We start from the raw sequence: 50639 nt of genomic DNA, 5'->3' as shown, positions 1-50639 counted from the left end.
ATTACCAGGAACTCACAGCCCAAACCCATTGCAAGAGAAAGCCCTGCATTCAAAACAGGAATTTTAGACACAAAAAGATTTGGTTGTGCAGAGAATTGCCCCTGACATACATGTAATTCTATATTATATCATCAAACTTTTAATGTGAACAAAAATTCAATAAAGATTGTCAGTCAATCAAAGTGTAGCTAGTTGTTTACTCCAAGGACATGTAAGATAGCAACACACAAACATCTGTTGATACATTTAAGGGGCCCAAACTAGACACGGGTCATTTGTAACAGAGTCAAAAACAAACAGCTCAAAAATAGAACTTTTAGCAATATGCTGAATTTTATCGTCTGATCTTTTTTTTTTTTTTCTCCCTCCATTCAGTTTATTAACTGCTTATCCAATTTAGGGTCATGCAGCCCATCCCAGCTGTCATTTTTTTTAAGTGCTATCTTAATTTATGACTGATAATTACGGCTGCCAAATACATAACGGCTCATAAGTTTGGAGAATGACATGAGAGCTTATGCTCAGATTCATCAAATAAATTGTAACATTGATAGTAAATAAGCAAAGATATAAGCAAAGTTTTTTTTTCAAAGTAAAACAATCGTTTTGTCTTTTCATCAAATTTTGCAGCATCAGAGCCTGAATGACCTTTGACACTAGATGTAAGCTTATGGAGGTAATATGGTTATGCTTTTCACTCACACTTCTTACAGGCCATGTGGTCAGCTTGTTTCCACAATAGTTCAGTGACACTGAGATCCATTAACTATGTTTGATATTCCTTTTTTGTCCACTGCACTGGACAAAGACAGTCAGCTGCTTCTGCTGTTGTATATTTTGTAATAGTTTGGAGCTGTGTATAGGACCATTATCCTGCTGTAAGCAAACAAGTGTCCTAGGAGTATATCATAGAATTAAATAACATAGCTAGCCTTCTTTTTTATCAAGATCACTTTTATCTTGTACAAATCTCCTACTTTTATCCCACCATATTTATATTAGGCTTTTGACATCAGGCAGCCCCACCCCTCCTCCTCAGCACCTTTTTCTTTTTTTGTTCCACATCTTAAAACCTTAGACAAAGATAGGAATTGAAGGAATTGTCTGTCAGCAAGATGTGCCTGGAGAACCCACACCAACAGGGGGCCCCCAAGAGCGCTTGAAACGTCACAAAAGACAGTTTGATTAAATGTATTTCTTGTGCATGTGACATATCAGTAGTACAAGTTCATGCTACTGCTATAATCATTTTTACTGTCAGAGCCAGGATCATGCTCATGCACAGTGTAAGTATTTGTAAGAAGATTGGTGTCCAAGTAAGTTTTAAAAAAGTATTTATCCCCCTGGGGCTAAAAAGAAAAGAAAAGAATCAGAGGGGGAAAAAAAGGAAGATAAACGTATGTTTCTGAGAATAATCACATATAAGCAGTTAATCATTAAGACTGGCTAACAGTGACATTAGCTAAACAAGAGCTTTTGGTTCAGTCAAGTTGTAGTGAGCTTAGGTGATGCTGCATGGAAACCACAGGCATTAAAGTTAATAATCTAGTGCTAGCTCTCTATTTAGTTGGTTTCTGTTTAATTTATTTAATATTGTCTGTTTTTACATTTGTCATGTGGCATTCGTCATGTAAAAATGAAAAATTTAATTTAGGTCATTATAAACTCTTGTTGTGCCCTTTTGCACATTTAAAAAAAACAATTGACTTGTTTTAAAAGGGCACTGTCTGCTCGTTTATTTTATTTCTTTCCAGCACACTAGAAAAACATGATAATAGTTTATTAGATGCATACTGATCAAGCATGGACAACATATAGTTAATAATGGTGGCACTGAAGTAGGCTGTTGGTGATGAGTTTAGCTGGGGGCGGGGCCCCGAATCAAATTCTGCCCAGAAATATAGAGAACCAAGAGTGACATCTTTTAATAATTCGTTAAATGTGTCAGGAACTAATTAAAATTGGAAATAAATAATGAATTAATTATGTTATTAATTCAGTGAACTTTGAATTAATTAATTAATGAATTAATTAATTGAATGCGGCATGAACTAATTAAAAATGGAAATGAATAAATAATTAAATATGTCATTAATTAATCAAATTTGGAAAAATAAATAAATAAACCTGTCATTAATGGATTAAAATAGAAAATAATTAATTTATTAAATCTTTCACTAATTAATTGATGTTGGAAATAATTAATTAATTTTCAAATATGCTGTCGAATTTTCCACATAGGGCCTATTTGCAAAAAGTTCTCTGATGTTTTCAGAGATGTGATGTTTCGTGAAAAGAGCAGCACACCCCGCTGCATGAAGTCTGTAGCCTTTTGGCCCCTTAACTCTTTAGAGCAAGCACATGAAGAAAGCTTTTTGGGTGGGATTGTATTCTGGACATGCAACTCCCCCAATTTATTGTTTCTTTGATAAGCACAAGAGATTTCATCTATGCTAAGATAATGAAGACTTTTCTCTAAATGATTAAGGACCTATTTACATTTATGTAGATGTAATCACGTAATGTTTATGTTATGTAATCATGTGATAAACCTGGATGAAGTAAAACAACAGGACGCTGTAATACACAGGTACGATGGCTGCTTAGAGAGCAACAGGACTGCTTTTCTTTCTATGTGACCCAGAACATCTGAGCTAAAATTGAGGTCACTGTATGCGCAAGTAATCCCTATGAGCCAGAAGCTCAGCCTTCAGGCTGCTCTAAATGCCTTGCTTCAGTCAGTATTTGTAATCCTAGGTCTGCATGACGTCACTGAGAGTGAATATTTTGGAAATGTCAGTCACACAGCTCTGGCCGTGAGTATTGGAGCCCCACCTATCAAACCTCCCGTTTAAAAGGGGCAGCCAATTAGAAGAAAGCTGGCTCAAAATAAGCATGACCTTAAAGGGAGAGGAGCTAAAATTGCTTCTTTCAGACAGCACCAAGTGGCAGTACAAGACTAACGAGTATTATTTTGAACTGTGAATCACACAAAGCTACTCTAGTGGAGTACCGGAATAAAAATGTGAAGCGTAATAGGTCCGCTTTAAGATCAGGGAGCAGGCGAAACAAAACTGTGCAATACTTTGTGCCGGTAATCCATTTCCCCTTTAACACCCTGACGTGTTGCCTCCACCCATGTAACGGCAGCCACCTCACTAACCACATCATGAGGTTATAATAACCACATCACATCTATGGCGAATGAGGTGGCGTGAAAATCTAACCTAATTTGGCTGAGATACGCGACTGTGTAAGCAGCAGGGTGTCCCCTGAGATGAGGCTCCGATTGAGGGAGCTGTGCGGTGCACTGCTAGCACGCTCTGTGAGCGTGTAATGGTCTTAATTATCATTTAGCACGGCAGCCTCATTGATGACGTATCAGGCCAGTGATGAAATAGTAGAGCAGAGAATAACAGAGGGGAAGAAATTTCAACATATAAAAACTTAAAGGCACGTGCACACACAAACTAGTAGATGACACACTGCTGCGAACCTTACTTAGCAAAATACCCAGAGGTGCAAGGGGAATGCTGCAAACACACACATATATACGCACGCACTCGTTTCCGCCCAGCTGAGTGACATCTCTCTCTGTGAATTAGTCACGATGAATGATGTGTAACCAGCCATGACTCGTTCTGGCTGGGGAGATAGCTAATTCACTTTGTTTAATTAGTCAAAAAGTAGTAGAGCACACTCCCGCTCCCCAAACATACACTTCCACTGCACACCATCCACCCTATAATGAACCGGTGGAAAACAGACTGTCTGCCAGCATGAGTGATCTCTGACTCTTCATCTCTTTCTGTCTCCCTCTCGTGCACGCACGGAGCGCACACTTCGCCCGCTGCTTTGTGATACCCTCACAGAGATTTCAAGCACTGTCTGAGGATCTCAGCTTCCGAGATGGAGTGCACCTCCTCTGCAGTGGACCGCATGGGGGAGGTATGCTTACGCTCGGCTGCAGCTTAAGGTTGCTGCAAAAAGGGCAGAAGACAAGTTGGTTCCAATGATAACTCATGCAGCCATATCAACACTTCGAGGTACACTGAAGAAGTGAAGCCCCTTGAAGCACTTTAAAACGAAATTTAGTCATTAAAAACAGCGAAACAGCCATTCTGAGTGTACAGCAATATACCAACTACTGTATACTTTAGCTTAATATAACCTTTACACATATAATATGAGCTGTAGTATAAACACCCTACACTACTGTAAATTTAGTATAGAGCTCATTCCTGCTCTTCCTGTAGTAGAAAAAAGTGATCTTCTGCATATTAAAAATGAGCCTTAGATAATCTTGTGACAACATCAGCGTTCAAAAGTTAATATCAGTGAGCCAGTTCCACCTTGCCCTGCTCCACTTTGTTACCATGGAGAGCTCCAATACCCTAAAGACAATAATAAGTGCGTGCACAGCATGCGGCAGAACATAATAAATAGATTTATGCGCAATTGTCACATTTAATACATTTACGGAGCGCGCTAGTGAATTCATTATTACACCATATGTTAATGCAGCTGGGTCCGTGGATTTTAGAGACTGTGTAGGGAGGTCTCCCCCTCCCCACCTCTCTCTCTCTCTCTTTCTCTCTCTCTCACCCTCTCTCTCTCGCTATCTCTCTCTCCTCGTGCGCACAGCGCTTTGAAGTGTAACCAACAACTGCTCTCCCTGAGTCAGTGGTCTAATATATGACAGGAAATATACTCCAGGAGCTCCTCGGCGCACATTGTTCTTTGTGGAGCTTGATCCACAGAAGCAGCGTGCCCCGGTGCTCTGGCTGGGAGGTCGCTCACAACTTGTGCTGAGGCTAGTTTAATCGGAAAGCAAAGCGCTGTCGGGGAACAAGGGAGGATCGATCGAGATAGTTACTCCTGACACAAGGGGAAAACGAGAAAATTCAGATGGTAAACGGTTATTGTGAGTAATAGGACGCACAGGAGCGTGTCGCGGGACATACAGCCGGGAGAAGCGGATCTGTTCTCCAACTAGAGATCTATGGAAGCGGGGAGAACCATATGGATACAGACGCCGTCTGCGGGAATGGGCTGCTGATGTACGATAGCGGGTCGGGCATGCACGTTGTGCAGACTGAAACAGGTTGGTTTCGCCTCAGTCAAACTTCAGCAGAATCAGATGTCGGACTGTTTTTTTAGCTGCTAACATTGAAGCGAATCAGCGGCGCTTACAAGCGGCGCACCGGGAGGCGACGGCAGTTTATTGTGGGGAAATTGCGCTGTAGCATTCACTGCATCTTTTTTGTTATAAGGGATTTCAGTGGTTAGCCTCAAAGAGGCATCTGGGTGAAGGTCATCCCCGATGCTGAGACGGATATTTAAACCTTTGCGTGCACGTGTGTGTGTTTAAAAATATATTTTATTATGGCTACTTTATGTGGCAGTTTCCAGCTCACATTCTCTTGACGTTCACTATGTATGCGAATGTTAGAGCAGTTTGCAGTTATTTAATTGGTGTCTATGAGTACATATAAAAAAAAAAGTTTGTCAATAAAAGTTTAAGGAGAACTGGTATAAGTGACTTTTATTAGCTTACCTAGTGTAGTATTTGATGTTTAAGCGTCTTTATCTCTGTATTAGTGTAAGACCACAGATGGATCCCTTGTGTAATGGAATCAAGAAAGCTGAGGGCTGTGATCTTGCTGTAGACCCTCGCCCTCCTCCTGCTAAGCTGGCTCGAGTGGAGCAACATGAGGGGGGACCCTCGACCCAGGAGAGGAGCAGACAAGGTAGTCCTGTGGCCAAAAACCCCTGCATGGCACAGAAACCCACCACAGCGAGGTCACAGGGAAAGAGCTGGCACAGCAGAGGTACATGGGGTGAAAAGATGAAGCCTAGGGTTTGAACCCATATATGTATTTTTTTAGTTTTACACGGATCTTCTGTGATTATGGCTCAGCTGTGTTATCAAATTCATTGAGCTTATCTCATAACCCTAAATGTGTTTTTTTAATTTCAGCTAGTTCTGATGCAAATGCATGTATAAAAAAATACTTTGTATAAGTTGATGAATTACTTCTAATTACCCAAATGGTTTGGTGTATGGCATCATGCATGTCTGTCACCGCAGGGAGCCTGCTGCCGGTGTTCTGTGTGGTGGAGCACACGGAAAGGCCTTTGGAAGGAGAGAGGAGAGAAGAGCATGCTGAGTTTGTGTTGGTTAAGAGAGATCTGCTGTTTAACCAGCTGATAGAGATGGCCCTGCTGACACTGGGATATTCACACAGCTCTGCAGCACAGGCAAAAGGTAAAAACACTTGCAATGCAAAGAAAGCGCAGCTTAAACTCTAAATCTTTCTTATTTTCACCTATGTATGTGCGTGTGTTCAGGTCTGATCCAGGTGGGTAGGTGGAACCCGGTGCCTCTGTCCTACGTAACCGACGCTCCAGATGCAACAGTGGCAGACATGCTGCAGGATGTTCACCACGTTATCACACTTAAAATTCAGCTGCACAGGTAGAGAGCAGACAGCACTCATATCAGTATGTTTGCCTTCAGGGTCATATCTTTGTCCTGTTTGTGTGAGTTATACATTGCTGCACAAATGTACATTCAGATGAAGTTTAAAGTGGTTAAATCATAGGTTTTAGTAATGACACTGAGTCAGCATATGCAATACCAGCACTTTGACACCAAATGTACTTTTCCTATTGTTTTTTTTTATATATATATTCTATGAAAACAGTGTACTGCAAATAAAGACGGACCTGATATCATTATTGTTATCTGAAGCTTCTTGAGCTTAAGTGTGCTTGTGATTTCTTTATTGCATTAGACAGTACATGTGCTTCAGCATTTAGACAACAATCCATGTTGGTGTCTTCTTGAAGGGATACTACTGAGCTTCTCTGGCTCTGACCGGAGCTTTTTCAGTAAATAACCATGTTGAGAGATTCTAATGAAATATGCCATTAAGTTACATCATGGAAGGTCTAGTAGTGTTTCACTTTGTTGTCAAAGTAAAACACTGCTGAGCTTAAATATACCTTTAAACAGTAATATACTAAAATCATCTAGTTCTTTTTTTTCTTTGACCTTTGTGTAGCTGTCCTAAATTGGAGGACTTGCCAGCCGAGCAGTGGAGTCACTCGACGGTGAGAAATGCTCTGAAAGAGCTCCTCAAGGACATGAACCAGAGCTCACTGGCCAAGGAGTGCCCACTGTCCCAGGTATACAAAAGAGAGATAATAATCTAAACTTGACTAAAATTCAAAATTAGCATTTAACATGCATGCAATTTAATCTTCTGTGCCCTCTTTGACATGTGGCAAAGAGTAAGCAAAGGGTCCAGTAGTTAGACAGGAAGTCCAGATGCAGAGATAGATAAGGTGTGGGGGCAGAGCACAGGAGGGAGAAACAGATAAAGAGAGATGGTTATCTCCTTAAAAGCCATGCTGCCTGCTTGCTGCCTATCTTGATCCTGTTGATTTTCAGTCCTTTGCTGTTTAGCCTTTTCTGCACTCTGGACTGATTCAGCGATAATCTAAATGTAATATCTTCAATTCTTGTGTGTTTAATTAAGCAAATACAGACACAACTGCAGAAATAATTGTCATTAATCACGCAGTGTTTGGGGAAGGCCTTTTTATGAATATTCATAATTATCAACCTGGTCGATCTATTATTTTGCCCGAGGAGTAGGACATCTACAGTCTGATAGAGGATAACTGTTCACCGTCTTCTCTCTACCTCAGATTCCTCTCTTCTCTGCCGTGTTAAAATCTGATACAAGCAAATCCTTCCTCCCCCATCTCTCTTCCTCTCCTATCACTACCTTAACCCCCCTCTCTTGTTTGCGGGAAGCAGATTAAAATAAATATGAGAAGATGAAAGGTGTAATAAGATGTAAAGATTGCACAGGATAGTCTTCAGGGACAAACCATGTGTGTGTGTGTGTGTGTGTGTGTGTGTGTGTGTGTGTGTGTGTGTGTGTGTAAGAGTGAGTGAATGAGAGACAGAGGCATAGTCTCTGATGACCTGTAGTGTTTTGTTTAACTGCACACTCACACACGCATGTATGCATGGATGCATGCATACCCACACAGCTCACACACTGACACTCTCATCTGTCTTTATTATCCTGTTTACCTGGGGGTCTTTTTAATAACACAGATCTGAGTTCATTAATATCAGATGTGTGAACAGCTGAGACACCCAAGCCGCCCATAGCAGGAGCTCAGAAAATGTAATGAATTTCTATTGTCTTTTCCCCTCTGTTTCAGAGTATGATATCGTCTATTGTAAATAGCACTTACTATGCAAATGTCTCAGCTGCCAAGTGTCATGAGTTTGGCCGATGGTACAAGCACTTCAAGAAGTCCAAATGCTTCAAGGGTGAGAGAACTCAAAACACACCTGTGAAGTATTACAGCATGTCTGATACACTCTAGATACTGATTATATGAGCTTTGTCCTACTAACAGGCGTCATACACTTTTAGCAACTTGAATAAAAAGATGAATGCTTCACCATTTTCATTTTATAGGGAAATTTTACAGTGCAGTAGCAGGAAAAGCTGTTGAACCCTTTAAAATAAGCCGTATGAATTTGTTTTTAGAGATAGCCAAATCGTTGAATAAGTTATAACTATGAACAGATACAATTATTTTATGAACTTTTACAAAAATAGTTGTATTCTTCAAAGTAAACCTTTGATCTTGGTTACACACAAACACAGTTCGGTGCGCTTTGCACATTTGTGACATTACTGTGGTGACAAAAGTTCGCAGGCATCCACCAAAACATGCAATTTAAAAGTGCCCCTTTATTATAATTCAGCACAGTATACCACTGCCAGTTACCTATAACCTCAATATTACACATACAGCCGAATTATTACCAGTACTCCTCAAGGGATTTGGATAAGATTGTCCAGTGTTGAGTTGGTGGGGTGATGTCAGTGGCTTCTGCTCCTCAAATGCAAAAAATCTTAGCTTATCTTAGCTTAAAAATCATTAACTGTTCAACAATGTCAACAAAAAAAAAGAAAATATTGCATGAAAGCAAACTTTATGATAGAAGTGTTGTAGGAAATTGCATGCTATTAGATTAGTACTTAATAAAGTGAAAGTTTCCCACCATTGTAGGTGTCTCCAAGACCAGTTTGTGCAAACCGCACAAACCACCTGTCACAACTACTAAACATGTACAATACAGATTAAAAAAAAGTCTCTGAATATCTTTGCTGATGACCACAAATGCTATTTAAAGCAAGGACTCAGTAAACATGGAGTCTAATCCTTGAAATATGAATGGAGTACGTCTTAGAACAACTTAACTTATAAATTAAAGATGATCTTGAACAGGAATCATATCAGTTCCCAGACAACACCCATCTACCATCTGGGGCCAGGATGTTGGTGTCAGCTACACAGCTGCAAAGTGTCATGACTGTATTGTACATGATTGTGATGTAACCATGAAGGGACAGGCTTACACACCTGCCAAACCTGCCAAAGTTCCCAGAACTGGCTTTTCTTTTTTATTCGGGATGAGGTTTTACCAGTACGACAAACAGTAAAATACAAAATGCACAACAATAAAAGAACCAGAGCCCAGAGAGACAGTTAATCAATAAATTGTTTATGGAGAACACAAACCACTACTTAGGGCAATAAAAGTGGACTGTATTCCAAAGTGAAACCATGATCCCATGGGTGGAATACAGTGGAGGGAGTATTATGATACATCAAGATGCTTAACTAGCTACAAAATGGCTTCAAATGAAGAAAATCTATCTTCTGGTCCAGTCTAAACTTAGGCTTAAACCTAACAGAGATGCCAGTTGATGACCTGAAGAAGCTTATTTTGTTTTTCTTTACTTAAACTTGCGATCATATATGACCTGGTGACCAGATATTGAAGAAAACCTGGGTTCACCCACTTTTTCCTGCCACAATGTAAATCATCCTGTGACTTGGAGATGTTATTAGCACTTGAACAATGAGTAAAAAATAGTCCTGCCTCTTCTTTCCTTGTCCTTTACCAGACATTGACAACTTTTCTGACCAGTCCTCACATATGACCCTCAGCCAGCCAGCCACTGGTACCCCCGCTGACCAGAGCTCAACTCTCCTTTTCCCTCGTGGAGCGGTTGCCAACATATCCAACTGCCCACCTCTCAGTCTGCGCCCTCCTGGGCTGGTAACCCAGCCTCTGAGCTCCCAAATGGTCAACCAGCAGCTGGTGATGGCCCAGTTTCTAAACCAGCAGTATGCTGTTAGTCGCATGCTTGCTGGCCAGGGTTTGGCATCGTCACCACAGCAGTATCTGAACCATCCCCCTGTAGGGAGGGCTCCTGCCAAGGTCTTCTCTAAAGCTCCTGATCCCCAAGCCCTGCAGCAAGTGCAGTGCGGCCCGGGTGGAAGCTCTTCTGCCGGACTGCAAAACCAGACCTTGGCTGCGTCTTCCACTGGACCATCAGAGGTGCCGATTGACATCTACCAGAACGTGAGGGAGGAGCTCAAGAGAGCAGGCATCTCCCAAGCCGTCTTTGCCCGGGTGGCATTTAACAGGACCCAGGTATGGTTGCAGGAGAGAGCAAAATAAAAGATGCTGAAATCGAATTTTAAAGCAGTTTTCAACTCTTTGGTGGTGATTAGGTTGCTCGTGCCCTGGTGCTGCGGTGATAGCTAAGTGTGTTCTGTGAATATGTGAGTGTGAGATGGTTGGCACACTGGCATGGCCTTTGCCGTAGTGCCTCCTCCCCCTTGTGCATGTGTGTTTGTATGCGTGTGTGAGTGTGTGTTTGTGCCAGCTCTCTGCGGCACAAAGCCGGTGCCAGCACTGAAGCAGCAGCTGGGCCAACTAATCACAACCCCTCAGAGAACTGCTGCCTCCCTCTCTACCTCTATATCTCGCTGTCCATCTCACCACCTTTCACTCTGGCAGCCCTTCTATTCATTTAATCTCTAACCCCCATGGTCAATCCATCTATATTTAATCTCTCCCTTACTTTGTCCATTGGTCTCCTTCATTTTGTATCCATATCTCCCTCTACTATCGCCTCCTCTCTAACACTAAAATGCTTTGTTGTCTGTGTCCATCATCTTATATTCACTAGTGTGCCCACAGAAATGGGGCTCAAAGGACCGGCTAAGCCCGTTGTTATTATTATTACCTTCATTATCATTTTCATCACAATAAGCAGAGTTAGTTATTATCCACCCCCATGTTTCCCTGTTGCCAAGTCCAAGGTGCTCTGGTGCCAGCCATACAAGTTGGGCACGATGCCAAAACGTCATCTAAAAGCGAGGGAAGCATTTGTCATTTGACGACTCACATCAAGCCTCCATCTCTTCAGAAGGCAGGGTTTGCTGGGCAGCTCCAACCACAATCTATTATTTGAATAAGAAGGCTGTTTCCTCTAAAGCCATTTCTCTGCCAGTGTGAAATCTGATTTCCTTTCAGGGAAGGAATCCCTGAAATTTGCATGTGGTGTTTGAACGCTTCCCTGTATAGACAGATACAGACAGAATAATGCTAGATGTACAGGCGAGCAGCATGCTAAGCACTGACTAGAAGCTGGCTGTGAAACCCTAAACTGCAAGGTTTTGTCAAGATGCCACTGAATAGGATTCAGAGTTGGATACGAGGCTATTGCTGAATTCCTTTAGTTTCACAAGAAACTTTACATTTATCATCTTTAAATGAAGACAGTGAAAGAATACATAATATTTCATGAGACCTTTTCCATTTGTGGTTCCTGAGAGACTGGAGCTTTTAATACCTGACCTGAATCATTTTGTTTGTGAAAGCTGAACATTCAACATGAAGGAAAAGAATTCAGGTTTATGAGTTCATATAGCTTTAAAGCAGAATTACAATATCGGTCATCCCTCTGTACAACTGAATGCTTACTTTTCCTCTGCTTCAAAGAAATGTTGCAGTTTGGAGTTAGATGAGCTCATCAGTATTGCTATCATATTTGATAAGAGCATTACTGATTGTTATCTTAACTCAGTAGTTCTTCTGGCATAAACCTTTTCAGAAAATGTCTATCTACCGTTAAGAATGAGAAATGATCCATAAGTAATTCTAGAAGAATAAAGGTCAGCATCACGGCACTGGTGAAGACTTGTTTCTTTTTTTCTATCATATATGGTGATCATCGCTAACCATTTCTCACTTGAAGGTCGAGATATTATCTTAAGTTGCCGCTTGTTTTAAATTATGTGAGTTTTGAATAAAATGAAGAAAGCAAAGTTGGTGTCCCTTAAACCATTTTTATACCACTAACATCATGTATGTTATACATTACTATATATAGATCGACCTGGAAAGGATGTGCTGCTAGGACATTTACTAACATGTACTTGAGAAGCCAGATGGCAATCCTGTGGAGGTAACAATGTGCGGTAGAGAGGGCAGTGGACTTTTTGACCAGATTGTATAACACAATCTTGGAGGATGAGAGGATGCCTCAAGGATGGAGAAGAAGTGTGATGGGACCACTTTTCAAGGAAGAGAGAGTACGTGAGTGAATGACAGGGAGACAGGTGGAAAGGTGAACATGCAAGGAGCAGACTTAGAGGTAGATGAGTTTAAATACTTGGGGTCAACAATCCAAAGCAACGGAAAATGCAAAAAAGAAAGTGAGAAGAAGTGTAGGCAGGATGGCTCTGGTGGAGACGAGTGCCAGGGTTGTGACAGAAGGATAGCAGGAAGAGTGAAAAGGAAGGTTTACTAGATAGTCACGAGACCTGCTGTGATGTATGGTTTGGAGACTAGCAAAAAGACAGGAGGCTGAGCTGGAGGTGGCATCACAGGGACAGCTCTGGTTGAGCAGTTTGGAGACAAAGTTAGAGAGGAAAGGCTGAGATGGTTTGGACATGTGCAGAGATGGGATAGAGGATATAATGGACAAAGGATGTTGAATACTGAACTTCCAGGCAGGAGGAAAAGAGGAAGTCCTCTGAGGAGAGGACATTCACAAGGTTGGTGTGACAGAAGAGGATACTAAGGATAGGGTGAGATGAAGATGGTCTGCTGTGGTGACCCCTAAAGGGAGCCGCTTATAGAAGAAGGAAAAAAATCCATCACAAGTATCAACTTACGCTGATTTTTCTGTGTGTTTATCAGGGCCTACTCTCTGAGATCCTGCGAAAGGAGGAGGACCCGAAACACGCCTCCCAATCTCTGCTGGTCAACCTACGGGCAATGCACAGCTTCCTGCAGCTCCCAGAGGCTGAGAGGGAGCGCATATACCAAGAGGAGAAGGAGAGAAGTCTGACTGTATTCACACCCAGCTGCAACAACACGCCACCGAGGTCCTCACAGGTCAGCCAGCAAAAGACTGAAAGACATGAAAACAAAAGTCTTGTAAACCAGCTGTGAAAGGTTAAAGTTGTTCATAAAACAGCATTGAAATATTCAAGTGTGAGTTCTGTCACTTGGCTCAACTATGCCTGTGTTAGCTCTCAAAGTGGAGCATTTTCAAATAAAAAAAAACATAAAAACCTTTGCCTGTTATCTGTTTCATAGTCCTCCTATTGCCCATTACTTTGCATAGCCTGTATTTAAACCCGGTTTTCCTTCTTGTTTGCTTCTTTTTAGTCAAGACTGTCCCCAGTTACAGCAGACAGAGGACTGCGGACAGACAGCTGCGTTCTCAATGTCAGCGCCTCTATCTATGAGGAGATCCAGCATGAGATGAAGAGAGCCAAAGTGTCTCAGGCGCTGTTTGCGAAGGTTGCCGCCTCCAAGAGCCAGGTACTTTGCTTCTTGTTAGTTTAAATCTGAGCATACAAACCACCCAATCGTTTCTATCGCTTGATGAAATGCTCAATTTTAGCATTCATTTATGACTCCATCGCCTCAGTTAAAGCAGCGATGGATACCGTGTGTGGAGGAAAGCCCAGATAATCAACCAGCAGCTGTACTCTGCAGAGGACTATCATCAGTGCATCAGACTGCTATTGTGTCCTAAATTATCGCTTTAATAGTCACCATACACACATACACACCACTCGCTTGTGCACACAAACATACAGTAAGAGCACATGCAAGTAAAACGTGATCGCGCGCACAGAGACACAGCAACACTAATACAAATACACACACACAAGCACGATTTGAGTGTTTATTGTTCTCATTTTTATGGCGGCCCCATAAGCTTGTTATTGCCTTTTGTTTTGAGGATAATTTCCCTTCATGGAATGGGGGGATTTTAGCTGTCTCATTTTCTCTTCCTCTCGAGCACATCTCCAATTTTTAGCTTCTTTCTTGCTTGCTTTCTTTTTTCTTTTCTTTCTTTCTTTCTTCTCCCATATAACTCCCTCTTCTTTCTACTCATCATCAAGATGTTTGGAGGTCATTCAGCGGTCATGCCAGTACAGCCAGGTGGTCCAAAACCCCTGAGGTTCTTTCACTGGCCTCCATTTTTTTTACCTTACTTTCTTTAACCCCCACCCCTGTTTCCCTTTATTCTCTCGCACTCTCTCTATCTTTTATCCCCCACCCCACCCCCCGTATTACCCGGTTGTTTGGCAGGCAGAGCCATGCAGCATCTCCCTGTTCTATCTGCACTGTGCATCTGGATGGCATTGTGTGCTAGAGTTGGGCTACAGCCAGGTGTGTGTGTGTGTGTGTGTGTGTGCGCGCGTGTGTGAGCATATCAGCTTGCTTGCAAACATAATCATCCTCAGTTCATGAGTCTGAAACTAGCTTGGCTTTACGTTCCCCAATCTGTCACTCACAAGTTTCTTCCTTCATGATACACAAACAATTCATGCTGATAAGAAAATCTTGCTATAATCTTCAGATTATCTGGCAGATCCAAAAAAAATTTTTTTGATTTTGTATGTATATTGAGAACACACTGAACCAGTTTGGAGTCAATGTATAGAGAAAGTTATTGTGAATTCATTTTTTTCCCCCTTTGGTCAATCCCTTTCACTGTATATAGGGTGCCAACATACATAAGCTAATTAAATGTAAGGCTGCAAATGCTGTCGCTAAACATGCATCTTCAAATTTCTGCTGGCAGTCTACAAGGCTTAAACTGAACCCCAGCTTAGCCTCTTTTTTAATGTGTGAGTTTACTCATGTTCTGCAACCTTTAAATTACCTTTTTTATCTTATCAGTCTGCTGTACTGTACTGTAAGCATTTTAAAATAGACATAAACAGCCTGAAAGGGGTTGTCAAACATAACAGCATAGTCATATTGATATGGTCACGTTGTGTGATCTAAGTGTGTCGTTGGGGAGAAAACAGCAGCACTTTGTGCTGGAAATTTTTCCAGTGACATGACTAAACACATTGAAACCAATTCTAACTGAATGTAAGGCTGCTTATTCCCTTGCCCTTTATTAGTGAATGTGCTTTTAAGATATTTTAAGAGTTGTTAAGCAACTGTAGCCACCTTGTGCATATGCACATATTTCCTGTAGGGATGGTTGTGCGAGCTGCTGCGTTGGAAGGAGGAACCCAGTCCAGAGAACCGGACGCTGTGGGAGAATCTGTGCATGATCCGCCGGTTCCTCAGCCTGTCCCAGAATGAAAGAGATGCCATCTACGAACAGGAGAGCAGCAACATGACTGCACAACAGCACTGCATTGACAGGTTCACCCTGCTAAGCAATGACAATACATTGGTAAGACTTCCAAAAGTGACAAACATTATTATCAACAGACACTCTGACTTCAGTAGATCTTGCTTGAGAAGAAAACTATTATGTATTAGAGTTTTAAACAGCTATATACATGGCAGAAAACACTTGAGGCTAAGGTGTACTGACTTTAATTTTGTAATTTAAAAAAGTTATGGATAAAAAGTTATCAGAAATCTGAAAGTGAATACATCACATTGAATGCCAATAGATCTCTAGGGCGTGCAATGGAAAAGCAGCAGAGTAATGACAGCTAAATGCCAGAGATGTCAGAAAAAAAAAGATGATTACCACATTAAGCAATGATCCGTGAGGCTGATTAGTTATTTTTCTTTCCCTTCCATTGCTTGTGCATGGATTGATGGCTTGATTATAGGACAAACTCAAAGATAAAATGGTTGCATACCCTTCTGTTTGTGAACATACAGCCCACTGCCTAGCATATCATTGCATCATTGCCCATGTAGTGTTGACAAGAAAAGTCAACACCACATGGGCAAATTCAGATCCTGATGTGCATTTGCAGACATCAGTTCTGGGTGGCTGCACTGCAGATCACCTCACATGTGAACACTAAGGAGATTAAGATCAAACGGTCTCCACTACCCTTGATTTCACACCAGCCCAGATCATCGTGTCCTGTGCCTTTGCTCATATAGCAGCAAATCAGTGTCTAAACTCTGCAGATTCAATTAGATATGGTAAAAAAACACAAAAACAAAACACAATGGATGGGTGTGCATGTTAAGTTGTAGTTTCATTTTAACATAAAAGGTGACATTTCTTGAGCGAAACAGTCTCTGTTGACTTCACTTTATTTCATTCACAACTATTTAAAGTCAAACATAGTACTGCTCACACTCAAAACTAGAAAAATTTAAATACCAACCTTTTTGCTCTAATCACTTCTAATTTCTCTCATCAGTACCAACGCAGCTCTTTGATGCCACAGCAACACCATCTACAACCCCATCAACCCCTTCAGCCCGAGACAGGACCTCACCTTTCCCCGACACAACCCTGCGCTGCATCGCCAGCCGAGTCTGATGCTGGCGGTGCCTGGCAGCACTTGAGAGTACATTTGCAGGGCAGAGGCAGCAGCAATGGTGAGAGAGGGGACAGTAAAGAATGGGTTGAGGGTGGAAGAGAAAACAGGGACAGTTTAGGTGGGGACTGGGGTTGTGCTGGAACCGTGAGGGACAGAGGTGCAGAAAACACCGAACAGGTATGGGATGGAAATATAGGGAAGGAAGACATAGATGACATCACGGGAGATGGCAAAAAAGGGAAGGTTAAGGAGAAGCTGTCTGTGAAATGGCCCAACATGAAGAATGAGGAACAGTGTAGGGCTGGGGTTTGTTCAGAGACAGATAATGAGGTAGAAAGTTACAAGGAGGTCCAATGTCAGGGGTTAAATGTGTCCAGAGATGCCCTCGGTATCCTGCAAAGTTTCATCAAGGACGTGGGCCTCAACCCAGACGAGGAAGCGGTCCACACCTTGTCTGCCCAGCTGGGCTTACCTAAACATATAATTCGCAACTTCTTCAATAGCCAGGACCAAGGACAAAGCCAAGACTACAGCCCAAAACACAGTCGCGACCACAAGCATTACTGCACAGACCCAAACATCTTGCAGGCTAATGTGACTGCACAGGAACTGGAAGAAGGTGGAAAAACAGAAACAGAACAAAAGGAGGAGAACTTAACAGGAAGAAATGAAACAAGTGAGATGACTGTATTAAAAGAATCGGATGTTGGCACTCAAACTATTCCCCCTATGAAGGAAGAGCAGGAGAGCTACATTTAACCCGCATACATCCAGTAACATACAGCAGCTTGGACAAGCCATACTTACCATTTAGACCCAGGACCGGGTGCTTCTCCTCTCTGAAACATAGCAACTTCGGTGCAAATGCTTCTCACTTAAAATATTGCTCCAGTCCAGAGTCACAGCGTGTTGGTATTTATGTGTTTATAGGCTTGCATTGTTACACACTGTGGAAAGACTAATAAAATACTGTGTATACCACAGCTTTCATAACCAGAGACTTAAGTTATGTAATTACATAGAAAGCTGTACTGTGATTTGAGGATTCTTGATGCACTTGAGACAGTTTACTGTGACTGAACTTTAGTACATAGTTTCCATGTATAGTTATATTTCTGGGTGGAGTGCTGGGAACCAATACAATGAGCCTCAGATTACATATCTCTATTTAAAAAGAGTAAGTGTAGTTGGTTGACTGACATTTTTGAAAAACGGCCATACCAGAAATGCCTTGAAGAGAGTGGCACTGCCAATCATGTTGTTCTTTTGTTTTTTTAGATGTATCTTCACCATTTTTGTTTTAATTGTGCTAACCGTGCTTTGTGGTTTGGCTTTTGTCTGAGTCGTTTACTCTTTACCTCATAAATTTCACTGTTCACGTTTCGCTCTTATTAAATAACAAGTTTCCTGTTGTCGTTTTAAATTAAATACTTACTGGGAAAGGACTGGGATCATGTAACACCCATAGTATGTTACTAGCCACATGATTACATTAAACAATATGTCATCTTATAAACTTCAAGTATAATCATTTGGAAGAAGTTATTTTCTAGGGACAGATGCTGATGATGACATTAAATTGGTAAAAAAAAAAAAAAAAAAGCCAGTGTCAATATTCTTTATATATAAACTGTATATACAGACATGTGACAAAGAAAGTTTGTGTACTGGCCCACTCTTGTTTACAATGTTGATTGAGTTTATTGAAGTTTGCACTTTTGCACAACTCTCCTAAGGTCCTACCTCATCATTTTAATCAATTATTGAGGTCTGGACTTTAACTGGGTTATTCCAACACATTTCCTTTTTCAGCTATTCTGTTGCAGTTGTGGGATCATTGTCATGTTGCAAGATGCAATTTTTGCCAAGTTTAAGTGGTAGGAAAGATGGCCTCACATTCGACTCTTTAATACTTTGATATACAGAGGAATTCGTGGTCAACTCAGTGGCTACAAGGTGTAAGCCCAAATAATCACCCCTCCTCCACCATGCTTGACAGTTGGTACAAGTTGTTTGTACTGATATGCTGAGTTTGGTTTTCACCAAGTGTTGCACTGTGCATTATGGCCAGACATCTCTACTTTGGTCTCATCAGTCCAAAGAAGTCTTGTGGTTTGTTCTTTGCAAAGCTAAGCTGTGCTTTTTAGAGAGAAGAGTCTTTCTCTTGGCAACCCTTCCAAACAAGACATACTTGTTCAGTCTTTTTTCCCCCAATTTTTCCCTTCTAACAGAGGCCTGTAGAGTCTGAGACGTAGCTCTTGGGTTTTCTGCAGTTTCTCTGAACATTGCACAGTCTGACCTTGGGGTAAATTTGCTGGGAACAATGTGTCATTTTGTTAACTCACACACACGAATGCTCCAGACTGGCAAACTGCTAAAAAATTCTGCTTTTATAGAGGTGCTCACATTTGCTGATGATCAGTTAATCAAGTGTATTTGATTATCAGTGGGGTCTTTGTTTACTAACTATCCAGCATTGCATTTTACTTAACAGCCTAACACAGAGACACACTCCGCTCCAAACAGTGTTGAGACTACTGTAAGGTGTAGTGACACCACTTCTAAGTTTCCATATGCATAATTTTCTTCATTATGTTCTGCAAGAAAAAAAAGGTATTGTGTTGTCACACATCACTAAATTTACATGATAATGCTGATATATCTCTGATAGGCCGACACTGGCCAATAACATCAGCCAAAAGATGGACAGGCTCCATAAACAGTGACATTTGAATTTACAAAGAATAATACAGGTTTAACTGCAGAACCTATTGAGCCACTAAATAAAATAAAGGACGAATAACCAATCAGAATGGTATCTAAAATGTCTGTACTTGAAATGGTGCAATGTTTATTCCTATATCTCAAGATTGTCCAGTATCAGGCTTATCATTATATGCTAACGAATGAACAAGTTGGTTTCTGAAACAGTGTACACATAGAATTTCTATTCATGTTTGAATCTGTAAATCTCTCAAAATATACAGTCAATATTTTAAAAGTCTTTTAAAAGTTTAGTTCTCATTTTATTCTTCCCATAGAGTGGGCTGCAAGTGTGCGCAGTGTTTAAAGTTTAGCTCTGAAAGAAAGACTGTGAACATAGTGTATATTTAAAAAAAGAAATTTGGAAAATGTTTAACTTTTAACATGTTTTCATTATGGAGTGCCAAGAGTGACAAAATGAATGAATTAGATACACCATTAAATAATTAATTAAATGTGTCAATAATTAATTAAAATTGGAATTAATTAATTAATTAAATATTGATGACACATTTAATTAATTATTGACATATTTAATTCATTATTTATTTGTTTGCATTTTAATTAATTATTGACACATTTGATTAATTATTTATTGATGTATTTATTTAATTCATTTTAGCAGTCCTGACCTCTGGCTGTTCATGAATTAATTTTATCTGTCAGCCTCACCCATCAAACTCAGGGGACAGCGTTACTGCTGCCACTGCAGCTTGTCTAACACCTGATTGGTTACAATGCAAAGTAAGGTCGATCCTAGATAATCGATTGCTATGAACTGGTGGTAGTGTGGACTTGGGGCAGCTTGGAATCCCACGATGCATTTCAAATCCCAAGCAGCAATGGTGCCGGTACTCTAAACTGTAGGTAAAGTTTTAAAATACCCTGTTTTTCTGTCACCAACTACACTTTTAATGTTTTAGCCACGAATGTAGTGGAGTAGTCTTCACATGCCTGGTCAGCTTGTCACGGGACACAGACACTGTAAATGTGTGAATGTGTGTGTGAATGGGTGGATGACAGGTTGTGTAAAGCGCTTTGGGGTCCTTAGGGACTAGAAAAGCGCTATACAAATACAGGCCATTTAATTGCTGACCTCATATCAAATGTGTACGTAGACTCAGGAATGTGTTTTAAATGAGCATCGTGCTGTACTAAAATCTCTGCACAAACAGTGCCTGGCATTGTCACGGGAACATCCGTGTATTAATACATTTATTAAATGTATAAATGCTATTATACTTGATTCTAATCTGCTGCTGAGTGTCTTACACTGATGGAAATGCAGATAACATAGAACATGCAGTAACACCTGTTCAGCCAATCACATTCTTTCCACTTTGATCTGCAACAAACTGAAGCGTTGATCTCTTTTACAGCAGTGTTGTGTTGCACTGCTATATTTTTGTGTTCTTTATACTGTGGAGTTCACGTCTCTGGAATAGTTGGCAGTAATAAGGATGATTTTCTGTAAAAGAATATCGATATGACCTGTGAATTAAATTCGTAGATGACCGTTAGATTAGTTTGATGCTGCCGCCACTTTCATGTGACCGAGCTGGGAAACTCGGGGTTAACTTAGAGAGCTGAAGATATCCTGGATATGCTGACCTCGCTCCATGGTGTACTGGGCTCTGAGGCAGCAGCTGGACTGCCCGTTTACCCTCATGATTAATATTCACAACAAAAATATTAGTCGAACATTGTGAAGTCTGTGCTTCACAGTGTCTAACAAGCTTTGTACAGTTACTACATGATGGAAACACCAACATTATCTATTTGAATAAAGGTTATGCGTGTATACACAGGTCATGCTGATTACTGAACAAAAAACACAAAGATCAGATGTTAATCAGATTTGCTCTCTCCTTAAAGATATGTTAATGCTAGTTATAATTCAGAATTGGCGACTTAAAACAAGTATGACACGTATGAACATCAAGAAATAAAGACCTGATAGATATAACCTCAGTAAATAAAGTTGGTGCACAGTCAGTGGAGGTTATGACATTTGTGTACCAGGACCTGAGCTTTGTCGGCGGTATAACAGCTCGAGCATTTGCGATGCAAGCAGGTCTATCACACACTTTGCCGTGAGACTGGGCTGGGCGGACATCTCCGAAATCGTCGAAGCACTTTTGCAAAGAGGCTCTTTGATCCACATGCAGGGCTTCCAGACAGCACCTGCATGTGGATCAACAGCTTCCTCTCGGGCCGTAGACAGAGAGTCAGAGTTGGCCATCACACATCCTCAGCCCTGAGTCTCAGCACTGGCTCACCCCAGGGCTGTGTGCTCAGTCCACTGCTCTACTCTCTCTACACACACGACTGCACTCCTCGCCACCACAGCAACATCTTTGTGAAATTTGCAGATGACACCACAGTGGTGGGGCTCATTTCCAAGGGAGACGAGTCTACGTACAGAGACGAGGTGGAGCAGCTGACGTCATGGTGTAAGGCCAATAACCTCCTCCTCAACACTTCAAAAACCAAAGAACTCATAATAGATTTCAGAAGGAAAAAGGCAGAGATCCAACCACTATTCATAAATGGGGACTGTGTAGAAAGGGTGGCAAGCTTCCGCTTCCTGGGAGTCAATATAGAGGAGAACCTTTCCTGGAGTGTGAACACCTCCGAGCTGCTGAAAAAGGCCCAACAGAGACTGTACTTCCTGAGAATTCTCAGGAGGAATAACATCACACAGAAACTGCTGGTGTCCTTCTACAGAGCCACCATTGAGAGTGTTCTAACTTACTGCATATGTATTTGGTACACTAGCTGCACAGGGGCTCAGAGGAAAGCACTCCAAGGGATCATTAACACCGCCCAAAAGATCACTGGCTGCCCTCTCCCCACACTAGAAGTTCTACACAATGCCCACCGTTTTAAAAAGGCCCAAAACATCATAAAAGACACCTCACATCCTGGCCACTCCCTGTTCGAACTGTTGCCCTCAGGCAGACGGTACAGGGCAATCAGAGCAAGGACTAATAGACTCAAACACAGCTGTTATCCAACTGCAATAACACATCTGAATACTACAAAAAAATGTCCATCACGCCACTCTTGTGTTAATCTATGCACGGTCTGAAGCATGTGTGTGGGAATGTATGTGAATGTTTTACTGTTACATCTTATTAGTATTTTAAGTATTCTATCTATTTTATTTATTGAATTTTATTGTTTTATTTATATTTTGATATTGCTAGGGATGATGCAATGATCGGGGACCATTCTTCATTTCGTTGTTCTCGTGACAATGACAATAAAGTTTCTGATTCTGATTCTTTGACAAACTGACCAGATATCTGAAGATTAAACCACTACATTGTCAGCTAAATAAAAATATTAAAAGTGTATTTGGTGACACACAAACAGGGTTTTTTTTTTTTTTTCAAAGTACAGTTCAGTTAGTTTCCCACATGCCAGTTGCTGGTGTGGCGAAACGCCCACTAAAAAGAATGGCCACCAGGCCAAAGCAATGGTTTTGACTTGATCAGATCAATTAAAATTAGCTAAATGTGTCAATAATTAATTAAAATGTGAAATAAATAAATAATTAAATGTGTCAATAATTTATTAATTAAATGTGTCATCATTATTTATTTAATTAATTAATTCCAATTTAAATTAATTATTGACACATTTAATTAATCATTTAATGGTGTATTTAATTCATTCATTTTGTCACTCTTGGAGCTCCATATATCACAAGTATATTTTTGGTTGCTTTAATCTGTTTCAGCATGGTCATCTTCCAGAAGAAAACCATTTTCACAAAATTTAAGTGACAATAATAAAGATTTAGGCAAGATTTATCTTTTGATAATGGCAGGAAATAGTTAATCTAGAATCATCTCTGGCAAGCTCTTTTCATCAGATATATTAAAAGTAAAACAGAAAGTGGCACATCATATTTCCCAGGTTTATGGCCCCCATGTGATAAAATCTGCAGCGGCTAAGATAGCTGGAAGGCCACCGTGCTATTACTGCTTTCTGACAATAAAAAGAGGGTTGCATTCATCTTAAGTAGCATATTGCCTCTAGATTACATTTGCACTTACTAAAATACCACATTGGGATGTTAGCAATGTGAAGAGCTGGATATGAAGAAAGGATGAAATACTTTAAAAGACACTACGAATCAAGTAAGAGAAGCAAAAATAAATACATAAAAAGATTAAGCTCATTCATCAGGTGACCATGTTAAGCCTGTTGTAACAGATCTGTTAAAGACTGAATCAATCAACCCTTGTTATGCCCATTGTCTGTATTATTGTTATTAGTACTAATGATTTTCTCTCGTATGACTGTCCCTGTGCTGGTGAATCGGTGTCATTGTTTCCAGCCATCAGACAATATTCCTCTGTGCTGATCACCAGTTCACTCTGTACCAGTGGATCTGTGACTCCCTGCAATCACATGACCCTCAGTACTGCTGGAGTTTTCTGTCTTCTGTCTCTTTTTGCTCCTCTTTTATTTGATCTGCACGAAGAGCTATTTTCATCTGTGTTTCTGTCTCCCGCTCTCTGCTCCTGACTCTCATCTGTCGCTCCTCAGGACTTCTCACATTGATGCTTCTATACCCCACTCAGACAGTGCAGCATTCAAGCCCCATTTGGTCAGAATAGCATCATAGTGTAATTCAATAAAGCTATGCTCTTTTCTGTCATCTGTTTCCATGACAATACCTTAGTCAGGGCCAACAAAGAGGCCTCATCATCAGTAATATTAGCTATAATAATGATGATAATGGTGCTCTTGAAATGCCATGCCTGTGATGATGATGGTAATAGCGATAATGGTCATTATTCCTGCTTTGTGTTAACCCCCCATCAATGCACAAACACAGCACCACCACCAGTGTACACATTTGAATCAGCAATGTTACTTAACGGCTCCACCTGTACATACCAGGTGGATTTACGCTTTTCCCCATTGTGACCATCTCGCTGCTTTGATTTAATTATATTTTTGTGCATCTTGTGTTTTGTATATTGGAAGCATTTTGTGATAAAGCGGTTTGTTAAAAGCACTCCACGGATAAACTTGACTTGTTTGACCTCAGAAATTGCTGTAATTAAGTCTACATAAAACTGTTTTAATTAGCCATCACGTTGTGTAGCCCCTTCGGTGTTCTTCCTCATTCAATGATGTTTTTTATTTCTCCTTGGTGGTGTGATCCACCTCAACATTCTATGTTGCCATTACAGATTAAGATCATTATTCTTTTTTTTTTTTTACAGCCTTACCACCCATATTTTTCTTTTACAAAGCAGTATGTTTTAGCTGATGCAGATAAGTGAACTGAAAGGCATAATCTTTGTGCTGATAAATCGGTAACTGAATTTGCAATCTCCTCTGTCTATTTATCTTTGCAATCTAAAGTAGCTAGAGTAGTCTCAGTTTTTTGTTTTTTGCTGTTGTTGTTGTTGTTTTTTGCAATCCTGCCTTGTGGGGAGACTGTGCAGAGCTGTGGGAAGAAGTACAATCTGTGACATGTAAGTGTGCAATCTGTGAGACTCAGTCCTCTCTCATAACTCATCTATGGATATTCCTATTGGTGGAAATATGAATAACTTCATATCTTGCATGTTTCATTCAGAGCTATGAAGATTACTGGAACTCAATCAGAAGTTGTTAAAGCCTTATCAAATTCTAAGAGGTGTCATTTACTGGGCATTTATTCTTCATAGACTGGTTATAGTAATAAAAAGTTCAACCTTTGCTTAGTCAGGTTGTTTTTTGTTTCTTTGTTTGTTTTTTAAAACTTACTGGTTGTTGCTTATCCTCTTCCAGCAGCCAATTGTTTGGGTCCTTGTCTTTGCAGCCTGCTGTCTGCTATCTTCTAGAGATCTTCACAAATGAAATGAACGCATAACTTCACTATATATTACAAAGAACTTATACAAGTAATGCCACAAAGCCTTAATAAATAATTATTAAACATTATTGCACAATTTTGCTGAAATATATTGACCCCCTTACTTTGCATTTAACAAACAAGTAAGGCTTAGCTTTTGGACAAATCTAGAACAACCAGCTACCTGCAGGCAGTCAGTAACGTCACAGGCCGGGGGTCACGTGACCAGTCAGCTGGTCTTCAGCCAGTGAGCCTGACACGCTACTGTTTACAAATCAGCGGAGCCCGAGTGAGCAGAATGAGGCTTCCTGCGTGATCCGAACAGGTACGTGAATAAAAACTGCTAACGCATTGCTTTTTGGTGCTAGTTCCTGAGCGTGCGGCGCAACTTTGTCTCGTTTAAAGCAGAAGCTGTGTGTGTGTTGGAAGTAATAACAGGGCCCCGAGTTGGCTCGCTAGGCTAATGTCATATTAGCCTTCCTGCTTCCTGTCGTTTCAACTCTTATTCAATCAACATGAAGAGCTTCAGCTGCCAGAGTAAGTTTAGTTCATATTTAGCTTTGCTAGCCGACGGACGATACAAGCTAGCTTAGCTGCTGTTTGGCGTTTTATTTTGCTTTTTTAAGCCCCCTCTGCTTCGATCATCTTCCTGGCAGCTCATTCGTGCTGCATCCCAGACGGACCCTGTGTACGTTTTGCTTCAATTTGGACAGACCTTGTCATTGATGTAAGTTACGATGTCAAAAAGATGTGGGGAAAAACAGCTAATCGTGGGTTTGCTAAGTGGAGGACTAACTATGGGTGAAAGATTCAGTGACTAGTTCAGGGCAGTGCAGAGGTTTGGTAACAGCTAACACCACCTGCCTGTGTAGTTTCGTGTGGTTTCACACATACTTCTCCACACTGCCAAGATGAAGTTCAGTACAAATGTCCGTGTGGGAATCTTTCTGTAGGACACCGTGGACTGCAGAAAGGCCGTTTGGACTAGAAAGGAGCGAGACCCGGGACTTAAACACACCGCCTGCTAATAATATTGGAGGAAATGTTCAGTACTTGCTGACTTGAGTGTTTCTGTGCATTCAGAGTTTCGTTCCCTTTAGTGCAATGCTTCCTAGCTGTTGTTGTTGGTGGTGTTTTTATTATTTTTGTTTAACTTGTGATCTTTTATATGAGGTTACATGTAAATGTCATTGAGTAGTCCAGGCAAGATGTCCCCTTAGTTTTATCTGAATAGCTTTTATCAGCGAAAAGGCACTTTAGAAATGCCCATTTTTTAGATTTACCTTGTGACTCTTTGTGGATGTCCTCTTCCCCCATGTTACTAACGAGTTGTCCATTTCAGTACAGACAGATGTCTGTCAGATTTTATTTTTGGTAATTAAATCTTTCAGGACCCAACAAGTTCTTGGAATTTTGGTAAGGCTAAGGTTCCAGACATGTTCTCAGTCTCTTGCAGAGCATGTGACCATAAAGGCTCTTGAGCTCTCACTGTGTGCTGAAGTAGAGGCATGTGAGTTTGTTTAGCTGGGGTGTTTTGCTGCTGTCTTGACTGAAGCTGCCATTGACAGTTCCTATTAGCGCTGTTTGCCGGATCCTCTTTGAATATTCATCCTGTAAAAGCAGTTTCCCCCCACATGAAACTGCTGAGACTCTTGTGGATCAGCTGTTACTGTTTATTACTACTTTAAAAAAAAAACATCTGAATTTGAATGCGAAATGATAAAAAGCATATCCCTGAGCGGAGAGCAGAACTGTAGTTGCAGTTCAGTCAGATGTCTTCAAATGGAAATACTGCAGGCACTTCAGCAAAATGTTTAATACAACTGACTAATCTGGGTTTAGTTTCCAGCTTATCTAGCCTGGAAAATAAATATATATATATATATATATATATATATATATATATATATATATATATATATATATATATGTATATGGATGATTTCCATGAAGTCTATTTATTAGACATCAGTCTGCAGAGTCAGCTTTACATGTTGAAGTTGCCACACAGCACCAAGGTCCTGGGTTTGAATCCACCCCAGCTGGCCTTGACTTTTATAGAGTTTTCATGTTCTCCCCATCTCTCTGTGGGTTTTCTCCAGATACTCTGGCTTCTTCCCCCATAAATTAACCTAATTAATTTGGTTAACTAGTTAACGTAGTTATTAAGTCAGTTAACTAAGATCAATAAACTGGCAATCTGTTTAAGGTGTTAAGAGTAATATGTCTCTGATTACCATTGCTAGCTTTGATCTTGTGTCTTATAGGGACAACCAGAAATTGTGTAAACCTTTAAAAAAAAAAAAAAAAAAAGCAGCTTGGATGCTGCAACCATAGATGATATAAAAGCGTACCATGAGGTCATCGATCAACTTCTGAGTTCTTGAGATTACGGTTTTCCCTCTCACTGTTTTTCTTTTTCTTTTTTAAATTTACATGAAACACTTTATGTGTAACACCGAGGAGCCCTGCTCTCAAAAACTGACATAGATGTAACACTGTCTGCAAAGCTGCATTTAAGAAATAAGCGCTTAAAGTTTTTAAAACATTTAGAGCCATGCCCGTACAGAACATGTCATCACCGGGTTGGTTGGTTGGTTGTGGTCAGTAGACTGTCACTTTTGCAGTAATTTGCTCTTCGTTGTTTGGCTGTTATCAAGTTAGAGCAGTTTTCCCATAGATTTCTACAGCACCAAAAGTGTTTTTGCGACCACAGATATCGCCATCTGGTGGTCTGAAGTTTGAATGCAGGTTGAAGGTCCTTCAGAAGTTACGTCTGTCTTTTTAATTGTCCGTCACTGAAACGCAAACTCAGCTGGATTCTTGGTTGGCGTTCTCTGGTATGCATGTCCAAAATGAGGTAATTTTGGAAACCACAATGTCATCGCTCAAATAGTGCACTGTGTAATAAAGGCAAGTGGACAGGAATCACTCATTGTTCTGGTTCTAATTTTAATTAAAACATGTTTAACTCTGGGGAGTCATTACCACTGCACAGCTCTCTGAAAGACAACCCATGTGCTTCATAGAACAGTTGCTTTGCTGTTGCCCAACTATCAGAGCAGACAGGCTTTCCCTGGAGGGCGGTAGTAAAGAGACCATCTAAAATGAGGCATTTCACACAGCTGGTAAAAGGAGGTTCTGCAGAAGTGTACAGTATGGTATGAAAACATGCCAAGATGTGGAAATCTGTTCTAGCAGACCCCAAAGATAAAATCATGAACCTATAGTTGAGCATACTGTGGGCTCCAGAGGTGTGGACTCGAGTCACATGACTTGGACTCGAGTCAGACTCGAGTCATTAATTTTATGACTTTAGACTTGACTTGAAAAAATGTTCTAAGACTTGTGACTTGACTTGGACTTTTACACCAATGACTTGGGACTTGAATTGGACTTGAACCGGTTTACTTGAAAAGACTTGATATTTTACCCCAAATATAAAATTTAACATGCATATTATATAGAGATTGAAAATGTGACGTCATTCACGGGTAGAACCGCAAAGGATTCTGGGAACTCGTGGCAAGCGGTACTAGCGCACGCAGGCTTTCAATTAAAATCAGTCACACAGCGATAAAAAGAAACACAAAAATGTCAAGAAGCTGTTGTATTATTAACTGCAATAGCCGGTCGCATGACAGCCACGGAAAGCCGACGGGTAAAGAGATCGGTTGTTATCGGATTACGTCGTGGAAGAGAAATTGTTCGAGCCATGTTTCCGAAGTAACAAAGAGGCGACTGGATTGCAGCCATTCAAAGATCAAATATAACGTCCTAGAACACTCCAGCTCACAGGTTAGTCTGCTCCAAGCATTTACACAAAGGTCAGTCTGCTGTTGTAGTTAATGCGTCATTTTTCTTAACATAATTAGTGATATAGGTTACAAGCAAGTCTGGCGCTGAACAGAAATGGTCGCGCTATGCTCCTTTATTTATTGTGCATAAATAGTGAATTGTCCTGACACAATATTGCGTTTCGCTTCTGTTATTATGGTACACTGACAAAAACACATACTTTTATTCACAGGATAAAACAGGTTTTTTGTATCACTAATTGCCCAGTACGATTACAGCATACAATATTATTGTCACTGCTACATTTCTGTGATGGGTACCAGAAATTATTTCTACTACTAATTAATTACCGTTGAGCTCAAAGGTCCTATTAATAAACGGTTAACGAATGTGTATTTATGAAGACGATTTGTGAGACTGGTAAACTTATGATACGTACGATGGTCTTTCGTTCTACACGGTGCATTTCAAGGTCCTGCACCCATCCGTCGGTAAACTGTACCTGGGCTTGTTGCAGTGACCGGAAGTTACTAAACTTCATGAGTGTATGCACTCACTCCAAGAACCGTATAATTATAAATATGCATATAAATATGCTAAGATGAGATAGCTGACTTCATCTAACTAGCAAATGTTTTCCAGGCTACGTTGGTGATGCAGTTTTTTTTAATGTGTATGATATTTTTGTCATGCGATTTTAAAGCTGGTCCTACAACCGCATCCAAGAATAACATGCAGCGTATCTCAGAACTGTCGGTGAAAATTATTCTTGGAGCTAAGTTTAATTGAGCTGCATTTTAAAGAGGTGCAATTTCACAATTTGTGTATATTTTCTAAGTTCACTATTTTGTCATGTGTTGAGAAAAACACAGATTTTAAAATTACATGGTCTAATATTTACATTTAGCATATAACTGCAACATTATTTTTTCGTTTGTTTTTTTTTAAAGACTCGAAAGGACTTGAAATTCAAAGTTTCAGACTTGTGACTTGACTCGGACTTTTACACCAGTGACTTGAGACTCGACTCTGACTTGCCTGACATTACTTGAGACTTGACTTGAGACTTGAGGATAAAGACTTGAGACTTACTTGAGACTTGCAAAACAATGACTTGGTCCCACCTCTGGTGGGCTCTATTTAAAATGTGATGCTTCTTGGCTTAGATCAAATGGGAAGTGTTAGTCTGTGGTTTTTAAGCTCACTTTCAGACCGAATGTGTGTGATGGGAAATGAAAAGTGAACTGTTATGTTGCACGCCTTGTGGAAGACTATTAAGGATTGAGGTTTAGAGTGAGGCTGTATGCTTAATTTTGAAATCATTTCAGTGTGCTTCCCACAGTCCCGGGCATCAGCATAGCTCATTTGAAATCCCATCTTGGGTAAGAACTTAAAGAAGCCAAATCCTAAAAAATCTGCAAAACTAACACAGGATGATGTCACTGCTACAGTTTGAGTTTAGCTTTGCAAGCTTTTGTTAGCAATTCCCAGTAAGTGATCTTCTACCTCCGAACAGATGGACTCGCTGTTATTTGCCTGTTGATTTATTTATGCATTTCATTATGTATTGATTTGATTATTTCATGAAAGATTCGTGCTTTGAATTATTGAGGTGTCTCCAGGTGCCGTGGATTAAATTATGCAGAAGCTAATTTGCCTTGATTATTATGTAGTAAAGTTGGGATGTCATTTTACGTTCGACTCCGGGAAAAAGTAATGAAAGCAGCAGAAGGCTAAGAGAAGAGTCGCTTCAGGCAAGGCTGTGCTAACACGGCGAGGCCTCAAGACGAACACCCGCGTCATCTTTCACTCGCTCGGAAAGGCTTGCAGAGACACGCACATAAGATATGCCTATGCAAAGAACAAGTAGGGATGAGTGATCTCTAAAGTTTAGAGTCACTTTTTACTTTTGGAAAGAAGAGACAAAGCGACGAATGTGACTACAAGACTGTAGGGAAAAGAATTTTCAAAGTACTTTGCATGAGTAATTTTGGTCACAGTGATCATATGAATTAATATTCTATGCAAGATGACTACCGCTTGTATTTGTATTCACTCAGGAGACTTTAAATCTTTCATGCCAATCTTTGAAAGCAGAAGATGCTATTATTGGAAACACCTATTCACACCATTCTTCTGGAGGGGGTTTGTTTTTTCCCATAGTTGTGGACTGGTGCCGATTATTTGATAGGATAATGTCCTTTTTAGGAAAGCAGGGAGGGGGGGGAGCACACAGATTTAAGGAGAGCATTCGTCTTCGAGTAGAACAGATGTTCCCCGTGAAAACAGCCGCATACATTATGCATATAAAATAATTTCTATTTTGATGGCATGTGTAGCTAATTTATCAAGCAGTGTTTCATTCATCCACAATTATTAAATCGAAAGAAAACACAATGCTTTGTGGGCACGTGCTATTCTGTAGGCCTGCGCATTAGGCTAAACATATTCATAAACATGGAATAATCCCAAGCCGGATAAAGAACGAAGGCAGGATTGGTTAACCTAGATTGTGATGTCTCACGGAAAAAGTAAACTTCTCTCAGAAGTTGGCAGCGAGTACTTGGCTCACGGTGTACCTGGTCGGGATATTAATAGTGGGGTTTTTTGTTTGTGTTTTCTTGGAATTTATTTATTTATTTTTAATGAATCCATCTTTCTGTTCTGGTAAACCACTCAGTATGGCATTAAATCATTGGGAAATCTTTCTATTCATCCTCTCTTTTTAAGATGAATCAATTAATGTATTTCTATGTGAAAAATGAACATAGGGGGTGGGGGGAAACAAAGGAAAAGTTTCTCCTAACTTCTTCAAATTGTTTTCTTCGTATTATATGTTTGGTCGTTAATTTACAGTCAAAACAGAGAAAAACAATATTACATTATTATCACACGGAGATTAATTTGTGGTGTGATCAAAGAGGAAGGCACGGTGCCCGTTAAAATTAGAGTCATATCCATCATCGCCTTGAAGGTTGTCTCTTTGTGAATCTCAGCACCACGTCCAACATTCCTCCTGCATTTGGATCGCTCCCCGGAAGTCCCGTCCTGACCGCTCGCCAGAGCTGATTTTTGTTTCAGAAACACTGCTGTCCGTGAGCCACGCGAAGACAAGTTTCTTCACATTAAACATCAGTAATTAATGCATTAATTTGCCTACTTAATGACCTCATTAGCTTCACCAGTTATGTTCAATGTATCACAAAGAGCACCGTGGAACATCAGGCAGCTCAAGTGCTTCTTGTTAATTTCAGCCATTCTTCACTGACTGTAATCAATGTCAGTGTTTTATTTTATGTTAAGTTGAAAATAATACATTTGAAGGGAGACTATGCCATATCCCTTTGTGCGATTGCCACAGTGTAGGGAAAAAAAAAACTAAAAATACAACCCTGCTATTTTTTTTTCTTTTTTTTAAGCATTGCTTGAAACATTGACTTTTTCCTGACATACTACATTAATTTACTATATAAAGCATATTTCAGTAGTTTTACTCGCTGAAAATCAGTATCAAACTCAAAAAAGCAAATTTTGATCAAGTCGCTCCTTCATGAAAATACTTTTTGAGAAATAAATTGTTGGATTTATTCTTCACTATGAAATGCATCTGCAGTCACTTTAGTCTACGTCTTTAGTGCTGGGTGTTTCTACAAAGCATTTCTTTCACCAACGTCTTTTAATTTTCTTCCAATGCTGCCTACTTCTGCTCTACTGTATTATATTTCACTGAGTCATTTTTGGCCCTTTAGCAGCTTTGTCCTTCATTTTCCCTTTATTATCAGTCCTTCTCCCTCTACTTGCAGAAACGATCCTTTCCTTCTGAGTCTCAACTGACGAGAAACACAAAGCTGTGACAGTAAGTACCGAGATCAAATGGTGTGCTTGGAGAAACTTTGCTGATTGCGGTGGACTGATTTGCCAGCACTGTTATATAAAAAGAGGTCAGAGGCTACAATGTTCATGAAAAGTTGGCAAAGTCAGGACAGGTTCTGAAGCTGAAACTGAAGCTCTGTGTCCCTGTTAAAAGAAATAAGTTTAGTTTGTGCTTTAACACCAGGACTTTTTGGGAGATCGTGTTCAGTTATCTTTCTTCTTTATATCTTTCTCTTTTTTGCTCTTACCTGCTACCTCATTCTCCAGGTCCAGCTGGGTCGCAGTCATGCAGCATCCCAATTTTGAGACCCGCCATCCACTCCAGAGTGAAGATCATCAGGAGACAGGTTTTGACGCGCTCCAGAGTTTCAACAAGAATGAAAACAGTATGTCAACTTTCAGTTAAGACTTCCAAACCTCTGTTATAGATAACACCTGTAACCATTTCCCCTTCCTTGGACCAAGACCCACATCATAATATACCAATGCTGCAGTCCTTTTGGGACTAACAGGCTCACAACAATGGAGATGATAAGTTTAGGTTCATTCTGGAGATGATTAAAAAGAAAATTTTGAGCTGACTGAAGTGTGAGTCACAGATGTGGCTTGCGACACCCCCAGGCTGAGTGTGTTTTTTATGTTAACGTGTGACTGAAAGAAAACGTTGGTGGCTGGCATGTTGTGGAACTGATGAATATTCATACTGAGCGTCCCTGTGGAGCGATCCACTCCTGTAACTAATGCTGATAGACAGCTCTCCAACTTCAATGCATGTTCACCTGCAGGCCAAATTAGACTTATTACGGCCAATAAAGAAGAAACAGAGTATGTTACTTTACTTCCTTTAATCACCTTCTCTGCTCCCCTTTTTGCTCTACTGCGTGCCTTGTAAAAGAATAACTGATGGGTTATTGTGATGCAGTAAAATTGTCTAAGTATGCATTTTTGTTGCTCTGTCATTGCCTCGTCTAAAAAAAAAAATATATACACACACACACACACACACACACACACACACACACACACAAATTGATTTCTGCTTTGACGCCCTAGCACTTGTTGTTTACATCTCCCCCTTGTGGCTGTGTCTGTTCTCAGTAGGAGGATCTCTTGACAGCAGCACTTCGGAGTCTCATTCTACCTTTCTCTCATATAGGTGAGTTATTCCATTAATATCCCTTCATGGTGGTATCGTGAACTCGTGGCCCACTTCTCTTAGCTTCTTATCTTGTTTGTTTACTGCTTGATGACACAAGTTGCCCAAGTTGAGTTGAAGCTGGTAAATCCCCTCATGCTTTGCCTCCACCACCCCCTCCCCAATGCAGGAAAGAATGGGACGACTTGTTTCTCAACAGTAATTACCTGGCCAGGATCCGGCAGGCAGGCATCAATGGGCGGCTGAGGAGCAGCCGCTTTCGGAGTGTGTGCTGGAAGGTAACTGCCAGTTGGATCAAGCGGTCCTATCGAGTTTGATTAAGGGGGCTTTGGCAAATTCCCTGTCACAGAAAAGGGAAGTTGTGGTGGCTTACAGACTTTTTCCTCAGTGGATATAACAGCCTCGAGCGTAGTTCTGAAAGGGCTGATTTTTCTGCATGTTAGTGATTTCTCAAAGATGAACTGTTGCATGGACTGATATGTGCATTGCATGTCTATAGCTGTACCTGGAGGTTCTTCCAGAGGATAAAGAGCAGTGGATAAACAAGACAAAGGAGCTCCGGGCCCAGTATGAGAAGATCAAGGAGATGGTGAGAGCACCCATCTGTGGCCAGTGTGGTTCTAAGATATAAATGTTCTCCATTAACCTCACTGCTCATTCATATGTAGAATTTATAGCTGCTTATATCCTGAAACACAGAGCATAATATGCAGCCCATGAGGGAAAAAACTGATCACTTATCAAATCATCAAAGGTTGCATTATTGTTTTGTTTTGTTTTGTTTTTTTCTGTCACAGCACATTACCAACCCCCGCAAGGCCGCAGGCCAGCAGGACCTTGTGGTGAACAACCCACTGTCCCAGGATGAGGGGGTGAGTTTTCTCCACAAATGTTTCATGGTTATGTGCAAAATATGACCCTGACACTTTGACACTTTGTGACCTTCTAATAATTATTGATACTGTCAATGACATATTGGTTTTTAACATATAGATTTACACACGTTGTCATTGTAATGACAACAATCTCTTCCCTTGATTTTCTGAATGTAATTTTTTTTTCTGTCACATCCAGAGTTTGTGGAATAAGTTCTTCCAGGATAAAGAGCTAAAGGGAATGGTCAAGCAGGATGTGTTGAGAACGTAAGTATCTCTGTTACTATTTGCTTATTTTATTTTATTTTTCTGTTATTAACATGGCAGGGAAAAAAAATTGCTCTTTTTGTATTTGGATTAGATTCCCTGAGATCCGATACTTCCAGGATGAAGATGTGAGGACCAAGCTGACTGATATTCTCTTCTGTTATGCCAGAGAAAATGAGCAGTTACTGTACAAACAGGTAACATTCAACATCGTCCCGTGTGTTTGTTCAACAAGCTCACACAGAACAAAATGCCTTTGTAACCTAAGCATTACAAGTGTCTGTAACAGGTGCCAGCCTGTGAATAGATGGCCAGCGTAGCATCTTTTTTACAAACTGGAAGTGACACATGGCTGAGTAGTGGCTAACAATATCTAAATTAAACCTGTCATGACGGATTAGAAACCTCGTGCATCACTATTAAAGAAAGACTGACCACAATTGAACTGTATTTGTTTCCTCTCCCTTCTGCCTTTATGCATCTTACATTCTCTCTGCCTCTGTCTGCTTTTCTGTCTGTAGGGGATGCACGAGTTGCTGGCTCCCATAGTGTTTGTGCTGCACTGTGACCATCAAGCCTTTCAGCATGCCAGTGAGACGGCCAGCCCCAGGTCAGTTTGCATTTCACTGAAAAGCCATTAATACCTACAGACCTGCTTCTCTGATGACAACATATTTTTTGTATTTATTTGTCCAAAGATTAAATTGAAAGATTCTCACTTTTTTCAGTGAGGAGATGAAGTGTCTGTTAGACCCAGTGTACCTCGAGCACGATGCCTAGTAAGTATCAGCCGATTAAAAGGGTTCAGAATAAGAAATGTTTATACTTTTAAAAAATCTCACTACATTTATCTTTGCCTCTCTCTGTAGTGCCATGTTCTCGCAGCTAATGGAGACAGCAGAGCCGTGGTTCTCCAGCTTTGAAAGGGAAGTGAGGAAGGTCTGTTCTAATTTGAAAAACTACTTTTGACGCTGAAATTGATTGTAGATTGTAACACAATACCAGCTGATTGCACTGTCATGAAGACATGACATTATATTAACGCTAAATTACAATGTTGAAGAGCTCAGTCCTGGTTAATTTGACCACTCAGGTGGTTACCATGGTAGCAGCAATTGCATTTTTATTACTATAGTGAACATAGGACGAGAGGCTTCGTTGTCAGAAATGCAGACGAGCAGCTGGATCTGTTTGATGTACCCAACCGATTTGTGGCACAAGTGCAGGAACAAACAGAAACCATGATTATCACTGACTGTCAGTCAAATTGTTACTTAAAACACTTCATGTTTTGTGAACTTTTTTTATTAGTTTTTTTTTCTTTTTCCACTCCAAATTAAGCAGACTGTAGAGGCTCTTCAAAGCTCTTAGAGACAAATTTGCAATATAAGACTTTATACTGTCGCAGATATCTAATCAGCCAATGACATGGCAACAACTTGGTGCAATTAGGTTTGCAGACATTGTCAAGTTGACCTGCTGAATTTCAAACGGAGAATCAGAATGAAGAAGAAAGGGGATTTCAGTGACAGCCAAATGGGCTGGTCTGTGTTTCAGAAACGGCTGCTATGCTGGGATTTTCCCGCATGCCCATCTCTAGAGTTTACAGAGAATAGTCTGAAAAAGAGAAAATACCCAGTGAGCAGGATTTCTCTGGGCAATAATTTCTTGTTGACATCAGACATCAGAACAGAATGGCCAGACTGCTTTGAGCTGATGGGAGGGGAACTGTAGCCTGATTCGACAAGTCTCAATTTATGCTGCAACATTCAGATGTTATGCTCTTTCATGTTGGTGTAAACAACTTGCAAACATGAATCTAACCTACCATCTAAGAACAGTTTAGTGTGGGGAATTAGTTTGTTTTTTTTTTGTTTTGTTTTTTTGTTGTTGCCTTTGCGCCACTGTCATTGCGAGCATCACTTAAAGTCCACAGCCTACCTCAGTATGGGCACAATGTGCCGATCTTCTGACGACTGCTTCCAGCAGCATAAGACATCATGTGACCTCAGCCCATCTCAAACTGATGTCATGGCCATGACAATGACTTCACTGTACTCAAATGCCCTCCAGTCACCAGATATCCTCCTATCCTGTTAATATGAATCAAAAGATCTAATAATTAAACTCCACCTTATTGAATTAAATAAAGTAAAGCAAGTAAACTTAACAAAACTCAGAATAGCATATCCTCCCAAAAGGATACTGCAGCTCCTCATTGTTGCTGATTTTCCTCATTTATGTTTGCATGAAGATGTTTCAGTTGTGATGGAACAATCTGCTTCCCCAGGGTAAAGAAGAAATGCTGACCACCATCCCATTCGCTCGACCCCAGGATGCAGGGCCATCTGTTGCCATAGTAACCAAAGTCAACCGCATCCAGGACCAGCTGGTGAAGAAGCACGATATCGAGCTGCACATGCATCTCAATCGGCTGGAGATCGCCCCACAGATCTACGGGATGTCAGTATTTACATCTTTGGGCAGTCTGACTTTTTTTTTTTTTTTCCCTGATCCACTGCTGGACACAAATGCAGTAAAGCTTTTTTTTTTTTTTTTTTTTTTTTTTCTGTGTCTTTAGCCGGTGGGTTCGTTTGCTGTTTGGCCGGGAATTTCCTCTTCAGGACCTGCTGGTGGTGTGGGATGCCCTTTTTGCTGATTGTATCACTCTGGACCTTGTGGACTACATCTTTGTGGCCATGCTGCTCTATATCCGAGATGCTCGTACGCACCATTTATTACTTAAATAATCCAATAATGCCATGTGTTGTCTTTGTAGCATGTAATTTCGTAAGACATACATAAGTGGAAAACTGTGAATTACTCCGGCTCATTTAGTTAGACAGAGTTATATTACTTTGGACTACAATTGATCTTTTCATATAAATAGCATAGACTGCAGTTCTGCTTGTATAAGTGCTACTGTTATGCCAATGAGCCAAAATGTAACACAATGCAATTTCAGTCTGCAGTTAATGAAGCTTGTCCATTCGCACTTTTTTTCTTTTTTTTTTTTATATATGAAAATAAGTCTGCAACTTCTCTTATTTATTTTTTTTATTCTGATATTTTGTGGACTCTTTTTGTTTAGCTTTGTTTTTCTTGGAATGCAGAGTCTAGTCTGTGACAAATAAGTCAAATAGAAAACACTAAGGAAGTGAGACTACAGCTTGAAACACTCTTGGTGATTCACACTTGATTAAAGCAAAGCACAAGCTGTTACCAGATTTTTATTTTTATTTTTTTAAGATTCTTCTTAAATCTGTTTTTCTTTTTTTAGTAATTGCTAGCAACTTCCAGACATGCCTGGGCCTCCTAATGCACTACCCCCCAATAGGAGACATCAACTCTCTGCTGCAAAAGGCTCTGTTCCTTCGAGATCCCAAAGTAAGTTATTATACCAGCGTACTTAACTAGAAAAATAATACATGTTGGTTTTGCTGATAGAATTGACAGTTGGTGATGTAAGTCTCTATAAAAGTGCTGATGTGTGTTATGCGCTCACGTGTCTCTTTCACTGTCTAACTGGTCACAGGTTAAAATGGGGAAGAGAGAAAGAGACTCATGATCAAAATCAGAACAAACTTACAGTTAAACAAGCTCTCTTCTAGCAGCTTTTATCAAGTACTTACTGTAAAGGCGATGCCTCACTCAAAACAAGTTGCCTTTTGTCCCCATCACAGAGGAAGTAGAAGTTTTGCAGAAGTGAAAGACTCATATGCACAGTGGGCTAAAATCCTCGAGCAACACACTTTTAGCAAGGACCAAAAACCTTTTTGTGGTGTTGTTGTACTCTCAGAAAGCGCTTGGGTGTAAAAAGTGAAGTTAAAATTGGCAGCAAGTATTTTAGTTTCTCATGCTTGAGAGGTTACATTTTAATGTCGGGGCACTTACAGTAAATACAGGAAACGCAGGTGTAGTCAATGAAGCGGTCACTGCAGTTAATGACAAGTAGTCGTAGCACAAATATAAGTGCATTTTAATCTTTGTGTGTAACAAATAGGCCTCTGTGTTTATGTTTGTATGTTTAATGTACAATTAAAACACATTAATCTTAAACTAGCACCCCTTGCATATCAGAGTTTATGGTTGGGTTAGTTAATGTTCAGCTCAGCAGTGCATGTTTCATGGTCTTTGCAACAGCACTTCACTCGTTCCACATTTTGTCATGTTTACAACCTTATTTAAAATGGATGAAATAAATTTTTCACCTCAATGTCCTAAACACAATATCCTCTAATGGCAAAGGGGAAAACATTTTCTTCCAATTTTTGCAAATTTATTAAAAACAAACATACAACATGTATATAAACAGTCACAGCCTTTGCTTAATATTTTGCTGAAGTACAGTTGGCAGCAATTACAGGCTCAAGTCATTTTTAGAATGGTGGTTTATTTTTGGACAGCTTCTCTCATTCTTCATTGCAGAAGCTCTCAAGGTCATGGTGGGGAGCATTGGTCCTCAGCCATTTTCAGATCTCTCCAGAATGTTAAGTCGGTTCAAGTCTAGGTTCTGGCTGGAACATTAACAAAGGAAAGAGACCCCCCTTCCCCTGCCAGTCTGAGGTTTAAAGTGCTCTTGAGCAGGATATCATCAAGGATGTCTCTGTACATCACTGCATTCCTCTTGACCTTGAGTAGCCTCCCAGCTCCTGAAAAACATCCCAATAACATGATGCTGCCACCACAGTGCTTCATTGTAGGGATAGTATTGGTCAGCTGATGAACAGTACCTGGTTTCTTCCAGACATGACTCTTGGCATTCAGGGCAAAGAGTTCAAGCTTGGTTTCATTAGGCCAGAGAATTTTTTTTTGTTGTTTCTCATGGTCTGAGAGACTTTCAGGTGCTTTTTGCCTTCAGGTGGGCTGTCGTGCCTTTTACTGAAGAGAGGCTTCTGTATGGCCGCTCTGTTACAGGCTTGACTAGTGGAGTGTGGCAAATTGGCCGGGCGGCCAGTTATACCTGGTGGTTCCAAACTTCTTCAATTTACATATAATGGCAGCACGGTGGCACGGTGGTTAGCACTGTTGCCGCACAGCAAGAAGGTCCTGAGTTCAATTCCACCATCAGGCCGGGGTCTTTCTGTGTGGAGTTTGCATGTTCTCCCCGTGTTTGCGTGGGTTCCCTCCGGGTACTCCGGCTTCCTCCCAACGTCCAAAGACATGCAGCTTGTGGGGATAGGTTAATTGGATAATCCAAATTGTCACTAGGTGTGAATGTGAGTGCAAATGGTTGTCTGTCCCTGTGTGTTGGCCCTGCCACAGACTGGCGACCTGTCCAGGGTGTACCCTGCCTCTCGCCCTATGACAGCTGGGATAGGCTCCAGCGCCCCCCGCGACCCTGAAAAGGATAAGCGGAAGCGAATGGATGGATGGAGGTCACTCTGCTTACTGTGACTTTCATTGCTGCAGAAACTGTACTCTTCCGCAGATCTGTGCCTCAATACACTCCTGTCTCTGAGGTCTACAGACTTGGACTTCATGGCTTGGTTTGTGCTCTGAAATGGACTGTCAACTATGGGACCTCATATAGACAAATGTGGGCCTTTCCACACCATGTCCAATCAACGGAATTTACCACAGGTGGACTCTAGTGGCAGATGATCAGTGGAAATGGGATGGACCTGAGCTCAGCTTTGATGATAAATGCAGTGGAAAAAAACTTCCAATGTAAAAGTCCTGTCCTGAGTTTGATTACGAAAATCCTAAAATGGCACAATGATGCAACTGCAAGACAGTTAAAGTAAAAACAGAAGTACTTGTGCACTTGATAAATGTGAAACTATGTGAAGTGCAAAACTCTGGTCTAGTTTGGAAATCCAAAAAAGACCTGATACATTTTTGCCAAGATTTCCCCAGCCCTGACCATACTTTTCCTGTCATACACTTGTTTCTTTCCTCCTGCGGTCTTTCTGATTTTTGTTCACTTAACCAGAGGTCTGCTGTGCTGTTACTTCTCCCACGCAGAACGTTTGTAGTTGTACCGTTTTAGTTGCATGTAAGCTCGACGTTGTTGTGTGAACAAGTTAAATCAGCACGGAGTCTTTGACCTTAGCGAACACCTCACCTAAATTATCTTTTGTTCCTCGTCCAAATTCATTGACCTGTATACTGAACAACTCCACCAAACTCCTGTTCACCACTCTCCTGAGATGAAATTTCAGGAAGGTGTTGATCTGACATGACAGTGTTACCCCCAGGTGAACAGCCATGTCAAACCAGGTCAACATCAGATTTATACCTGGAGGGTGGTTGGGGAGGGTTCATCCCTAATAACAGTGCAAGAAGGGGCATGGTGGAGGTTTGTTGCTCATAAGTACTGACTCAGAAACATATATTGACTTATTTATGTAGTCATGCATGTGCACATATTTTCGGTTGACTTGTTTACTGTGAGATTACTTGTTTGTTGTGCACAGCAGAGGTTTTTAATCTGTCTTGTTAAAGTTGTTAACAATAACAGTTTAAGCTTAAGTTATTGTTTTTGTAGAACAACCCGCGACCTGTGAACTACCACTTCCAGCAGAACCTGGATTACTACAAAACAAAGGGAGCTGACCTGATGAACAAGACACGGTAAAATAAGGCACAGCCTTGTCTTTGAATGGACCTGACATTGCGCACACACATGGGTATAAACATATGGGGCATGCATACATACATGCATGCATCCAGGACAAAAATGCACGTTTCCAATTCAAAATTAATTGGACAAACTAAGATATTTTAAAATATAAGGAATGTTTTTAATACTTTCCAGTCAAAGACTGCCTGAAGTTTATAACCCAACCCTCACCAAATGCTGCGTTTCCTCCCTTGAGATGCTCTGCCAGGTTTTTACTGCAGTCTCCTTCAGTCGCTGCTTAAGATAAGATAAGATAGAACTTTATTAATCCCTCGGGTGGGTTCCTCTGGGAAATTCGACTTCCAAAAAAAGCACAGCAACGACCGAAGTTACAGTTACAGAACTGTTATTTATATTTATATATATATATATATATATATACACATACACACACACACATACACATATATAAATACAGAGACAAATATAAATAAAATATACAAAGGGGATAAATAGAATAAATAGGAATAAAAAATAAAAATACAAGTGAATTGCACATTTCAAGTATTGAGTCTATTGCACTGTTGACTATTTACAAAAAGTATTGCACAAGGTATTGTACAGTGAGGTGAAGAGGCACTACAGCTTAGTTGTTCCCTCCTTTGTCCTCCTGTTTCCCCTCCCTCTCCCCTCCAGAGAGGAGTTAAACAGTCTGATGGCGTGTGGGACAAAGGAGTTTTTAAGTCTGTTAGTTCTTGTCTTGGGGAGAAGCAACCTGTCACTGAACAGACTCTTCTGGTTGTTTATGGCCGTGTGCAGAGGATGCCCAGCATTGTCCATAATGTCCATCAGTTTCTTTAATGTCCTTTTCTCTGCCACTGTCACCAGAGTGTCCAGCTTCATGCCGACCACAGAGCTAGCCCTCCTGATCAGTTTCTCCAGCCTGGATGAGTCCCTCTTTGCTGTGCTGCTCCCCCAGCACACCACAGCATAGAAAAGTACTCCAGCAACCACTGACTGGTAAAACATCCTCAGGAGCTTCCTGCAGATGTTAAAAGACCTCAGCCTCCTGAGGAAGTACAGTCGGCTTTGTGCTTTTTTTATACAGGTGCTCTGTGTTGCATGACCAGTCCAGTTTATTGTCCACCCACAGCCCGAGGTACTTGTACTTGTTGACCACCTCCACCTCCTCCCCCTCTATCTGAACTGGCAGTGGACCTTCTCTGGACCTCCCGAAGTCCACAACCAGTTCCTTAGTCTTTGAGGTGTTGAGTTGCAGGTGGTTTGTGTGACTCCATGCGACAAAGTTCCTCACCAGACTTCTGTACTCCTCTTCCTGATCATCCCAGATACACCCCATGATGGCCGTGTCATCTGCAAACTTCTGAATATGGCATAATTCAGAGTTGTAGCAGAAGTCAGAGGTGTACAGGGTGAAGAGAAGAGGGGACAGCACAGTTCCCTGTGGTGCTCCTGTGCTGCTGACCACTGTGTCAGACGTGATGTCCTTCAGCCTGACGTGCTGTGGTCTGTCGGTGAGGTAGTCGGAGATCCAAGCCACCAGGCAGGGGTCCACCTCCATCCTGTTCAGTTTTTCCTGAAGCATACAGGGCCGGATGGTATTAAAGGCACTGGAAAAGTCAAGAAACAGGATCCTGACCGTGCCTTTTCCCCCATCCAGGTGTGAGTGGGCTCTGTGTAGGAGGTACAGGATGGCATCCTCCACTCCGACACCCACCTTGTATGCAAACTGTAGTGGGTCCTGGGCATGTTGTACCTGTGGTCGGAGGAGGTTGAGGAAGAGCCGCTCTAGAGTCTTCATAAGATGTGACGTCAGTGCCACCGGTCGGAAGTCATTCAGCTCATTGGGCCGGTTCTTTTTGGGGACCGGGACGATGCAGGATGTCTTCCATAGGGCGGGCACTCTCCCCAGTCGCAGACTGAGGTTGAAGACTCGTTGTAGCGGCTCCCCAAGTTCAGCAGCACATGCCTTAAGCATCCTAGGACACACCTTGTCTGGGCCTGCTTCCTTTCTGGGGCGAAGCTTCCTCAGTTGCCTCCTGACCTGATCCACTGTGACACTGGGAGATGTTTGGGAGGAGGGGGGGAGATGTCTTGCTGCTGAGAGAGGGATTGGAGGAGGGGGGTGTCATGGTGTCTTGTTTGTGGGTCTCCATTTAATTTTGTATTTAATAACTGAAAGGTTATTAGGTTGTGATGAGGTGACTGTCTTGGTATTCTTTAGATCATTATCCATTTGCATTGTAAAGCACCATCTGATCAGTCATGCTGCTTTTATTTGAATCTTATCTGAGAGCATCACCCTGTGGTGAAGTTCAGACCAAAGAAAATGAAAATTTTGTCTTTGTCCAGAAAATTATGGACTCAACTGTATCACATACAATATGGGTTACATTAGTGGCCGTTGATAAAAATTGCTTTAGTTTAGTTATGTGCAAGTAATCCCAGTGAGCCAAAGGTTCAGACTGCTGTTTCAAACTACCCCCCCCCCCCCCCCCCCCCCCCCCCCTCTATTCTGGGCTCTATATAACGCCCATGACAGCTTGCAGAACTTTGAACCTTCACACATAAATGACAGATGGGTCCATTTGACTCGAACATGGCTACAGTTTTCAGTATTTATCATTATTTATATATTCACATTAAAAATGTGTCTATATGTATAAAATACTAAAATTGCTCCTGCACTGATCCTTATGTTTTATTAAAGCATAACCTTACCTTGTAAGTCCACTCACCATTAGTCATTTTATTTCCTGCTTTCTATTCGGACATGTTCTTTCACATGAGCACATTCTTTAGGTCAGTGAAACTGTATAAAAGTAATATAAAATAGGCAGTGTTTGTAGGCTCCCTTGTGTGCATGAGACAAGAATGCGGTCATTAAAAAAAACCTCAGATGAGCTATTAGAAATCAGACCTCCACTCGGAGCATTAAAGTTTTATAGGGTCTAAAACTACCTTAAGATCTGCAGTCGTTAATATTAAGAACGAGATGTCAATTTATGTTATTGTGCCGGGTAATCCAGGTTTTAAATTCTGGGATAACTGTTTTGCATTCAAGAATTGAGCACCAAAAAAACCCCTCTCATGAGCCATTTTATAGCATTTGTTTTGTCTTTGAGACTTCTCAGGCTAATCCCAGATTTCTGGAAGCAGGGTTTAATTTTTCTATCTTATAAAATATAAACCTCTGGATACCTTGAAGGTAGAACATTTGTTAAATAATGCTAAAAGTAGTAGTTTGGAAAATCTTCTGGTAAAGATGAGATCAGGTGAAGTGTCTCATATCCTTTTCTTTCTAGCTCTGGCTCTACAAAAGCTGCTCCACTCAACATCAACAAGGTCTCCAGCAGTCTGCTCAACTTCGGCAGGAAGCTCATTGCTCCAGCTATGTCTGGTGCGTCTATTTCACCAATCAACAGCGAGGTACACTCCTCCTCTTCCTCCTCCTCGTCCACCTCCCCGGCCTCGGCCCCTACGCCCATCTTACCACACCTGCTGGCAGATCCGTCAGCTCCGACGCAGACCCAGGGCCAGGCCCAGACTCAGCACTATCGCCTGCTCAAGTCTGAAAGCATGCCTGTCCACCTGAGCAAAGGTGAGCACAAGTAGTCAAAACAGAAATGTTCCAGATTTGTGGCAGGACAGATGTGATGACATCCTTCTTACCATCTACTAGTTGGTGTATTATGTACCCGGTGAATTACCCTTACACCCTTTTTAACACTGGTTGTTGAAGTTTGTTCAGCCTTTTGGTTTGTGTGGTTATGGCAGCATCGGCTTTGACTCTCCTGTCTGTTAGATGGCGTTTCAGGTGGAGTGTCTCAGGCCTCAGCCCAGACTCACAGTGACACACAAGGTAACTGCTGTCATGGCAACTGCTTGTGTGACATGCCCGCCCTTATTTGTCCGTGCTTTCATCACTGCCAGCCCATTTCTAAGCATCCTGCATGTTGTACGCCGTTTGCTCACCTGTCCCTGCTGTTGGTGTGCCAAATGTTACCATAAACAGACATGAGTGTGTGCTGCATGTGATTTTCAACTGTGACCACCAGAGGGAGATCACAGCTCGCTGCATCAGTGCAGATGATGGCATAGGCATCACTAGTGAGCTGCGACATCTCTCATCAGTAGTGCTAAGACTGTGTCCTTTAAAAAACCGAACAAAAAACCTGTCAGCAAGTTTCTGTTGTTGCATCACTGTAGCTGTAAACCCCTATTTGTCGTGTGTGTGTGTGTGTGTGTGTGTGTGTGTGTGTGTCAGCTTGCTGTTTAGTCTGCAGTGACAAAGAAAAATGCAAAGAAATGGTTTATCTAATGACTCATTATAGACCAACAGATTTGCAGTCAATTAATAACTGCAAAAGTCTGTTATTAATTGATTACTTACATTTGCATTTAATTGCTGCATTAATGAGCATCATTCTCTGAGCAGCAGGGACTGCGCCTCTCCAATCAGCTCCTGCTTTGCTCTGTGGTGAGGCGCACTGCTGCAGATTTGCATTATCTAAAAACAGATGATGACATGAAAGCTAAAAACTCTAGGAAAGGAAATATAACAGACAGACTCATTAGCACTACTAGACACTTTTATTTATCTATTTATTTATTTATTTATTTATTAATTAGATGCACTTGGGGAAAAAATCATTTATCATTTAAAACACAATGTATGTCTTTTTTGATTGTGAATTCATGAATACATGAATTCACAATTTCTACATCTCATTCAGCACGGGGGGAAAAATCTGCAATTCCAGCTTCACAGTCCAGGTTTCAGTCTTGTCTTGCACTTAGCTGTTTAATATCTTTCTAAATTACAGATATTTATGAGATTTGGCCTCCATAAATAGGGTTCTTCATAGAGTTTAAAGGAACAATAGTTTCTTTCATGTTTATTTCCTGTGCAGGTTGTTCTCCCGTAAATTCAAATAAGGTGACGTCCATAGGTTTTCAACTTCCTAGTGTTACTAATAAAAATGTCTGTCTGTGCTTCTTAGGCCAAAGCTCGAGGACGGTCAGCTCCTCTACAAGCATAGAAAGCCTCTCTGGTGGCCGTGGTCAATCCACCGCCTCCCCGCCTCTTCCCCCATCCAGAGGGAGTGATGTCAGCACTTCATCCCCGCCCCTCTCCGCCACCAAGAAGGAGTCCTTCTTTAACATCACTCGCTCGCGCTCCCACAGCAAGACTATGGGCAAGAAAGAGATGGTAAGTCTTTTTAATTTTCTCTCACAGCTTTAACCATAATCCCTTCTTTGTAGGGTTTCCTTCAGTTTCCAGTTTTCTCTGTTTGTGTTTGTGGGATCAACAGGAAGAAGACCTGGAAGCCCAAGTCTCTTTCCTGCAGGGCCAGATCAACGACCTGGAGGCCATGAGCAAATACTGTGCTAAGATGATGAACACACACATCTGTAAGTTCAGCCACACATAGTTACATGGCTTAAAAAAAAAAACATTCAGTCTAATTCCACTCGTGCGTCAGCGTCTGCTGCAGGTTATATTTTTGTCTAACTTAAATTTGTAAATTTCTAATTTTGCTAAAAATTTACTGACTATAATAATACTGTTTATGTTTTCGAATTGTAATATAGTGATAGTAATATAGTCGATTTTTGTGGCCGATCAGTGCCTGACCACTCATTGTTCCTCTAGGTAAAATCCAGGAAGTGATTCTCCAAGAACACATCGAGAAAGAGGATGAGGTCCTGGTCTCACTGGCTGGACTCAAACAGGTGACTGTGTGAGCAGATGCTATAAGTGTGTATTCATTTTTGTGATGTCCCTTTTATAATCATATTCACTAACTCATCTCTGTGGCCTCCTTCTCCCTGTCAGATTAAAGACATCCTAAAGGGAGCGCTGCGCTTCAACCAGAGCCAGCTGGAAGCTGAGGAGAATGAAGAAATCACCATTGCTGACGATCACTACACGTCCACAGCAGCAGCAGGTGAAACTGTTCTAAGCACCAGCAGCCTCCACAGTGGCCAGCAACAGCAGGCAAACATCAGGCCGAGCAGGGACTCCGAGCTGGAAGGGAGCGCGAGCATGGACGAGAAGGAGGAGGAGCAGGCCATGACACCATTTGATCAACAGGTCAGCGTTTTTCCTGTCTGCGTAAATTATTGCTCTGTACCTCTGCCAGCTGTATTGGCATCAAATACAGTTTAACGTTCACTCCATACAGGATTATGTTTCGTCGTCTGTTCTGCTGTTTGACCCTTTGATCCCAGGATTCATTCATTTTAAATCCTAATCCCTTTCATGTCTGCAAGTCTGTGTTCAGAGTGGTTTTGTATCTTTCCAGGATTATGGTGTGTCATGCTAAATCTGCTCTCCTAAGAATTATACCATTTCTGAATGATACCGCCGAGCACAGCAAGTTTATCTCAAAACACTCAGCTTTAGGCCAAGGCAAGCGTGATCTCACACTTTAGGCATTTATGCAGTTTTAAAAAAAGATTCTTGCATGCAGGTGGCGTCTTCTCTGGGGTTGGAGGGCAAAAACTGGGACGATTACATCCTTATTTCCCAGGACGGAGACCTACACGCCGAAACTGGAGGAAGGTCTGCATCCGAGCGCACTCCTCAAATCAGACGGGGGCGTGGCATGGTGCGGATGGAGCCTGAGGGTGCGGCTGGAACTTTCCAAGATCCCCTAATGGCAGGCACCACCTCAGGTTCCTCCAGCCCAGATGAAGGCTCCACCCACAGCAAGGACTCTGACTTTACCATCGTTAACCCGAACGACCTGTGAACGTGTTAAATCACCGCCCTATTCCTTCACCTATACCCGTTCTGGTTCATATCCATTCAGCGGGGTTTGATCAGAGAAAGGTGACCTGGAATTGGTGAGGGGACTTTAGGTCAATGGTGAAACTGAAACTGCTCTCAACATAGAAATTGAACACCTGGACTGTGACACTTGTGTCACAAATGCCCGATACTCTCTCTTTAATCTGTGCCACTTCAGTCCTGTCTGAGCTGATGCTGTATGCTGTCTCATCTCCTTATTATGCTGGGCCTTTTTAGTGGGTACAATCTAACCTCATCCGTCACTCATGATGATTTGTAGTTCCCTGCTCTACAGAGAGAGGGCGCCATTGAACTGCTTACCCTGTCACTACAAGATGATTCTAAAGAGTTGGACCTGAAACTGCAGTTTACCTTCAGGAGGGGACTCCTTTTCTCTTACTGTAATGATTGAGAGTGTGGAGCTGTTGTTCCTCGTGAATGTGGAGCTCTGGCCACACCTCTGCCTGTGTTCTGTCTGCGTGTATGCCTCTAAAGAGGAAGCGCTCTGCCCTGATACTCGAAGGAAAGAAGGATGGTGTCGTCCTGTCACTTGTTGAGGGCAGCTTTCTCCCCCCCCATAAACCAGTGCCTCTGACCGTTATTCTTCTCAGCCAAACAAAACCTAACTCTGTGATCTTTTTTTTCTTTTTTCTTTTTCTTTATTTAAGAAAACTCTTTTAAAGAAAGCTGTTTTGTTTTTATTTTTAACCCTTTAGTGCTTTAATTTCCCTGGTGTATATGATTAAATTATGGAATAAATCTCCTTTACCTTTGTTTTAAAATTGATTCCAATATGGACACTTCAGTGTCTGTTATCTTTGCTCACGTTACAGGTAAGTTGTTCTCGTGTTCTGTGGCAAAATTACACAAAGCAGCACACAAAGAATGTTCCTCTATAGCTGCCTATTCAGCCTAATTAACTCTAGACCAATAAAACTACATTGCTCTTGCTAAAACGCTGAACTTCTAGTGTCTTCTTTGGATTACTTGCTCTCAAGACTTTGAGTTAACACATTGTCCTGATTGGATAGCAGCAGTAAAAAGCAGACAGGAAGTGTGGGTAAATGGAGTAGGAGCATAACAACTGAACCATGGATTCGCAGCTAATGGTATTATTACGTATGCTGTGTACTTTGAGCAAATTTTGCAGAGATATCAGTCTTTGTGGTTTATTTAAAAGCTATTCTGGGGTTTTGGTTAAATAATGGTCTTCATCTCCAGATATTATTCATTGTTGCGAGGAGCTGCTACAGATGTTTTGGATGTTTATAACGTATTTAACTGCAAAGCCATCCATACTTATAGGCTTACCCATGCTGCTGCTGTATTTCAGTGAAACTGAGAGATGATTATGTCCAGGACAGTAAAAACTTGATCTCATGCAAATAAAATGTGCATTTATATGTACAAACACTTACTATGTTCACATTTACAACTGCTTGTTAATGCAAATATGCAATCAGCCAGTCACATAGCAACAACTCAATGTGTTTAGGCTCATAAAGTTGGTCAAAATGACCTGCTGGAGTTCAAACCAAGCCTCTGAGTGGACAAGAAAGGTGATTTGAGTTTGAACAGTTGTGTCAGATGAGCTGATCTGAGTGTTTCCAAAAACTGCTGAGCTGCTGGGATTTTTCCTGCACAACCATCTCTACACTGAAAAAGGGGGAAATATCCAATTAACAGCAGTTTGGGCAAAAAAATTGTTGATACCAGCCGTCAGAGGAGAATAGCCAGACTGCTTCGAAATCAACAACAACTCAAATGACTATTTATTACAACCACGGCAATTTTTAAATGCAAGACACATTGAACTGTTATGGAGATGGGCTACACCAGCAGAAGGCCATACCACTGTTGTTATGCTGTTAGCTAAGAAAAGGAAAGAGAAGCTACTTCTGTTCTCCAGTCAGAGTAGAAAATTGGAAAAATGTTGCCTGGTCTGATGCCATGATTCCTACTGCAAGATGGTAGAGAGAGAA

The 50639-nt window shown here is 41.1% G+C and overlaps 2 protein-coding genes across 3 annotated transcripts; both read left to right on the top strand.

The window, feature by feature from the left end:
• The first annotated feature begins 4623 nt into the window (after positions 1-4623).
• Positions 4624-18241, top strand: satb1a (SATB homeobox 1a). The gene is made up of 11 exons (XM_080863601.1): positions 4624-5104; positions 5602-5831; positions 6092-6268; positions 6352-6478; positions 7068-7191; positions 8245-8356; positions 10011-10543; positions 13103-13300; positions 13577-13732; positions 15414-15617; positions 16558-18241. Exons 2-11 carry the CDS (start codon positions 5615-5617, stop codon positions 17437-17439), a joined length of 2730 nt encoding a protein of 909 aa, XP_080719727.1. The 5' UTR covers positions 4624-5104; positions 5602-5614; the 3' UTR covers positions 17440-18241.
• A 7280-nt stretch (positions 18242-25521) lies between these two features.
• tbc1d5 (TBC1 domain family, member 5) lies at positions 25522-49736 on the top strand. 2 transcript variants are annotated; one of them, XM_080863602.1, is made up of 23 exons: positions 25522-25631; positions 32908-32960; positions 33245-33363; positions 34076-34133; positions 34303-34411; positions 34633-34722; positions 34931-35005; positions 35208-35275; positions 35370-35472; positions 35797-35885; positions 36004-36054; positions 36145-36214; positions 37566-37738; positions 37857-37999; positions 38556-38662; positions 41766-41851; positions 45167-45462; positions 45667-45723; positions 46865-47073; positions 47177-47276; positions 47518-47597; positions 47701-47958; positions 48338-49717. In XM_080863602.1, the coding sequence occupies exons 3-23, from the start codon at positions 33264-33266 to the stop codon at positions 48617-48619; spliced, it is 2604 nt and encodes an 867-aa protein (XP_080719728.1). In that variant the 5' UTR covers positions 25522-25631; positions 32908-32960; positions 33245-33263; the 3' UTR covers positions 48620-49717. The 2 variants fall into 2 exon arrangements, with proteins under 2 accessions (XP_080719728.1, XP_080719729.1); XM_080863603.1 differs by lacking the exon at positions 45667-45723 and having other exon boundaries at positions 48338-49736.
• Positions 49737-50639: the final 903 nt, after the last annotated feature.

Source organism: Rhamphochromis sp. 'chilingali' (genome assembly GCF_963969265.1).
Source record: "Rhamphochromis sp. 'chilingali' genome assembly, chromosome: 17".
NCBI classification, from domain to species: Eukaryota; Metazoa; Chordata; class Actinopteri; order Cichliformes; family Cichlidae; genus Rhamphochromis; species Rhamphochromis sp. 'chilingali'.
The sequence above is the reverse complement of the archived record's forward strand: the minus strand, read 5'-3'. Positions and strand labels throughout refer to the sequence as shown.

What these genes read in the sequence shown, in the direction of transcription:
- satb1a (XM_080863601.1), top strand. Translation starts at nt 5,615, where the DNA reads ATGGATCCCTTGTGTAATGGAATCAAGAAAGCTGAGGGCTGTGATCTT. An exon ending in AAAGAGCTGGCACAGCAGAG is followed by an intron (nt 5,832 to 6,091) that starts GTACATGGGGTG and finishes CTGTCACCGCAG; the next exon opens with GGAGCCTGCTGCCGGTGTTC. An exon ending in TAAGCAATGACAATACATTG is followed by an intron (nt 15,618 to 16,557) that starts GTAAGACTTCCA and finishes TTCTCTCATCAG; the next exon opens with TACCAACGCAGCTCTTTGAT.
- tbc1d5 (XM_080863602.1), top strand. Translation starts at nt 33,264, where the DNA reads ATGCAGCATCCCAATTTTGAGACCCGCCATCCACTCCAGAGTGAAGAT. An exon ending in ATGAGAAGATCAAGGAGATG is followed by an intron (nt 34,723 to 34,930) that starts GTGAGAGCACCC and finishes TTTCTGTCACAG; the next exon opens with CACATTACCAACCCCCGCAA. An exon ending in TGTTCCTTCGAGATCCCAAA is followed by an intron (nt 38,663 to 41,765) that starts GTAAGTTATTAT and finishes TTGTTTTTGTAG; the next exon opens with AACAACCCGCGACCTGTGAA.